General features: G+C 40.2%; 5 protein-coding genes and 1 pseudogene across 8 annotated transcripts; 4 read left to right on the top strand and 2 right to left on the bottom strand.

Annotated features, from left to right (window-relative positions):
• Window positions 1-21171: 21171 nt before the first annotated feature.
• LOC131306953 (uncharacterized) lies at window positions 21172-24156 on the top strand. The gene is made up of 6 exons (XM_058333385.1): window positions 21172-21506; window positions 23106-23196; window positions 23298-23358; window positions 23471-23757; window positions 23847-23989; window positions 24084-24156. The coding sequence occupies exons 1-6, from the start codon at window positions 21190-21192 to the stop codon at window positions 24154-24156; spliced, it is 972 nt and encodes a 323-aa protein (XP_058189368.1). The 5' UTR covers window positions 21172-21189.
• Window positions 24157-25430: 1274 nt separating this feature from the next.
• LOC131306952 (uncharacterized) lies at window positions 25431-27706 on the bottom strand. Its single transcript, XM_058333383.1, has 4 exons — window positions 26955-27706; window positions 26639-26862; window positions 26014-26363; window positions 25431-25913 (listed from the first exon to the last, which is right to left on the bottom strand). The coding sequence occupies exons 1-4, from the start codon at window positions 27704-27706 to the stop codon at window positions 25431-25433; spliced, it is 1809 nt and encodes a 602-aa protein (XP_058189366.1).
• Window positions 27707-40209: 12503 nt separating this feature from the next.
• Window positions 40210-53899, top strand: LOC131306695 (cytochrome P450 711A1). 4 transcript variants are annotated; one of them, XM_058333096.1, is made up of 5 exons: window positions 40210-40536; window positions 48906-49058; window positions 52157-52922; window positions 53026-53121; window positions 53421-53899. In XM_058333096.1, exons 1-5 carry the CDS (start codon window positions 40265-40267, stop codon window positions 53748-53750), a joined length of 1617 nt encoding a protein of 538 aa, XP_058189079.1. In that variant the 5' UTR covers window positions 40210-40264; the 3' UTR covers window positions 53751-53899. The 4 variants fall into 4 exon arrangements, with proteins under 4 accessions (XP_058189079.1, XP_058189078.1, XP_058189080.1 ...); XM_058333095.1 differs by having other exon boundaries at window positions 40213-40536; window positions 53418-53899; XM_058333097.1 differs by lacking the exon at window positions 40210-40536 and adding an exon at window positions 48242-48684 and having other exon boundaries at window positions 53418-53899.
• Window positions 53900-54184: 285 nt separating this feature from the next.
• LOC131306693 (protein IQ-DOMAIN 6-like) lies at window positions 54185-58565 on the bottom strand (annotated as a pseudogene).
• An 8572-nt stretch (window positions 58566-67137) lies between these two features.
• On the top strand, window positions 67138-68873 carry LOC131306694 (uncharacterized). The gene is made up of 2 exons (XM_058333093.1): window positions 67138-68163; window positions 68244-68873. The coding sequence occupies exons 1-2, from the start codon at window positions 67801-67803 to the stop codon at window positions 68628-68630; spliced, it is 750 nt and encodes a 249-aa protein (XP_058189076.1). The 5' UTR covers window positions 67138-67800; the 3' UTR covers window positions 68631-68873.
• LOC131306951 (uncharacterized) lies at window positions 67266-67631 on the top strand. The gene has a single exon (XM_058333382.1). The coding sequence runs from the start codon at window positions 67266-67268 to the stop codon at window positions 67629-67631; it is 366 nt and encodes a 121-aa protein (XP_058189365.1).
• Window positions 68874-71717: the final 2844 nt, after the last annotated feature.

Genomic DNA, 71717 nt, shown 5'->3' with positions numbered 1-71717 from the left:
GCACGCTTGCAGAATGGGGCGTTTGTGTTCAACGCCTCCATCAGCGAGCTGTTTCACCAGTCCATTCCTGCCGTGCAGCTCAACTCTGCTTCTTCCTTGGACAGCCCGTATTTTGATGTGACGGATCCAAACTCCTCTCCGAATTTGATAAGCCGCTTTAGGTCTGCCGTGCCTGTTCTACCGGAACGGCAAGTTGATATGCAAGCAGTAGGATGGGCTATCGCCGATACTGATGATTATGCAGCCCCCATAGTCAATGAATGGACGGAGCTAGAGTTAGACGGTTTCCCCCAGAACCCTGAATATGTCCCATTTAACCATGCTTGGTATGACGCCTGGATGGCTAATTATGAGGCAGGCATGCTTGACCCTTTGGATGGATTCTCTTTGAACATGCTTTTTCAACAGCCTGAGCCCGTTCTGCCTGAGGAGGAGTACTATTGAGATCCCGAGCCCGCGTGGCAGTTTCCATTAGAGTTCGACCTTAATCCTCCTCAAGGATATGCTCTGCCCGATCACGAGATTCAATTCATAGAAGAGGGTCTCGTTCAGGAGGAAACTCGCGTCTTGGGGGAATGCTTTCTCCCTTCTACTCTTGACAGGCTGGTTGGCTCTGTGACTAACACTGAGTACGATCCTACATTCTACATCATTAGTGAGGAGCTCTCGCGCCCCGCACTGCCTTATCTGACCGAGGAAGATCACAGCATTATGGTTACGGACCTTGTTCCGCCAGCAGATCTCTGGGATGTGGATGACGTGGTTAATATCCAAGTTGGGTCCGAGGTCTGGACTGTCAACTGCTCTCTTGCCGATGGGGGACTCTAGGACGTCCCGTTTATTGCTAACACGGAACCCATTGGGGAGGCTGTAGCTGTTAAGGAGCCAGATTTCTGGGAGTCGCTGCTATGGAACGACTTGGCTCAAGACCTCGATCTAGGCATGGAAGCACCTGTAGCCCCACTGCCTTCTGACAAAGGAAAACGCAAATTGGGGGAAGTCCCTGCTGATCTTTGGGATGACCGTCAAGACCTTCAAGCGATACCCTCTTTAGAGAACGTTCTCAACGCTACGAGGAGTGGACGAATTTTTCAGCCTTCCAATCTTCAGGCTGGGAGCTCGTCCAATTCTTCTAACAAAAGGAACGAACCTTCTGCATTCTCAAGGTCTGCACCGTTTGAGGCACCTCCTAGCTCCCCGAATGATGACATGATTCAGAGGCAGCTGGAGCGGATTCCTGCTGCTATATCACTCTGGGGACTAATCTGTTCCTCCCGCGAGCATCGTCAAAAGTTTTGCCATACTCTCTCTCGCCTTGAGATCCAACCCGATGTCACGCCTGAAGCCATGATATCCATAATTCTCCCACCTACTTCGAAGCACACTGTGGTCTTCACTGACAAGGATCTACCGATCGAAGGGGTTGATCACAATCGCCCCTTGCACATCACTGTTAAGTGTAAGGGACTCTGGATTCCAACTGTTTTGATCGACAACGGATCGGCGATCAATGTTTGCCCGTTGAGAGTGGCTTACCGCTTGGGGCTAGCCAAGAAAGACATTGCACCTTCTAATCTGGCTGTTAAGGCATACGACAGCACTCATCGCGTGGTCGAGGGCACTCTCGTGCTCAAACTTGATGCTGAGGGGTTTGAGATGGATGTTGAGTTCCATGTGGTCGACATCCCCGCCGCCTTCAATCTTCTGCTGGGAAGGCCGTGGCTTCACCGATCTGACATCATGGCTGTACCGTCTACTCTTCACCAAAAGGTTATGTTGGGACTCCCTACCGGGACTTTGACTATTTGCGGGGACTCGGGCATTCGCCCGCTTAAGGAAGATGGCACACCTGTTTTGGGGATTGCACACGGCGAGGAAGACGTTGATCTCGGGGGTTTCTCTTTCAACACTTCTGGTTCGGTTTTGGCTATCAACGTGGATGGGGACTTCATCATAAGCTCGGTTGCCTTAGACATCATGAGGAGGATGTCCTATTTACCTGGTCTTGGTCTTGGGATTCTCCAACAAGGGATCCCGGAGTTCCCTGCCTTTCCTTCCTGCGAGGGCCGCTTTGGTTTGGGGTACTCTTCCTCTACCAAGGATGCCAAAAGAAGGAAATGCACGGGAAAACCTTGATCTCTCTATGGTGAACCCGACAGCTACTTTGTGCGCGAAGTGGGGAATGACGTCTATACCGGACAGCCTGAGCCTTTTATCGATTCAATCACTGGGAATTTGCTGCCAGGGTTTGAAGTTTTCGCTGATGACACTTGGTCCTCCAGTGATGAAGAACCAGCAAGGGCGGAATTCAAGAGGAAGCTTAGTCAGCCCAAGCTAAAAATTGATTGGCTGATGTCTTTTGATCAAGGGAGCTTGGAGCAGCTATTTTATGAGTTCTCCCAGGTGGGTTTGGCCAAGGAAGCTGAAGAGGCCGAGGTGTTCATGCTCGGTTCCGATGACCTCAAGGATCCCCTCTCCCTCATCACAGAAACAAAGGGTAGCCTAAAAAATTGCATTTTCAAACCACGCCTTACTTGCATTGATGATGTATCGGAGTCTGACACTGAGTCTGTTGAGTCGTCTGAGTCTAAGTCTAGCTCTGAGTCGGAGTTTGTGCCTCTTGGCCCTCCACGTCATGGCTTTTACTTTGAGTTTGATTCCCTTGTACTTGGCGACCCTGCAGGGTCTTATGAAATGAAGGAATCCTCTTCTGACTACTTGAATGATCTTTATATAAACTGTGTCGACCCCGACGATGAAGGGATAGATTTCAATGGGGACATTCCCAAGGAAATCCGTGCCCTCATCGAAAGGGAAGACGAAAGGCATGCTCAGCCGTTAAAAGAAGAAATAGTCTTAATAAACTTGAAAGACGAGAACGATCCCCGAATGGTTCAGGTGGGCTCCACTTTATCTCCAGAGGAACATCACGATTTCAAAGAGCTGCTCTCAGAATTCAGTGACATCTTCGCGTGGTCTCATCAAGACATGCCCGGCATCGACCCAGAAATAGTGGAGCATCGAATCCCCTTACTACCAAATGCCAAACCTGTGAAGCAGAAGTTGAGGCGGATGAGGCCAGATTGGGTGCAGAGGATCAAGGAAGAGGTCACTAAGCAGATCGACGCCGGTTTTCTCATGGTTTCTCAGTACCCTACGTGGGTTGCCAACATTGTTCCAGTTCCTAAAAAGAATGGGCAAATTCAAGTGTGCGTGGACTTCAGGGATTTGAACAAGGCAAGCCCCAAGGACGATTTTCCCCTGCCTCATATTGATGTACTGGTTGATAATACGGCGGGCCATGCCTTGCTTTCGTTCATGGATGGTTTCTCCGGATATAACCAGATTCTTATGGCGCCAGAAGACCGTGAGAAAACGACTTTCATCACCGAATGGGGGACTTATTGTTACTTGGTCATGCCGTTTGGTTTGAAAAATGCTGGTCCCACCTACCAGAGAGCCGCTACGACCATTCTGCACGACATGATGCACAAAGAGGTTGAGGTCTATGTAGACGACATGATTGCTAAGTCAAAAACTCGGGAAGGGCATGTTCCTGTACTGAGGAAGTTTTTCGAGAGGCTCCGGAAGTTCCGCATGCGTCTCAATCCACAGAAATGCACCTTTGGGGTCACAGCAGGTAAGATGCTCGGTTTCATGATCACTTCGCATGGGATTGAGGTCGATCCATCCAAGATCAAAGCGGTGCTTGAAATGAAGCCACCAGAGACTGAAAAGGGAGTGCGAAGCTTTTTGGGGAAGGTTCAGTTCATCAGCAGATTCATTGCCAAGTTAACCTTAACTTGCGAGCCGATGTTTCGTCTACTCAAGAAGGACACCCCGTTCGTATGGTCGGACAGATGTCAGGCTGCCTTCATGTCCATTCAGAGCTATCTGCAAAACCCGCCTGTCTTGATGCCACCGGTGCCCGGAAAGCCCTTGATTCTATACTTATCTGTAAGTTCTACATCCATGGGATGCTTGCTAGCTCAAGAGGGTGACCAGGGAGTTGAGAAGGCCGTTTATTACTTGAGTAAGAAAATGGTTGGGTCTGAAGAGCGCTACACCGCCTTGGAGAAAACGTGTTGGGCTTTGGTTTGGGCTTCTAAGAAGTTGAGACACTACATGCTGGCTTACCCAGTGAAATTGATTTCTCGGATGGATCCACTCAAGTATCTGTTTGAGAAACCAGCTCTCACTGGTAAGTTAGCACGCTGGTTGCTCCTTCTGGCAGAATTCGACCTCGAATACGTCACGAGGAAGTCGGTAAAGGGGCGAGCCATCGCTGAGTTTTTGGCTGATCACCCTGTGGATGGACCGGAAGATGCGGATTTCGTGTTCCCAGATGAGGAGGTGCTAGCAGTTGTCGAGGACGTCTGGACTCTGTACTTCGATGGGGCAGCCAATCAGAAAGGATTTGGGATCGGGGTCTTGCTAATCGCCCCCGATGGTTCTCATATTCCGCTTGCATTCAAACTTAACTTCGATGTTACAAACAACCAAGCTGAATACGAGGCCTGTATCGTGGGTATGGAGGCTGCACTCACGCTCGGCGTTGAACGACTCGAAGTCATCGGGGACTCCAATCTCGTTGTATCTCAAGCCAATGGGGACTGGAAGGTGTGTGAAGAGGGGTTGAAACCTTATCATCAGGATTTGGAGGGGCTAATTCCTTGCTTTAACAAAGTGACTTTCACCCACATCACCCGTTTGAAGAACCAGTTTGCCGATGCCTTCGCGACTTTGGCTTCCATGGTCGAACTACCCTTCGGAGTCAAACTCCGCCCAGTCTTAATTGAACAACGGGACCGCCCCGCTTATCAATATGTCAACGCCATCGATGATGTCGATGATGGCCTACCCTGGTACCATGACGTATGGAATTTCGTCGAGAATGGCACATATCCGGCTGAGGCCTCTAAGAAGGATCAGACTGCATTGCGAAGAATAGCCGCCCAGTACATCATTTGTGGGGGAAAGTTATATAGGAGGTCTCATTGCGGAATGCACAAGCTCTGTGTCAACGGGTCCGAGGCTGTTAGAATCATGGAGGAGATCCACGAGGGGGTCTGTGGCCCACACATGAGCGGCGTCATGCTGGCTAGGAAAATCTTGCGCCAAGGCTATTTCTGGTCTACTATGGAATCTCAGTGTGTAGATTATGTGCGGCGATGTCACAAATGCCAAATTCATGCTAATCTAATGCATGTTCCACCCTCTAACCTATTTGGCATGGCTTCGCCTTGGCCTTTCTCTGTATGGGGTATCGACGTCATCGGCATGGTTAGACCGTCCGCATCAAATGGTCATAGGTTCATCCTCGTGGCCATAGATTATTTTACCAAATGGGTGGAGGCCGAATCTTATAAAAGCCTAACGGCAGTTCAAGTCGCTCACTTCATCAGGAAAAACATCATCTACCGATATGGGGTTCCGCAAGCGTTCGTATCAGACAATGGGAGTCATTTCAAAGGCAGGGTCCTGGAGCTCTTCGAAGAATTCAAGATCCAACTCCATCACTCAACGGTCTATCGTCCCCAAACAAACGGTGCGGTTGAAGCGGCCAACAAAAATGTCGAGACAATCATCAAGAAGTCTGCAGAGTCCGCCAGGGACTGGCACGAGCAACTGCCTTTAGCTCTTTGGGGTTACCGAACGTCGATTCGAACATCAACGGGGGCAACCCCCTATTCCTTGGTCGACGGGATGGAAGCAGTTCTCCCTATAGAGCTTGAGGTGCCATCTTTGAGGATTATGGTAGAATCGGAACTCTCGGAATCTGAATGGCTCAGTGGAAGATTCGTTGAACTCATGCTTTTTGATGAAAGGAGGCTTCGGGCCCTGTATCATGTTCAGGGGTATCAGCGGAGAATTGCCCGGGCGTTCAACAAAAAAGTGAAGTCTAGAGACTTGGTCGAAGGGGACATGGTTACGAAAGAGATTCGGGCACCAGTTTTTGACCCCCGTGGCAAGTTTCGACCCAAACGTTCCGGACCTTACATCATCAAGACCATCCTTTCTGGGGGAGCAGCTCAGCTCATTGATCTTGACGGCAACGAATTCAGCTCTCTGGTTAACCTGGATCAACTCAAACGATACTATCCCTGAGAGAAGCTCGTTGGGCCGAAAACCACAAGGGTGGGCGGTTCCAAGCAAAAATTAGAGCAAGCCTGCTAGACCGAAAACCTGAGAAGGCGGTCTAGGCAAAAATAAATAGGCATCAATCAAAGCTCGCTAGGCTGAAAACCCGAAGTGGCAGCACTAGGCAAAATTCAGAGCGCAAAAGGAGAGTTAAAATACTCGAGTGAACCTTGGCCTGAACTACGTACTGACCTGATTCCCTGAAAAGGGATACGTAGGCAATCTCTCTATGAGATTCGGTCACAATCCTTCAACTTGACCCACGGTTTCCCATTACCAGGAGTTGACCCGATACTTGGGTCACACGGCAGTTCAACACTTGGATCAAAAGGGGACAACTCTCGAACTTTCATTTTTATTCAAATTATAACTTCTATTACACAGGCTGAGCAGTCTTAAAAAGATTAAAGCATAAAAACAGAATAAAGTGCTCGAGGCCTTAACAGGCTCACGGTTTATTCTAGATCATCAGGATTCGTCAGAAGTCAATTGTTGTTTTGCCTGCTTGCGATTTCCCTTCTTAGCCATGTTTGATATCGGTGCGTAAGTTCCGTACTAAAGTCTGGGTCAGCTCCTCCGAGTTGCCGCAGGCCCCAGTCGTGCTCATACCCTCTCAGATTCTGGGCAGTGAAAGCGGGGACTTGAAAATCTTCAGTCCCAGCTCGGTGGAGTCCTTGGCTCATTCCTAGCTGACGAAGGATGCGTCCGGGGATGTAGAATGTGAAAGCGGTCAGCCCAGCTATCACTACCCTCTCGAATCCTGCAGAACTCAGCGCCATGTCTGGAATGTTTAAAGCTTCATGCCGCCATATGATCTCGTTCGGCCGCATTTCTCTCATAAATGCGCACCATTGATTCACAGACATTTCCGGATAGATCATACCCCGCTGGTGCATTCGGCCGGGCAGATGAGGCCAATTTGCTTCCGGTGCTATGAGCAATCCCAATTTGTCAGATAACCAGAGCTGCATGAGTGGAAAAACAAGTGAGAAGTCACATAAAGCTTGAGAGAAAAGACAAGTAAGGAGCTTTGATATAGCCTTAGTTGAGAGATGAGGTAAAAACAGAACGTGTGAAAGCCGGAAAAAGGAGAGCTGAGTGAGAATTAAGCTAACCTACAGTAGTAGTGGACTACCGCCGAACACGTCTGTTTGGCCTGAAGAAACCAAATCCAAACCTATGAGTGTCTCTGCCAGAACCAGTGGTACCACATTTCTCCGAGCACCCATTTGAGCGGCGACGCTCACCAACATGGAGTTGACTTGCCCATTTGGAGATACCAGTAAATAAGCAGCCAGCACGCCAATTGCCAGGGCAAATCGACGTCGAGCCTGCGCGGCTATATTCTCTACGTCCCCTTCTGGCCCATACCACTCCATTAGGCGCATGATGTTGATTTGCCCTCCAGTTAGCAAACTTTCGGCCGCCCCTCTAGTAATATCAAGACTTGACTGTAATAGCTTTGGCATGCTCTTCCTATAAGGAGGCACGACAATCACGCTCGAGGCAACTCCTTGGAGGTATGCTTGGAATTCCTCCACGGTTGGGCACAGCTCGTTAATCCCAAACCTGAATACGTGAACCTCTGGGTCCCAGAATTGTAGGGCTGCCCTCAGAAACTCTGGGCGGACCCTCACATTGCGAAGAAAACGGAATGCGGCCAGCCCGTGAAACCGAAATGACAGCCAATCTCCAGCAACAAAGGCCGTGAGCCAAGGGCTGATCAAGGCCGGAAGATTATTTGCCATTTTGCTTCCTCGTGGGACTTTCAAACTACGGGAGGAATGCCTTTCATTTGCAGAATATTGGCCTCTTTATAGGCAGAATGCATAGGGTGTTGCCCCTTCCCAGTACAAACATCCATGCCATGTGACGTTTTCTTCTCCAAAGTGAGGGCATCTCTGCACTGCCCCCCCCTCCTGAAGTACTCTGAGCAGTTAAAGGTTGATGACAAGGCTTGGACGTCTAAAAATCTAAGATGGTCAAAATAGGGTGGCCTGGCACGGCCCAACCATCGCGCGATGGTCTCAATCCATCGCGCGAGTGAGAGCCTTCCACTCCATCGCGCGACATTCTCACACCCTCGCGCGATGGTTCAGTCTGCATTTTGACAGATTTCACCAGCTACTGTCCAATATTGGTCGCGTCCTATTCCAAGGGTACTTTTGCAACTTTTGTGGTTCCGGCAAGTCAATGTGAGCATATGCAACCATATCCAAGCATCGGATTCGAGATATCACGTTTCACGAGGTTTTTGACCCCTCGGTGGCTCGTTTCAAGGCCAAACGTGTCTTTCGGAAGGTCGAAACTCGTTCCGGAGGGTCGTGTCCTTTTCTCTCTGGCCGTACAGGTCATGGTGACCTATTGTGACTGTACGGAGGTGTCGGTTTCAGTCCGGGACATAATAGAGTCTTGTTTTCCCATCTCGTGTCCCTTTTGTGTCCTTCGTAAGGATTTTGGGCAATTTTGCATTTCGGGAGGTATTCCTCGAGTCCGTCGGCTCTCTTGAGTCATTTTGTGTATTCATGACCTCACGAAGGTGTTCTTTTTATCCAAGTTAGAATATTCTGGGTTTTGGCTTTTAAATGTCCAATATTTCGTATCCTCGTATCCTAACCGTATCCTGGGGTTCATTTTTGTTTTTCTCTGAAATTAGTTCTGTCCGTGCGTGTGTGTGCGTTTGCGAACAGTCTCGATACATTATCAATGCAAGCATGGTATTAGTGGCAAGCGTTTCTTTATTCTAAGATCATTGCAAGAGTAAAATGAACTGAAAATACAGATTTTATAGCTAATCCATATCTATCCATATTGAAACAAGGAGTACTACTGTGCATGCGGCGCTTCGGCCGGTCAAAAGTCATCATGTCGGCTCGGGCACACTCGCCCATCAAATCAAAAAGGCGCACAGGCCCCAAAAACATGTATCAAGTATCAACTAAGGCACTCTGGCCTTCCATCTATCTACGCGGGCGCGCAGGCCCAAAAGCAAAAATCAAAGATATGGAAAGACAGATGAGGCTTCTTAGTAGCCCTCAGTCCTCCCCGAACCAGTCACCATCCCCGTCGTCGTCGTCGTCGTCGTCTCCCTCTCTAGGATCCTGTCTAAAACCAGGGTCATCGGCTGAGTCGTCTGAACCACTGCTGTCAGGCGCCTCCTCGTCCTCCTCTTCTTCATCTCCCTCCTCTTCCTCTTCTTCCTCAGAATCCTCGGGCAGGATCAGCCGCTTCTTGCGGACCGACTCATCTTGCGAGGGCCTTTGGCGCATCTTCAATTGATACCTCTCCTCTGCGCGCGCCACGGCCTCTCGGGCCGCCTCTTCACTCGCGACGGGTGGCTGTACGCCCCGCGTCTGTGGTCTAGTAGTAGGTGGAGGAGCGGAAGTCCTGCTTGCTAGCTTCTTCTGTGAAGGCTCTCTCGCGCTCTTCCTCCTAGGAGCCGCCTGTCCCTGTGTCTGCATTGTAAAATTTTGCACATTTAGTATATGTTCTATGTATTGTACGTTTGCAAGCAGGTACAATCAATTTCAAAGTTGACGGCAATTGAAGTACACTATGTATCGAGCAAAGCATGCATATGTCAAGTATCGAATGCAGGAGTGTATCGTTTCTCTAAAGGATATACCTGAGATCTCTGAGCTGCCGGTGGTGGGTATCGCAAGTCCAAAGGCAGGCCACTTGCCGCCCGTCTTATCACGTTCTCCAATGCGAGCATACGTCGAACGGCTTCGTTCGCCCACTCATTAGGCACCTGCAAGGATAACTTGAGCATAAGTAATAGAGCAATATTTCAAGGCTTTATGGAAGTACAATAATGAAGGGTACGATGCCTTACCGACACAGTGACGGGCGCTGGCTCAACTCTGGCAGGAACTAGGTGTAGCTCGGCCGAATTGCCTTGAGAATCCACCACAGCTATACGCCATGTCAACTCTGGTGGCCCACCTCTCACAGGTCCACTCGGACCCCGCCTCGCGCGACTCTCGCCACTGCTCTGCCTCGCAGCGACAGCCCTCCTCTCCTCAGCAGCTCCACGGGCCTGACTCCGGACCTCCCTGAACTCTCGTACTCTCAGCGGCCCCGCCAAGCGCTCTCTCTGGTAAACTGCATAGTCCATGCCGGGACGCAGGTAGCGTGTCAAATCGGTGTCAGGCCGCGTGAAGATCTCCAGCTCGGCCAACGTGTACTCCCCTGTGTGTGAGGCCCGTGGTGGAAGCGGTCCAGGCACCTGGAACCCTGCGTGGTCAAGCGACTGGCGTGTCACTTGGTCACCTAAGTACCACTGCCAACCAAAAGCTGACTCCAGCAGCACTCTACTCGCCGTCACGGCCCTGCTCCTGGCCAAGTACTCAGGCTCTGACTCTGCCACTTTCCAAGGATCCCACTCTACCTGCGCAAGCAAATGATGCAAACGTCGGTCAGCGACAGCATTAAAGCAATAAAAGGGACGCATATTTAAATTTGATGAAGTCGTGACATACCTGTGAGGGTCGGAGCTCGTCTAGGTATACCCTGAAGCCGTTCAGGTCGCCTCGCCCTCTTTTCTCTCCTATATTCTTCTTGCTCCAGATATGAGCACGTGGGAGGATCCCCAGGTCCAGGCTCTTTGTCACTGGACGGCACATGTTCAGAACTTCGTAGGCCTAGAGCTGCACAGTTATCAAGGTTCAAATCATTAGTACAATGCAAGAATATTTTTGAGCAGTTTATGTATTCAAAAAGATAAGTGCATATTGGAAATGTGCTTTACTCAATTATGATCATACCTCCCAAATCCGCCAGTATCCAGTTGTGCTCATCTCGGTCCTTGACGAGTCCCCCATGAAACCATAGGCCGCACCAAGCGCAGCTCCTCCCCAGTCAAAACGTGAGGCCGTCCTCAGATCCCTCAGTGCAGGCAAGTACGATAGGTGGACCTTGCTGCGCCTGTTCGGATATAGGGTCGCACCAAAAAGGTACAACAGGTACGCCCGGGCCATCTGCTCCGCCTCCTGCTCCGTCGCCACCTCCTTTGCAAGGTATCTCGTGAACTGGCCGTATCTCGCCATCCCTTCCTCAACCTTGGGCACCTCTCCCAAGAACCACTCTAGGGCAGCTTCGTCCTCCTGAATGCCCGAGTCAAAAGGGATGGGATCGCCTCCAACCCTCAAACCAGTAATCGCCGCGAAGTTCGTGGGTGTCACTGTCATCTCCCCGAGCGGTAGGTGGAAAGTGTTGGTGGTATCTCTCCATCTCTCTGCGAGTGCAACCAAGACCGCGTGGTCATTTCTGGCCCGAGTCAAGGTCTGTATGAACTCCCCAAAGCCTGCCATTTCCACCAATTGCCTCACCCTCTCCGGCAAACCCTGGTACAACGCCAAGGAGCTACAGGCGCCTCTGAAACCCCGGATGTCCCTCTGTCTCGCTCTATCCTGCATTAGACACGGAAATAAGCAACAGGAAATATATCAGCATGTGAGGCTTTCATTCTCAAGTTCCAGGTAATCAATACAACTTGGCAGCAGATGGTTGGTTCAAGTTATTATGTCTCATGCATGGCATTCAACGTGAAACTATAGTGTCACTATTCGTATCTACTTCAAAGGATCATCCTATGTTTCTCGGTACGTAAGCGGCATGTGTTGTATTAAAATGGCAATCACAAAAGTAAATGAGGGATTTTCAGAAATTTACCTCAGCCCAGCTGCTCGAAATGTGGGTGTCGGGGTCTCTTAGAACGAGCTCGGGGTCGTACTCCACTTGCCGTGGCTTGTATGCCGCAAAACCTGACGGCACAAACAGGTGTGGAACTGGTGACCTGTACCCCTCTGCTGAAAACGGAGCACGAGTCAAACCCTCCGCCTCTGACACCGCTGTCACTCTGGGTCCCTCCCCCCTCGCTCCAACCCGCTCCTCGGCCTCCGCATCTCTCAAAACCTCCTCCTCGGCGGCCCTCGCCGTAGCCTCTGAAGCGACTATCTCCCGCTCTCGCTCCTCTCGAGCCTCCAACACGGCAGCCCCAATCATGGGATCCTCTTCCAGAAGCCGGGCTAATCTCTCGTCACTCAGGAACTCTGCAAGATCCTGTCTCGTGATCGGCCTGTGGCCCGATGACGTGGCCCCCAGCCGAAACAGTACCTCCTTCTTAGGAACCTCCGTGGCTTCCTCCTCCTCGGCCGCCACGCCCTTGCCCTTCGCCGGATCCCTTGGCGGAGTCTCGCTTGGCCTGTCGCCACCACCCTCGGTACCTCCACTGCCTACACCCTCGAGAGTGCCGCCAACTACTACCGAGCCACTCACGGCCTCACTCGGGTCCAATTGCACGACTCCAGGGCTCGCGGCCCCGACCTCCACTGTCGCGCGACGGTCTGACTGCGTCGCGCGACGATTCTCGTCGCCAACCGCCTCCTCTTCGCGGCCCTGAACTCCGACGCCGCCGCCTGTGGCCTTTGCACCAGTATCTACAGCCATCTCCGCCTGCGCCTGATCTCCTGTAATGGCCTCCGTGGGTCCTCCCTCGTCCTCCGGACGATCAACCCCTTCTTCTCCACCGTCACCATTGCTATGATCCGCCATGGGTGCGTGTTCGGGCGTGGGTTTTTTCGGTTTTTGGTGAAGAAATCAAAAGGTTTGAGTTATGGGTTTGGAGAGTTTGAGAATGGTGAGGAGTTGTGAGATTTCGAAATCACTGGAAACTGCTTCTGTAACGTCCCCGGGAAGTTTAAAAGCGTGGAACAGGTTGGGCCGGGTTTGGGCCATTCCTAGACCGAAGTCCTAGCACGCAACCATCGCGCGATGGTCTGGAACTGTTGCGCGATGGTTCAAGTGGGCCTTAGGCCCAATCCAACTTCTGGACAAGCCCGATCCTGCTTATCCGTCCGTTCAAAGCACACGGGTTTTCGCCTAGGCCCCACAACGATTTTGAGGATTATCACGAGTCAATGTCTTTTAAACCCGAAACACATTTATATATCCCCAGCAGTGGTCCGCCCGCACCAAAATCAGCGACGATCCATCCGTCCAGTATCAAACAGCGACGATCTATCCGTCCAATTATCAATCAGCGACGATCCATCCGTCCAGTATCAAACAGCGACGATCTATCCGTCCAATTATCAATCAGCGACGATCCATCCGTCCAATTTCAATCAGCGACGATCTATCCGTCCAATTTCAATCAGCGACGATCTATCCGTCCAATTATCAATCAGCGACGATCCATCCGTCCGGTATCAAACAGCGACGATCTATCCGTCCAATTCCGAGTCAGCGACGATCCATCCGTCTGGTATCAAACAGCGACGATCTATCCATCCAATTCCGAGTCAGCGATGATCTATCCGTCCGGTATCAAACAGCGACGATCTATCCGTCCAATCATCAAAACAGCGACGATCTATCTGTCCAATTTCAAGTCAGCGACGATCTATCCGTCCAAATTCGGATCGGCAATCAATCTGCCCACCGATTCGTTGGCGCACGGTATTTGTATATACTTGCTAGCACTTTTCATTTAAATCGGCTTTTGGGTGGATTAGATGGGTGTCTAGAAATCTTTGACGTTACCCGTACCAGCCAATGGTGCTCCGCGTGCCGTCAAAGAGGGACTACTGTAGACACCCCAATCTAACTTCCCGATCGTTTTACTTTCTTCTTCGGTTTCTTGATTCCCCGATGATGAATCAGGTCGAAAACAGTCTCGAGAACTTGGAATGGCTTGAGTTTGGCATGTGAGGAACCCATCATTAGCCCTTAAAACCTTTAATCAGAACCTGGACCTTGGTTTGAATGTCGCGCGACAATCTAGGACCCTCGCGCGATGGTTCGTCTGCTAGGTGGTGGTCAAAGTCAAAGCTTTGACCACTGACCATCGCGGGGTTGGCTGGACCCTCGTGCGATGGTCTCACTTCATCGCGCGATGGTCAACACCTGTCATTTTCACCCAGATTGCGTGGTGGTCAGGGGGCTACAGGCCTATGTGACCCCGTTTTCTCGGCTGAACAGCGTTCTGGGGGGGCTCCCCTTGCACCACCTCACCCCCCATTCTCCCATCACCTTTGCCACCCACTCCTCCACCAAGCATTTGTAACCAGCATTGTTGGCTGGTTACAAGGCCTTGGTTAGCCATCCACTAACCCCTTTTTTTTCTATAAATACCCCCCCCCCCCATGCTTCCTTACAAAGGGTTACAAAAGCTCTCTCCAAGAAAGAAGAAGGCAAACTCAAGCACAAACACCTCACACCACTCAAACCCACATAATCACCCTCCAAATCTCACCATCTCATCATTCAAGCCATCTCCAAGACACTCAAAGCAAAGGTATAATATCTTTCTGCTCACTGTTCGAACCCCTGAGGGGGGCTGGCAGGGTCAAGGCTGGTAATTGATACCAGTTCTGGCCCTAAAGCTGGCAGAGTTTCAAGAGCTGTTAGCTGGGAAACCCTCGCGCGATGGTTCCGTATGCTCGCGCGACGATTCTGTCTGCGTGAGAATGGACCACGTGGGGAAGGGACCCTGGTCTTTAAGTTTATTATTGTGCATATAGCTCTTTTAAAAGTCTTTAAAGGAGCTTTAGCTCACTGCTTTGCTGTTTTGCATGTTGAAAATCATTGTTTGGCTTAGTTTATAACAACTCTTGGTTGGGAATGCTCTTGGGATGCTCTTGAACGTGTCTCAGAGCCCTAAGTATGCAAAGCAATTCCTGGAAGTCCAGTTTGAACAATCGCGCGGCTGTCTCACTCTGTCGCGCGATGGTTCTGTGTCTTCCAGGGACTGCCCTTGCATGAGCAACCTGGCCTTGGCCTCTGTTTAGACACCCCCACTGTTTAGGGGTTGCATTTTCATAATATTTCCATCTGTTGGCTGTAATATTGTTTACTTTCAAGTACCCATAAACTGCTTGGTTTGCACCTGGGTGAGCACTGGTCCTTCCAGAGCCCAGAAGGGGGTGAAATTCAAACTATTGGTAAAGCGTCATTACTCGCGCGAGTATATGGTTATGTCGCGCGATGGTTCGCTTGCATGCGGATGAACTCACGCATGCAAGCTGGCTGTTCGTTTGTGCCAAAATCATACACAGCGCTGTTTTGATATATGATCAACGTTTTGAACTTCATTCCATTTATTACTTGTCATCTCACTAACCCATGCCATATTTTATCACATCCTGCAAACATGTAACAGTTTTAATCCCCTTAAACTGTTCCCCCGCCCTAAATGGCTAAAAATTGATTAATGAAACAGAATCGCAAACAAACATCTTTCGCAAATGCCTAAGTAGAGACCGATCTCCGGATTGGGCGAGAGGGGTGCCATAAAACCCTTCCCCTCTTGTAACCTGGCTCCCGAACCCAGATATGGTTATGACGGATCAGTTCCTTAACTTTTTCAAATCAAACAGCGCGGCAAGTGCTTCGAAATACGGTTCCTTGGGTGCCGAACCTTCAAAACCGAGTGGCGACTCTATATTTTTGCGAGCGCTTGCTTCCCCGCTCGCGCTCCCTCGACCCGGGCCCCTTGCCTCGCGTCTCGGAATCCGGAAATTCCGAAAACGGGCACGCATGCCCACAGTAACTGACCCACCCCAAATGGAAAATAACACTTGCCTTCAAATCCTATGGCACTGTTTCTGTTGGGTACCGTTTCGGTGGGCTGTTGTTTCCATTCGACGCCCGTCTCTAGGGCTATAAACGAACTGAATAGAGCCGAACCCTGTTAAGTTCGGCTCGGGTTCGTTAAGGTACTAGTCTGACTCGAGTTTGATTCGAGCCTGAACAACTTGGCTCGAGTTCGGCTCGTAAAAATTTTTCAAAGCTCGGGTTCGACTTGATTGGGGTCGTTAAGGTACTAGTCTGGCTCGAGTTTGGCTTGAGTTCGATTCGAACTAGAACATCTTGGCTCGAGTTCGGCTTGTTAAACTCAAACAATCCGAGCTGAACCGAATCTAAGCTCGTCAAGACTCGGGTTTGGTTCGGCTCGGCTCACTAAACTCAAGCGAATCCAAACTCTCTTATTGATCATATAGAATTTGGAAGAAAATTAAGTATTGAATTATATAAACAACCTTAAAAATTTTTATATTTGCAAATTGACCCCTATTAAGTTATTAATTAAATTTAATTATAGGTTTGCGAGTCTAACCGAGCCGAATAACGTTAGGCTCAGGTTCGGCCGGAACGAACCTAGAATTGTGGTTCAAGTTTAGTTCGTTTAGCAGACGAGTCGAGTTCGAACGAGCTCTTGCTGAACCGAGCCTCAAATAGTTCGCGAACGGCTCAGTTCATTTACGGCTACCCGTCTCCAAAAGCGAACCAACGACAACCTCTCAACTGCTACACCTTTGAATTGAAGCAGTGAGTACGTTTCTCACTTTGACAGACTCCCTCCCCGGGACGTCCAGAATTTCTTTGTCCGCCATTGCCCACCGCCCAAAATCTCCTCTGCCGTAGCTTCTACTTCCACGCAGTACACATTTCCTAAGATTTCTCCTTCTACGTCAATTCAATTGCGCCCTAGAACATGAGACCATGGAACGTTGTCGTAAAAAAATTCTTCACAAAACATTCGCCGAAGATTTACAATAACATCAGCCTCCACATATCGGTCCTGTTCCGGTGAGGGTGTGGAACTGTGGCTCTAACTGACATCTCTCCTGACATCATCGACGATCAACACTACTCTTTTTAGCGTTCCCAATTTTAAAATTCCCGAAAATTCTGGCCCAAAAAATCAGGTAGGATATGGACTATATCAGATGATAATGATAGTACTATATCAATTTATTTACATGATCGAACAAAACTTCTTCAATAGAGGCGCTCTGTGATTCATGCACATACTACTATAAGTTAGGTGTTTGATGTAATGCCTCTATGAGGATTAGACCACAAGTTCCCGTAAAGTTGTGGGTATCTTCGTGGTAAGGTTATAAGTTGTAACTGTTGAATAGGATGTTAATGGATTCTACTCCTATTTCTTCCTACTCAATGAATGGGGAACCAAAAACTTCTGTCAAGTTTACCCATATTCAATGTGTTGTATCCTTAGTGTATCGATGCTTCTAGTCTGCGGCATGATGGTGCATCATTATCTATCTCAAACTATCATGTAAATTAATTATCAATCCAGGCTATTTTGTTTGATGAAAGCATTGAATAGTCTGCGGCATGATGGTGCATCATTATCTATCTCAAACTATCATGTAAATTAATTATCAATCCAGGCTATTTTGTTTGGTGAAAGCATTGAAATGTTCAAAATTAAAGAATGTTGTAGCCTCACAAGTAGGATCTATAATAGGGAGAATTTTTCATAAGTCCACTATAACACTTTCCAAACCCCCCAAGTCCACTTCTAAATTTTAAAACCCTCTAAGTCCACTAACCAATTAGTAAGGATATAATAACCCCGTTTAGTCTAATATACCATTGTTAACTTTTTGCCTCGTTTTTTCATCAATTTCAAAAACATACATTTCAAAATTCTCCCTATCCCTAAAAAAACTCCCGATTCATTACAAAACTCCCACCCCCTCCCCCCCTTCCCCCATTTTCAGAACGAACGATACTAGACGGTTCGTGAAAAATTCTCCCAGCCCTAGGCGGTTCGTGAAGAGCACTACATCGCCATCGGCCTTCTTCGTTCACCAACGGTCTTACTTCTCTGTTCGTCGCCGTTCGTTGCCCTAGTTTCAGTCGGACGTTCTTCTCCGTTCATTGCCGTTCGTCGCCCCAGTTTTAGTTGGAAGTTCTTCTCTGTTCTTTGTTCTCATTTCACCGTCAGATCCTACGATGCAATCGATACACTAGGTATGTTTCCCTTCGTATATATGGTTATATGACTGCTTTGGCTAATTTAAGTTAGGGTTTTGCAGATGTCATTTGGATCAGTGTTTGTTGAAACAAGTTATTTACTTTCTATTTGAGGGTTTTTGTACAGAGCATCCTGGGCAAAATTTATGAATGGTTTATGTTTATTTTTGAGCAGTCCAGTTTCCACCTTATGTTTTTCTCTTCGTATATATGGTTATATAACTGGTTTGGCTAAATTAAGTTATAGTTTTGATTGCGAGTATATCAATCTCTGAGTAGTCCAGTTTATGTTTCTATTTGTATATATATGGTTATAAAAATGGATTGGCCAATTAAAGTTAGGGTTCTAATCGCGAGTAAACATGGTTATATCAATGTTGGCTATATATTTGGATCAATTAGCCCGCTGCACGGACCATTTCAATAATCTAATTTAATTGGTTTTATAGATATAACCAAATTCAACAAGTATATGATTTTCCCTCTGTATATAATATACATATGGTTATATATCCAATAATGTACCCTGAACCGGGCCATCATTCCTTACATATATGATTACGTGTAATTTTGCTGGTATAGTGTATAATGAGACGTATAACATTTAAGTTATATAACGTTTAGGTTTTCATTTGACCGCTGATATCATGGAATATATATGGTAATATTAGTATCTCGAATCCCTTTTGTAAACATATAAAGCTGTATGTTTCCATATGTTAAATTTTTTCATTATATGTGCAGCAATGACAAATCCAAAAAGCACATCGAAAGAGTTGGTACATATGGCGTACGCAACAAATGCTCGTCCATTAGCAATGATTGACCCTGCAAAACAGATGAGGCAGAAGAAAATACCAAGGAAGCGGACAGTAGACCCAACTAGCATAAATATTGAGGACAGTGAGGATGAGTCCGAGGTCGTCAAGGACTGGTAGTAGCTGCTGAAACACCAACTGTCAAGTTTTCCTCCCCTTCCCCCATAAAAAAGGTGCCCGCAATGAAGAAAAAAGCATCAAAAGTAGCTGCTATAGATGCAGTTGTCCAAACTTCCTCCCCAACCCCAATTAAAAAGGTTACCTTGTCAAAAATCAAGATCAAAGACCATGGGAAAAAGCCAGAAGCTGAAAAGGTTTATGAGAGAAAGAGGAAAAGGCCAAATAGGGAAGCTAAAGGAATTATAGATCTGCAAACCCCGACAAAGAGAGTGACTCAATCTTCTGAGGCAGTGCAGAAAATGCAAATGGGTAAGGACAATGAAGAAAAAAAGATTGACAAATGGATGGCCAAAAAAAAGGTAAAAGAACTACCAACAGAAGAGCAAGAAGAAAGAGAGGACAAATGATTTAAAAGGAAAACAAAGTCTTAAGTCTCCAAGGACAGAAAAGCAAAGGTGAACAAAAAGGAAAAGGGGGATGAAGAAGAAGATGAGTGGGATGAAGAAGAGGGGGATGAAGAAGATGGGGATGAAGAAGAAAAGGGAAAAGGGATGAAAGGGCAAAAAAGTAAAGGGTTCAAGGGGAAGAAAGGCAAACAAAAACAAGAAAAAATGGAACCTGGGATGTCTAATAATCCCCAGAAAGTAATGAGGCACATTCAGTACAGGTAAGGACACATGATCATATGTATATAATTGTTTTGATATAATGTTATATATATTATATTGGCATGTGACAGGGTATATATGATGTTATCTGAAATATATATGGTTATATATGATAATATGTACAATTTTCAATGTATTGCAACAACATGCAAATGTTAGTTGTTCCATATAAACTTTGATATAATGTTATATATGATCTACTGATTAGTGAAAAGTTATATATGTTGTTATAACCTGAATTATATATGGTTATATATGATATTATATAACAATGTCTTTATTTTACGCATGTCGACTTTAAATACTGTGGTAAAATTGATAAAGAGTACTCCTACCGGGGAATTCATACCACTTCAAATTCAGGAGATCAAGAAAACACCATTTGCGGAGCTTGTGTTGGATATTGTCGAAGCAAATTTGGATGAGGTCTACATAAGGAAGAGTGATATTGACGTTTTAAAGTTGATAAAGCAATACGAGGGGACAGGTGGGAGATTCAAATTGGGTGGCAAGTCTGTGAAAATAACGGCCAAAGAGGTTACACTTATATTTGGGATACAATCTGGAACTACAAGGATTGTTATAAAACCAACACCAAGGGTCCCAAATTCAGACTTTGTGGATCGACTTTGCCCGGGTCCCAAAGGCCAAAGGATATTAGCCATTCCGGTACTAAGGGAATTCTTTGCCAAATCATACCAAGGTACACCAAATGGAGGTTTGGTGACCTAACAAAGGCACTGCGTACAAACAACTTGGACTCTCTTGATCCGTAGTCGGTAAGCATTATATAGGGTTAGATGTTTTTTTTATGAATGTAGTTGATCCATTATAAAATAGTTTTGTTACTAGATGTGAGTTATAAACATCATTGTTTATTGTCTTTTTCTGAAGGTATTATCTTCAGAGTTGGAGCCAAGCGACGAGGAGGAAGAGTTGTATAGATTTTCCCCTGTCCCTAAACACGAGAATGATGTCAAGGTTGCTAAGTTGAAGAAGGAAGTTGACAAGTCGAGAGATGAGGTCGTGGAGGATACTAGTGATGAGGAAACGGAAAGTAAGCATGATAAAGTGGTAAACCTCCTAGGTATAATCAGAACCTTGACAGAAGATAATGCGGAAAAGGATCGTATAATTTCTGACCTTCGGAGGGAAAACAAGGAGAAAACTGCCACAATATCTTAACTTAGGAGGAGGATTACAAGCATACACAAACCACAACACCTGGTTTCGGATTCGAAAGCATCTCCGAACAATTGATAAAGACCACCTAGAGCACAAAAACGTTACTTTACAGACGGAGATTGGTGGCATGCTCATAGAGAAAGACATTGTTGAAAAAAAACTTGAAGTGGCCGGAGATATCATTGATGATTTTGTGGCACACGTTGTAACACAAATGTACGAGGTACGTCAAATATATTAGGTTATATATGCATGCTATTTTATATAATCCTATGTAGTTAATAAGTTAACAATTATAAGTGTGCTGTTTTTTTTTTTAAAACAGCCAGGTGAAGATGTGGGCGAGAAGGAAACAAAGGCTAAAGAAGAGGATGCTGGGAGAGAGAAACAAGAAATAGAAAATGTGGAAGAAGGGGGGGGGGGGGGGTGTTGAAATTGTCCACGATGAGGGTGGGCCAGAGCACATAATGGTGCTAGATGCAGAAGTGGACAGTACGACTGTTGAAGCATACACGAGTATACTAGAATGCGACACACCGAAAGGGAAGAGGGGAAAAACCAAAGTAAAAGTGAAATCATCGTCACTAACTAGAGGAGTGAAAAAAACTTTCACCAGAGTGGAGAAACGGTTAGACGATTATGTCTACGGTGATTTGAAAAAGGGGGCAAAGAATAAATCGAAACAAAAGTGGAATCCTAGTGAAGCACCGTTGATTCACTTGCTACCGAATACCGATGCGAATCTAATGCACCAAATCGTTGACTGTGCTGACGCAGATCTCACGTAAGTAAATATACTACAATCATATAACCTCATATAACTTATTGCATGTTTGGATCTGTTGTGAGATGGTACATTTGTACTGTTGTGCGACTTGGTAGGGCAATTACAGGTTACACTAGTGAAGATTTTTTGGTACCTTGTGATTTTATTAAATTGAACGGGGAAAACTTCCTTTTAGCTTCTGACTTTTGATGGGTTGTTTTAAGGTTCCTAATTTCATCCGACACAATGGCCATGGTGCAGGTTTAACTAAAGAGGGTAGTGTAGAACAAAGATTGCAGGGATCTTTGTTTGATTAGTTCTGAAGCCCTGTAATCTCTTTGTTCAATAAGTTCTAAGGCCATGTAATCTCGCTGAGCGGTTAATGAAAATCAGTTTCACCTAAAATTAGTTTCTTGTTAGTTAAGACGAGGCGATCGATATTGGGTTACTTGTTGGTTACTGAAGCTTCCGCTACTAGTTGTCGATATTTGGTTCCTTGTCAGTTAGTGAAGCATCTTGCTGCTAGTTATCGCTAGGGTTGCAATCGAGTCGAGTCGAGCAAGTTTTCGAGAGCTCGAGCTCGGCTCACAATATATATACTCAGCTTAAGCTCGAATCGAGCTACCAAAATTTGGCTCGAGCTCGGCTCGCCGCTATTAGCCTTAGCTCAAGCTCGGCTCGAGTTGGCTCGGGTCCCACGCGGGCGGACCACAGATGGCAATGGAAGTTGTGCTGTAATTATATAGTGTTCTCTCCATGGAAGTTTTGCAAATCCTTCGATGTGGGACTGCCAGAAGAATCCTTTACCTTCTACTTGGTGGCTTTTCCTTTGTCCCACATCGACAAACTATGCCTTCACCACCTGTTCCTTTTACTTTAAATATTACCCTTCAGTACCAATCCCCTGCTGGACAAGACGGCTCCAATGATCTGCCACATGGCAGATGCATGTGGTAAACTTGTCCCCTTCTTCAGAAAAAAAGAAGATATTACCGTAGTAGTAGTAATATAAGTAATTAATTTCAAAATCATTTAAAATAATGCATATATACTACATATATCTATATTGTATATATTTAAGTCTTGGCTCGCGAGCTCAATCGAGCCAAGCTTTTGACAGCTCGAGCTCGGCTCATTTGTTTAACGAGCTCAAAATTTTGGCTCGAGCTCATTTCGTTTATCAACTGAGTCGAGTTTGAACGAGTTCTAATCGAGTCGAGCCTCGAGCTGCTCGCGAGCGGCTCTGATCGTTTGCAACCCTAGTTATCGCAGATCTGGTGCTATAATTGTAGTCCATGTCTTGGCTACAGTTATTGTTTATATTTTTTGCATCCGGCGTGTTCTAAGGCTCTACAATGATATTATCCATTCTCTGTCATATGCTGCGTATGGAGTTACTCAACTGCTGCCAATACTTAATTCAATTTTCTTTCATATTGCTTCCTTTCCTTGGCCTTTTACTATGCCTTATCCTTTGAGGCTAGATTGCATTGCATTACATTAACTGCTAACTGCTATTTGTTCATATATGTGAAAACAAAAGCATAAATATTTCCCACATTTTCTTATTTCTGACCATTAATGCAATGATATAATGTCATACATATGTGATAACAGTTGCACTGTCTGGACCAATGATGTGACGAGAGAAGTTGTACCCCTGGAAGACATATTGAAACTCTTGCAAGGTGGGGACGTCTCAAATTGGGTATGGCAATCCTATCTTATTATCATGTAGCAAATACATATAAACAATTTGTGTACATATTAGTCGATTCTATTCTTACTTAAATACGAAAAATAATGCAGATGATCGACGGTCTCGCTCGTATGTTAATGATCCAACTAGATAATGATAATTTCAACCACGGTAACGTTGCATATTTCCCATGCACCATATGGGTAAGAAACATTTATTTTACTCTCGTAAATGCCTGCATATTTAAGGTTATATATGACCATCTGTCTACTGTACTTACAAGATTTTCCAATGCAACAAATTATATTGCACACCCCGAAAAGCGACATAAGAGCAGTTCTACTCGACAAGAAGCTTCATCGTGTGTTTGAAAACGTCTGGCAACATGGGACTAAATACTATCGTTACTTGGTATTCCCTATGAATGGCAGCGGAGACAAATCACTAAAAATTACACCGTACCATTGGACCATTCTTTTCTTTGATGTTAGGAAAAAGAATTGGATGCACTACAATTCGTTGAGGAAGAGAGACAGAAGAGATCCACTCCTGAAAGACGCCACCTTTGTGGTACGCTTAATAATTTCATATATGCAAATACTCATAAATCCATGCACGAACAACATCAACACCACTAATATTGTGCTTTGTAAATGTAGAAAAAATATGTGGAGAATTACATGAAGGACAGGCATGCTGAGCTGAAGAACCAAAGTACCGGTACAAAAATACTCTTTCAAGAACATAATTTTGATGCTCCAATCTACTCACCTCAACATGCTCCACAACAAGAAAATACATCGTAAGCTTCGAAACTCCATACAACTTCTACATACAGCAGTTTGCAAAAAACTCCAAATCAACTTATCATGTTTATTTGCCACATAACTATGCAGGGTTGATTGTGGGATTATCATGTGCATTCTCATGGAAGTATTGGCGCACCTTGAGCCATCCCAAAAACACTGACAAAGACTGAAATTGACAAGTATAGAGTTGGTTTAGTCTCTCGATTTCAGAACGATAAAGGTAAAAGCTGGACAATAAAGAAATGGGAAGCAAGAAGGATGGGGAAGGGGTCGCAATGAGCATTCGTGTGATGGAGTGTACATATGATAGAGAGTGACGTGGTGTTCTCGGTACAAATGATTTTTAATTTTAATTTTTGGTAAGGATAGCAGAAAGATTTTATTGGTCTTATATGGTACAAACCACTTTGATGGTTCATTCCGAAGAATCTTTGAATTGGCCACTGACTTGTAAATAATACCCTATCTTATATAGTATAATATGGTGATAAATATAGTTAAATGGTGTTTTCGAGACATTATTTTTTGGTTTAAGATTTTCTTTGGTTAAGGGGTCCGTATATTTTAATCGAATTTGGCTTTGCCTATGAACTATTAGTGATGGTCTGTTTTAGATGGTACATTTTGTCAATGATGAAATTTTATGGGTGCTTAAGTTATTAATATGTTAATGTATTTGGGAATGTTGGCAGGTTATTACATTTGGGAATTAAAATGTATAGTTCATCACAATATATCTGATGTACCTACATGGTCATATATTGACTTCTGGACTCAAATACACGATAGAATCTTATATTACATTGTTATATGATTTCTTTTGGTTGTACTGTGTTGCTTCTACCGTATAAAACATTATAACGTTATGTATTCTTAATTGGACAAATGGTTATTGTTAATGAATTCCAATATATAATGTTAAACCTAAACAATCAAAATCATTTTAGGTCTGCATCCTTAATTTTTCAAAAAAATAAAATTACCGACAAACGTGATTATATATCAAAAACTGTACAACGTAACAAACATATATGGTTATATATTTGAGTATGTCATATGTAACTTAAGAAAGGATAACATATAATGTTATATAAGTACAATAACGTTATATACAGTGTACTTGAGAAGGAGAATATTGAAAGTTATATAACGTTATATAACTATAATATGTCACACCGTACACAACTGATGTCTATAAAATAACAACGTATCTAAAAAGGAGAATATAGAACGTTATATAAGGTTTATAACGTTAATATGTCAAACTGTACACACCTGATGTCCACAAAACAGCAGAACTCTTTATTTATCCATAATCCAAAAGAAATAATTCCAATATTTTAAGCATGAATATGGAAAAACAAAACAACCCCCCAACTTTATTCTATTCTTCGTCCTAATATCTCTTTTATTCTCATATTTGACCTCCTTGCCTCATATATCGCTTGGCTCTTTGCATGTTCTTCGGTTGTGCTTTATAGCCTTATGGCACTTCCCACATTTATTTGGCCTGGTGTACGACTTTTCACCCCTTGAAAGAATGCGTTTAATCTTGGGCCTACCTGCTGGCCGCCTATTCCGTGGAGGGTATATAACCCGGTCACCTTCTTTTATAAAATCGGGAATGTCACTCTCTACAACTGGATATATGGGTTCTTCATATGCACGCCGATACCCATCAACAAGGTATAATTGATCAATGTGGTCCACCAAATTCCCTCCACAAGCTTTTATAATAACCATTACAGCATGCCTACATATGAAACCGGTAGATTGCCATTGACCACAAGAGCACGTCCTTTCCTCAACAGATACTACCTTCGGGGGAAGACAGCGCACCTCGTATAAATCAACCTTTGACATAATGATCCTCCACGACCTTCCTTTCTTGATAAAGCGAGCTAACTTCTTATCCATCTTTCGGACAAATCACTGAATTCCATTTCATCGACTTTACTCTCCTAGCTGCTATTTGCTTCATAATTTTGCGACAAAGCTCATCGACTAAATAAAATACAGGCATTTCCTGAGCTTTAAGAATCCAATTATTAAATGACTCCACAGCACTAGAACTCATCTCACCATACCGTTGACCTTCAAAATATGCATTACTCCAATGCTCTTTGGGGACACTCGCAATAAAGGTCCTAGCTTTATCTTCACCAAATTGGTAAAATTCTTCCTCAGCAGCATTGTAAACCGACACCGATGAAGCATATGTACATTTGTTGAACAATTCAACGAGCCTGTTCCGAAAACCTTTCCTAAACCAACCAGGAAAGTGATCCTTCAAATTAAACTGTAGGTGATAAAGACAGTATGCATGACGACAACCGGAGAACATAACAAGAATGTTGTTGACAAGACCTACATTACGATTAGTAATAAAGGTAATAGGACGAGTGGACAATATATTCCTCAAAAGGCCAAGAAATCAAGTCCAATTAGCATCATTTTCAGCGTCACAAATTGCATAAGCTATAGGGAATAAATATGCACATGAATGATAACATATTACGTTATATGCGAACTTCTACCATGTGTAACTTCACATAATAGAACATACAGTGTTATATATTCAAAACTGTACAAATGAAATTTATTATATAAGGTCAAAACATAAACAACCAACACAAACATACATTGATTTGCATCTTTCCCTGTTGCAGTAAGGAGTGTTCCTTTGAATCTACCTTTCAGATGGGTGGCATTAAGACACAGAAAAGGCCGACAATAGTTGAACCTCTTGATACAAGCGTCAAACGATACAAACAGCCGTGAAAACTCCTTGGTTACAGGATCAGATTCAAGCCTCAATATGCTCCTCGGATTCGTAGCCCTTGCAGCTTCAACGAACCACCGAAGCCTATCGAATGAACCTTCATAATCTCCATATAATCCCCCCTTGCCTTCTCAATGCCTAACCAAGCACTATGATAGCACAAATCAAGACCATACTTGTCCGTGAACCAATCAAGCATGTCGATTGGAGAAGTATTGGGTTTTTTCTCGACAATCCCAGCTATCTCATTCGCAACCAGACGGGATGACACGCGCTTATGCTTATTGGTTCGATACATTGAACCACAATTATGCTCATTATGACACTTTTTAATATGAAATACTCCATTGGTTCTATTTGAAATAGCATGCACATGCCATTCACACCCTGTAATAACACAAACAGCCGTCACCCTAAGTGAGTCATTTTTCACGAAACGGTACATAAAGCCATTCTCAATCGCATATTTAGCCAGCACAGCCCTGAACTCCTTCACACCTAAGGGAAATTCTTGTCCAACACCCTCTATCGAATCAGCCCAAGCTTCCGTCAAATACCTAATCTCTGCATGTTTAGAATACTTTTTCGCGGGGTCCATTCTATCCACATATTCTAACTCATCATCAACAATTTCATCAACATCACCCACTTCATCAATAGTACTACCAACAATTATCCTGCTACTATGTTTATTCTCATCAACCTTCGCATTTATGCAATCACAATTAGTAAATAAGAAAAACATGTTCTCAAAATCAGATTCATTCTGAAGAGCACAATAACCATCCTCATAAGCATATGAAACAGAAAACCCACCAACAGACAGATTCGCCCACCTATTACGAATGCTGCTTAAGACATCCTTCAATCTACCACCACCCGATAACTTCACTGGAAGAATCTGCAACCCATACTTATAAAGAAACATGATTGTTGACCATGACAACTGCACAAATAACAACACACAACACACAACAAAAGTAAAAAATATCAAATAACCAAAAAATAGTGTTATATATAAAAAAACTGGACAACGTTACAAACATATATGGTCATATATTTGCTTATGTCATGTGTAACTTTAAAAAAGAGAATATATAATGTTATATCATGATATATGAGTACAATAACGTTATATTTAATGTAACTCTGAACAGAGAATATATAATGTTATATAACGTCATATAAGTATAATAACGTTATATACAATGTTAGATACGAATCTGATCCAGTTTTAACATGCAACTCTCATATGTACAATAACAAATCCAAAAACATAAAAAAAATCAAACAAATTCAAGATCAGCAGATCACTAGATATATATATATATATATATATATATATATATATATATATATATATATATATATATATATATATATATATATATACCCAAAAGGAAGCGAGGCAAAACTAGGACCTGGAATCCTTGGAGGAGGAACAGACGATCACCAACAACATGATAATATTTGGGATCAACCGATGAGGAATATGAGATGTTTGAGAGAACAATCGATCTCTTTCTCGCTGTCGCTCTATTCCACCATAAATAGCGTTATTTCAAACGTATAAGGGATGATGGGGGATAATGGGCTAAACGGATAACGGGATTCTGGGAAGGGTAAATCTGTAAGGGACTATTTCCCCTTTTAAAAGGAGTGGACTTGATTCCTTACCAAATACTTTTTAGTGGACTTAGTGGGTTAGAAATTTGATAAATGGACTTAGTGGGTTACAAACATGATATAGTGGACCCTAGGCCAATTTTTTAATTTATAATTGTGTGAAGCTGTTTGCTGATTCAGAGAAATCAAATTGGGGAAAGATTATTATATGATCTAAGATTCTAAACAAGCACATTGACTCATCGGTTCCACTTCAAATTTCTCTTTCAATGTATGCGTAATTCTGATGCGGCCATGGTTTAATTTTTTGAATCTATATTGGTTTTTTTGGGCAAAGCATCATCGGATTTTTCTTGGTCGGAGGAGGCACATATTTTGTTGAAATAGGTCTAGGCATAATTTAGTTATTTGTTTAATGGGCTATTTCGTGGCTCACGGTATGAGGGTGCCTCAATATGAACTTAAAACTACTGTGTAAGTTATCAATCTAGGATATTTCCTTTGGTCAAGCCACTCAAATTTCAAAACCAAAGAATAGTTTATCGTCGGAAGTTTCGCCTTATATTTTCTTGATTCTCTGGTAAAATTTTTCAAAAGTTTATAATTATGTGGTTCAGAACTTTTGGTCTCCGCAGAAGAATCAAATTGGTTGAAGATATTTAGGTCTGAACAAGCACATAGACTTTTGGTTCTACTTCAAATTTCTTCTTATAATTACTTCTGATCCAGCCTTGAATTATTTTGTTAAGCTTTGTTTGTTTACTAGCAAGCCTCATCGATCCGGTTTTTCTTTGTCGGAAGAGGTACAATTTTGTTCGAATAGGCCTGTGCATGATTCAGTTTTCTTTGCAATGGCTTATTATTACTTTTCTTTCCCTGTTATAACTTGAACTAAGTACTATTGATTGTGTTTGGATTACTCCATATATGTTGTTTCTTTCTTTGCCTTTTTCTCTCTCCTGTACTCTTCTATCCTATGTCGCATCTTCATTTGTGTTGGTTAATATAATAAAAAATGCAATAATAGAGAAAGAATTAAGCTAGAGACTCAAAAATTTCCCCTCTTAGTTGTTGGGTTAGAAGAGTGGGAATGTTTATAGATATAACCAGGGAAAAAAACATTTTTGGTTGGTTAACTTGACTGCATAGTAGTAATTTTATTTTTCAATCCTTCTCTTTTCTTTGTTTAGTGTGTATCATCTGTCTTATGTGATTTACTTTTCTATTTTTTTCTCATTCTCTGTAATTCATTTTTTGGGTCATAATCTCCATCCATTGATGAATAATTCCTAGAATGAAGCTAGACATTGAGATATGCAGGGTAATGGAATGATATATATATATTTGGGTCTGGCATGAAGAATAATTGTTTTAGTTGTGCACTTTTAGTTTGTTTTCATTTTAAGTGTATCAATGGTACCAAATTGACGTAATTCCAGCAGTTATTTTATGCAGACCTTTTTAAGGACTATGATTATATTCACGATTATATTAAGGACACTATTCAAACGCAACGTGCTTAGAATTGAAGGCTTGCTAGTTTGGACCCCACAGATTCGAGATTCAAGAATTGAGGTTTCTTTACTCTTTTTGGAGGAAAAAATGCTTTGAGTAACCTATTTTTTGTGTGTGCGAATATTGTATACATCAGCGGAGGTTAGTAGGAGAAGTTAGTGAGTTAGTCTACGAGGGGTTCAGATGCTGTAATGCCCCGAATTTTGGGAACGTTAAAAGGATATTTTTATTGAAACTTTAAAATAGAGTCTGGCTCATTATTACATCATAAAATCTTACAAGAGTACTTTTAACCAACAAAGGAGGGAACTAGGGTTCCTAACTACTGCTCCGCCTGCTCTTCCATCCTAACAAGCTCATCGGCTCCGAAGGCCTCCAAAGTATACAGCTCACCCTGTTCATCTATGAGGTCTGACACATTATACCGGCGTCACCACCAATATAATATGTCAAGGTCACCAAAAGGTAATACCGTGAGCTACAAAGGCTTAATAGAATAACCCATACCCTCTAATCCAAACATTAAACCATAAAATCAATGATTTCCAGATAGTTCAAACATATTTGACAAACAATGACACATCCACATTCATTATCCAAACTAACGTAGGTGTCCATGAGTTCTGAGTTTCTCCTACGCGACTTCTCGTAGACCGTGTCATCATTTTTCCACATTTCATTAACCTTATCATTATTTCCAAAATCCGTTTAACACACCCGACCTCGGTTCCGCCGTTCTGGGTTTCCGCGTATCCTCACAATGGTTCCGCCGCACCAGGTTCCCATTGGCACACAATTTGCATTGGCTCCTCTCCGCGGATAACCAATCCATACCTCACCATGGTTCCGCCGCTCCGGGTTCCCATGGGAACGCACATAACCTCACAATGGTTCCGCTATTCCGAATTCCCATTGGAACACACACAAAACTCACACCACAAAATGGGCTACCACGTCCGGCCACATTTCGGTTTCCAAAACATTTCACCATTTTCAAACACGCCTTTTCATTAACCACACCCTAGGTGTCATGTTTCTAACTTTCTCGATATCCGTGTCACGTTTTCATGCATCGATTCCGCGGTAGGACTTTTCACAAGAGTAACATAAATCCTTCATTGTAATCTTAAAACTAAACTAGCAAGATCATTCAACTCCATATTATTAATCATGCTCGTAACCATTCAAGATCAAAATACGAATACTTCTAACAAATGATAAAATCTTATATTTCGAAAACCGTTCTTTCTTACTTTAAGGAAGTTCTAAACAACATATGTTTATTCGGAGTTGAAAGTCGATTACTCCATCATGCATTTCAACATTATAAACGATAGATAACCTTATCTACTTGAAAAATAAACGATTGATAACCTTATCTTTTTAATGAACATACAATAGATAACCTTATCTATTTAAGAGAAACTAAACGATAAATAACCTTATCTACTTAAAGAAATGGTTAAGGAATTTCATACTTTCCAACATATGGTTTGATGCTTATACGTAGAGTTATTGTGCTAGGGAATCCTACCTTTCTTCTTGGTGGTAGTGGTGACTACGGAGAGAATGAGTACGTCGGGCGGATTAACTTCTTATGGTATGCTTCCGGAAGTTTCGAAAGAGAAAGGTTTCTCTCGAAACTTGATCTTGACTAAACTACTTGAATTTTTTGAATCGAAAAGAGGTTTTAGGATGAGTTTCTTGAAGAGCTTGGGAAGAACTTCAAGAACACTAAGAATAAGCAAGAACAAAGCAAGAATACAAGACTTTCTTAGAGAGAGAAGTTGCTAGGTGAAGGTGTGAGTTGAATGGCATGGGAGTGGTGCTATTTATAGCCACAAATTTGGCTCTCTTTCCTCCCCCATGGCTGGCCTCCCTCTCCTCTCTTTATCCCATGGATTTTGCTCCATGGACTTGTCATTTCAAGCATGGCAAGTCTTCCAAGCAATGTCACATCCATCTTAGGCCATGACTTAGGTAATTATGAAGGGTTTTAAGGCTTGTCAAGTCTATGGAAAGTCTTTCTTGAAAGAAAGAACAAGATAATAGGCTAGGATTATACTTAAAGTGGTTTAGTCATGGGTTGTCAGGTAGTACCTAGGTTGAGCGTGAAAAGGGTTAAAGAAGTAGCTTGTGTAAGTGTACAAACCTCAAAGCACACACATGCACCTCTCTCTCTCTCTCTCTCTCTCTCTCTCTCTCTCTCTCTCTCTCTCTCTCTCTCTCTCTTATACCATGCATATATATATATATATATATATATCTAGGAAAATCTAGGAAAGTAAGTCTAGGATAATTAGACTTAGGGCTATACCTTAGGCTTACATGCATGGCGTGCATAAAGATTGCCACCTTTGGAAGTAAAATGATGGCCATGACTTGTCTTGTCCAAGTCATACATTCATTGGCAAGTCAAAAGCCCATTAACCACGGGATAATAATTCTCCTAGCAAATATTATCCAATGGTTAAAGAGGTAATGAGGATAGATGTGACTAGATATGGTTAGGTCCAAGTAGGCTTATAAGGCTAAGGTAGGTCATGATTAAAGGTTAAGCTTCCAAAGGTAATCTTATGGACCAATGGTTAATAGTTTCCTAGAAAGTAAGTCTATGGTTAAATAGTCATGATTAAAGTAGGTTATGAGTGCTACTTTTGGTAGTATCATGATTACTATCTTTGTCCAATGGTTCTTAAATATTAGGAAAAGGTAACTAAATCAATTGGTACTTAGGTTCGCCTAACTAATGGTTGGAAACAAAACCTATTACCCAAAGGATAAGAATTACTCTAACAACTATCGTTCAATGGATAAAGAGAAAAGATACCCTTGGAAGATGTAATGATGAGGAATGAAGTCAAGAATTGACTAGTCAAGAAAGTGCAATGATTTCCTAGTCTAGGGTTGCATGCATGGCAAGACTAAGGTTGCTTCTTTTAGAAGCAAAATGATGGCTCGACTTGTCTTGTCAAGTCAATACATTCATTGGCAATTTCTAATGTCTATTGTTCAAGGGATAAAAATTTTCCTAACAATTATTGACCAATGGGTAAAGATATAAAGAGATAGGTATGGGCTGGAATGACTAGTCATGGGGTATAATGGTTATCTCTAAGAGCATCTACAATGTAATAATCAAAACCAAAAGGTTGCTAAAGTTAGCAATGTTTGCTCAAAAAAGTGCTCACATTGTAATAACCAAACTTAGCAATCTCTTAGCAACTCATCAAATTTTGACATTTGAATAACCAAACTTAACAACTTTTACCAATAACCAAACCCAATAACCAAATTCATAACTAAAAAATTAAAAAAACACCTCACATTAGAATCGTCTCATCGAGACGAATAATTTGGTGTGGTCGGGTGCGTGATTGGAACTCGTTTACAATTGGACATAGGTGTATTGCCTATTGTGGGAGTTTTTTTTTATAGGAATACAAAAATAACCAATGTGGAGATCAAGTTTGTTAGGTTTGATTATGAACTAAATGGATAATCAAATGCTGACGTGGTACATTTTGGTTATCGATTTTATTCCCATTGCGGATGCTCTAATGGCCTAATGGTTCAATTAAGGTTATAAGAGGTACACAAGGCTCAAAGACGGTCAAAAAGGTTCATCTAGGGTTAGGAGATTGTAACTAGGTGAATTGGTAGTTCGGTTTCTCCAACTAATCGGTTGAAAACTAATTCTACTTGCCATGTAGAATTTCCAGTCAAGAAATATAATTTTAAATGGCTAAAATATAATTATGACGGGTTATTAGAAATTAAAAAGAAATTTTAAAAGCAATCCAAGTAATTTAAAAATAAAATTCAAATATTTAATGAAAATTTTATTTATAAAAAATCAGGGTCGTTACAGAGGCTATCTATAGCTTTGAACTCACAAACCGTCCACAGCAAGACTCGAACCCTGGCCTCTCACATGGGAGAGCCAGGAGTTACCAACTGGGCTGCAAGCCCATTGGTAAAATTGGGATGCCTGTAAAATTGGAAGGTTAGTGTTTTACTAATTGGGTTCGGTGGTTCTTGAGAGTATATTTTTGGTAGGAGAGAAGCTTTCACGTTTATGGTGCTCACAACAAAGTTCTTGTTGGCAGATGAATTAGGTGCCTGTAATATATGCCATGGAAGGAAGAAAGGCTTTCTATTGCAATGGAATTTGAAGTTGCTTTCTTTTGAAGTTTCTTGTTGACAGACGTATAATTTTCGAATTAAAAATGAAGTGCGTTTTTTAGGAATTTTTCACATAAAATTAAAGATGAGATATCTGGTATGAAAAAACTCGAAAAATCAAGAATGAAAACAGCTTATTTTTTTACCCGAAATTATACATCTTTTCGTTGGGAACTATCAAAATGGGACGGAGGGAGTACATCGGATGAAACCACCAGTCACCACTTGCTCCTACTGATCCAATTGAAAAATCCTGTAGACATTAAATTAAAGTAGTTGACTATATTACGTTCATAAGTTTTTCTCAAAGTAGAAATCCTTCTAATGAGAAGATCTCTACGTGCAAAGCACGTGCTATTTACTAGTAATGATCTAAAAACACAAGATCTAGGTTCCAAATATCCCGTGATCGTTGCATTTCTACAGTAACTAAACACACACAATTAGTGAGTGTTGCAAATTTGCAACTGGGGTGGAGTTCATTTTATCTTGTCTTTTAAGTGGAAAGTGCTAAAATACACATCCCTTATTTGAGTGTGTATCATATTCACCCTCATTGCAACACACCAAAATGTTATGATTCTCAAAATGTTATGAATATATTGCTAAAAAGTTATGAATCATATTGATAAAAAGTTACAAATTTTTAGTATAAAAGTTAAGATACGAAATACTCCCTCCGTTCCAAAATGAGTGGTCTTTTTGGGATTCCATGCCATTTTAAAATGCTTATATCTTTCGATTTATGAAGTTTTATGTGATTTTGAAAACTTTGTTTAATAAAACTAATTAAAATCTATCAAACAAGATCCTTAATGCATATTTTTTAACACTCATATTGAAAGATATAAGCAATTGAAAATGACACGTTTTTCCGAAAAGGTCACTCATTTTGAAACGTAGGGAGTAAAATGTTATGAATGACCGGTCCTGCAAGTAATTTTTTATGAAGTAACATTATATGAATCACACAATAAGTATATATAGTACACACCTTAAATAAGTGTGTATTGAAGACTTTCCCTATTTAAGTAAAATGAATTCGATAAGAACAAATTATGCATGACATGACTCCTCAAACTTATGTACCAAAAAGAAGAGGTAATTTCCTTACTTCTAACCACTCTTTAATTTATACTTTTGTCCTCTTGCATGTGAATTTGTAATGTTGGCGTTTCATGTACTTGTCAAATAAAATGCATGTATTTAAGGTTAATTTTGTAAATTTACATACAAAAAAGGAGAAAATAAGTGTGATTATTAAAAAGTAAAATGTGAAAAATGAAAATCACTATCCAAATAATGACTCCTCTGAGTTTCGTACATCCTACGTACAAAGGGATGGATGGAGGAAAGAAAAAGCTGGATCTACCCATGTCATATTATCATGGAAAATTCTAAAATCAGCCCAATAGGCTGACGATAGTAATTGTGTGAATGTGTATTAAAAGATGTAAAAAGTGCACAAAAATACGTGTTTTTCTTGTCTTTTAGTGTGTTTATCGTCAGCTCAGTGGGCTGATAATAGCAAGACTGTATTATCATTGGAAGGACGAAACCAAACCTTGACACATGGTTTCTTTCTTCTTCTTTTTTGAGTTTATATTGTGAAAATAATTTTTTCACTTTTTTTTTTTTTTTGTTAACGACACTCTCTTGAAATACACTTGCAGGAGAATACACTTGCAGGGGAGTGTCGTTAAAAAAAAGAAAAAAGAAGCGTCAATAATGCTGTCTATAAATGTTTTCTAGCTCTCTACTGGCTATAAATTAAAAGAAAAAATTGGAAGAGATAGCCTGAAAGGTCTATATACTAGTCTTAAAAGCCACAGATGGCCCCTCCCATGTGCCAGTGTTTCCAATCTCTCTCTCTCTCCCTCATGTGCCAGTCTTTCCAATCTCTCTCTCTCTCTCTCTCTCTCAATTAAATTTTTTTGTAGAAAAAAAAAACCCCTAGGAATTTAGGGATAAAAGATCGGAGGCTCTTGAAGACAACATACAGTTGTACAGAGTATTTTGAAAGATAAATTTGGATCAACTGAATTCGGCATCTTTTTCACTTAAATCACACCTTAATTGGTTCCTCTACACAGTCGACTTGTAATGTCGCCCGAACTCCTAAGCGCCTCAAAATGCCCAGATCAAACATATACAGCTCGAACATAAACAAAGGGCCTATAACTACCCATATCTAAAAATAACAGTCCGAAAACAGCCACAACCCTATTCATTTGCGCATCTTCAAACACCGCCGCCCAACCACCCACGACCACCAGGTCCACCACTACAGACAGAAATTAGCATTATGAGGTTAACGGAAATTGATGTGCAACAGTGAAGCAACACGTGAAATTTTTCTTGACTCATTTGGTTGCATTCTTGTAACTTTTTTTTTTTTTTTTTTTGTGTGTATTTTGTTCATCTTTTTCAAATTTTTATTAGATTTGGGTCATATTTATTATATTTAATATTCATCTCGACGATTGGAGTCTAAAAAATAAAAAATTATGAGCAAAAGTAAAAAAAATTCACTAAAGATGAAAAAAAATATCAAACTGTTTTTTTTGTTCTAAAGTGTCGTCTTATATGAATTTTTTTCAATATTGGTCCTCGTTTTTATATTTTTCTGATTCTTCTCGTCAACAGAATGATTAATCCCAAAATTACTACGAAAAACTCAACACAAAGTAAAAAAATACCAAAAATGATTTTGGCATTCTACTTTTTGATAAATACACTAAAAAACTTGTCTTTTAGTGTTTCAAAATACACATAGCACATTTTTCAAAGCACACTATGGTTCTGTTTGTTTGCCCTTAAAATATTCTTGCCAAAAATGTTTTACATGATTTTCGATGTTTGGTTGTTGAAAAGCCTTGAAAATGAATTTTTTGGGAAAATATTTTACCTCTTTGGCCGTAAAATGATTTACCGTCCAAAGGCCCGTAAGTTGTTTTCCAACGCATACCCATCCCGGTTGCCCACTCCACGATCACCTCGGTCGTATTAGTTGGAAGAATTTTGTCTCAATCCAACGGTGCCACTTCCACGTGAACACATGAGTGTTCTCTCTCTCTCTCATAGTAAAAGCAAGACTTTGTCTCTAACAAATTCAAGGCTGGGCAAAATTTCTATCATCTCTCTCTCTTAGAATTGCTCCTGTATCCAAGGTTTTGAACCAAAATAGGCCAAGTAATTCAATGAGTTATTGATTTGGAAACGCTAAATTGGACTTCAACCAAACACAGGAAAATAATTTTAGAAAAAATATTTTCATGTAAAACTTTTACCTGAAATATATTTTCCAATGTAAAATATTTTACATTCAACCAAATGGAGCCTAAAAGACAAAATTTTTGGAGTTCATTTATCAAAAAGTGAAATGCCAAAATCATTTCCCTCTCATATCCCGATCCCAATGTATACAAACCTCTGTTTGATTCTTTTTAAACTCGAACAGATCCTATTTTAGATCGCGTGCTGTACCGCAAACCAGAATACCCCACCACAACCAGAATACCCTACCACAATCATTTTGTACAAATTTTTGCTTTCCAAGACCCCGAAAGATTTTGCTCTTCTCGGATTAAATTCGAGCTGTCCTCGTCGAAATGGACGGTCGAATGGACTGCATTACACAATTTTTGCTTTCCAAGACCCCGAAAGATTTTGCTCTTCTCGGATTAAATTCGAGCTGTCCTCGTCGAAATGGACGGTCGAATCGACTGCATTACACGATTTCCAAATTCGGGGTGGGACACTTACCTCCGCCCCCTTGACTCCTTGCTACTTGGAAACCTATTAGGTTGAACGATAATGATAAGCTGTGTGATGTACTTTTTTTTTTGGACAAAAGATCGCTTTCAAGTCCCAATTAAAAAGAACCAATTTGGCCAACCTAGTGGAATTTTGAAGTGAAGGTTAGCTTTTTAGAGTTTTGAGAGACCATTCATTCATATATAAGCATAATGAATGGCTGGCTTAGGTTGCGTGCCAAATTATTCTTATTCTTACTTCGACCCCCACATTTTTCTGCCATGTGGGTGTCACTTCTGTTTTCTTAGTTGTGATCCTCCTCGCTATGCACGCATCCTGAATAAAACAAATATCACAACTTTAGGAGTTCAACATGTGATTCGGGAAGCAAATAGGAGTGTCTATGCGGTTGTTAAATTTCCTTGTAGTAATAATACTAGTTTGTTTAATTTGTTGTTTTTGCTTCATATCCAAACTGTCTCGAACAGTATTTGTTAGATGATTCTAGGGGGTTATATTCCCCAGGACTATGTTTTAGTGTTTTGGGAAAGACTACAATACACATCCCTTATTTGGGTGTGTATCATATGCACCCCCAAAAATGTTATGAATTATAGAGAAAATGTTATGAATCGTATTTGCTAAAAAGTTACGAATTGTACAAAGGTTACGAGATACATTAAAATGTTATGAATTATAATGAAAATGTTATGAATCGTATTACTGAAAAATTATGAATTCTAGAACAAAAGTTACGAAACACTCTAAAATGTTATGAATGAACCACAAAATAGGTGCATATGGTACACCCTTTTAAGGGGTGTGTATTGTAGACTTTCCCTTTAGTTTTTATAATATTCTAGTTAATAAAAATTAAAAAAAACTGTGGAAACCTTGTTTGGAAAGCAGGAATTTAACTAGAAATCATCATTGGATTTCGTTTGAGAGAAAATACAACCTAGGTAGGAACCCAAAGTCCATTTTAGTAGTCATTTTTAAAGGGTCTTGTTGAACACCTTTGGCCGAGAAAACAAGAAGTGTAATTACACTCACATGCAATACGAGAAAAAAAGAAGTGTGGCTATTATAAATAAGTAGAGTGTGAAAACCGAAAATCGAATATGAATCTTATTTAATAGATTTCGTTGAGTAGATTTAAAAAAATAAATTTTACAAAAAATGGATATATATAATAAAAAATATTGCATTTTAAAGTTTGTAATGCAAAAAGTAAAAAAATACATTCACATCAGCTCAAGTCAACATCAAGCACATACTCAATATATTATTCATGTGCGTCAGGGTCTATGTGGAAGGCAAATTCAAAAAAGGGTCTGCAATGGACAAAACACTAAAAGCGGTAAGTAGAGTGTGAAAAACGAAAATCGATCACTGCGTGCTTAAAAAATGGGCTAGTTTCAATTGGTGTTTGGGATTCAGCTTTTTAGACGTGGGCTTCGGCCCTTTGGGTTTCTTCGATTGGTTTCTTGCAAATCGAGGATTTGAGTCTCGGATTGGGCACAAGATTTTTCTTAGCTTTATTTTGATGTCGTTCTTCTTGTTCTTATTAGTCTTTGTAATACTTTCAAAGATTAATGAAATTTTTTTTGCGGTTCAAGAAAAAAAGAAAAAGGTGGATCTGCCCAATGTCCCATTATCATTGCAAGGAACAAATCCAACCTTGGCACATGTTTTCTTTCTATCTTTTTTTTTTTTTTTTGAGTTTTTATAATTGTTGTCTAAATATTTTCTTTCTACTGACTAAAATAAAAGAAAAAATTGGAATAGACGACCTGAAAAGGTCTATATACTAGTCATAAACACCACAGATAGTTTATGCGGATTTGGTTGGGGTTGTATACCCTAAAATTGTAAATGCTTAATTATGTTTCTTAATGCATTTTCAGTTTACCCCAAAAAAAAAAACACCACAGATATATAGTGGGTTGATATGAATATATAGGTCAACGTCATTCCATTAAAATAACAAACCCAACATTAGATATTTTTATTCCACTACTAATTCACTAATAAACATAAAATAATAAAACAAAGCCCCCACCATTTTTCCAATGTCATAATTCACAACAAAACAAAGACTAACAGATCGAATATGGAGATCTTTGTGAGGTCACTTAATTTATGTGCAGGATCGAAAGTGCGAACGTGAAAGTGTCTTTAGAACACATTCCAACCTACTAAAATTCGCAAGTCGGAGATTGAAAGTGCGAGCGCAGTGCAAGGATTAAAAGCGCGAGTGCGTAGCATTTTGAAGGATTATGTGACTAAAGGTTCAACCCACCTATCTCCTTTTATATTACAATTTCCAACCCTTCGTCACTTACAACTCTTCAAAACCCACTTCAAGAAACCAAGACCTCTCTCTTTCTCGTCCACTCTCAAGATGGAAATAGTGAGTGAAACCATACACATGGCAATGGAGATCATAGGACAAATTCCCTTAATAATAAGGGCACCTATGCTAACATCCATATTCACGTTGTTGGCCCTATTGGGAGGAGGAGGAGTTTTCGGGTATTTCTATGGTCCTTTCTGGCGTGTTAGAAAGGTACCTGGTCCTCCGGCTGTTCCCTTTCTGGGACACCTGCCCTTATTGGCTAAGTATGGGCCGGATGTGTTCTCAGTCCTTGCCAAACGCTATGGCCCTATTTTCAGGTTAGTTTTTCCATCAATATTACTATCTATCTCATATTTCCACAGTACTTCTCCTTCTGTTCTTTAAGCAAAGCAAAGCAAACTCACTCCAATTTCCTGTTGTATAGATGGGGATCGATAGCTTCTTCCCTTTGGTTTGAGTTAATTTTTTTGACTGCCGAGGTGGTAGTTCAAGTGGTTTGAGCAATTATCATAAGGTCGCTCTTCTTCCACCGGTTTTGAGGTTCGATATTTGGGACTAAATGGTTGGGAGAGAGGACTCCAATTTAAATTGCATTTCGGTGAGGTCTTGGTGACGGAGCCCATGATGTGGTGATGGATTAATATTTTTTCCTTGACCGGGTCAACTATGCCTTAGGTCTTAACATTCTAGGTCGGGTGGGGTCTCTAATTGATCGAGGGGTGTTACGCTAGTTCAATCCAGTCTATCCTTTCACTGACAAAAAAAAAAAAAATGGAATTCTACATCTTATAATTTCACGTAAATCTCACTTTGGCTCCTCTTACTTTTAGTTGTGACAGGGGGACCTTTACACGTTAAAACTTTGTTCTTCTCTCTCAAAAAAATCTTCTCTCTAAAATAAGCTAACTGCTTCGTCATTCGTATTTTTTCGTTTTTAGTGATTTTTTATCAAATTTTTTATTTATTGTTTACTTTTTAGATGTATATAGCGTATCTTTATTTAAAAAGTAATTTTATTTTGTTAAAATGTTAAAAAAATTGACTAAAGACAAAAAAATTTAAATACGCTAACCTACTAAGCATTTTTATCTTAAAACTGACAACCAAATAAAAACTAAATCAACTTGTAATTTCTTTTTTTATGTTCATTTACCGTTTATGATGTCGGGCTAAATTTGATATGCGAGCAAAAGTGACATTTTTCGCATCTCATAGTAACCTTATTCTTGCACTTTTATTAGAATATCACTTTGATTCCTCTATATTTAATTTTGTTCATATAAATGTCATATGGACACACAGTTAAACATTAGATGGACAGAGGTACACAATTGCCACTGGCTTAATGTGTAAGAGGTTGACAGTCACGATCGAAAGCGAATGCGCTAAAGTGAAATTTTTGAAAAAATACAGGGTGCCAAGTGTAATACTCCATAATTCTTTATGAAAGAGCTTTTCCCCTTCTTTTTTTTATTTATGGAAAGCCTATTTTATTAACAGCCAAAATAGGCTAAATACAGCGAATTCATCCTAATACAGAGAAAGAGAACTTACATCAAAACCATCACCGAAGGAAAAACACTAAGCACAAGTGACTCAGGCGCAGCGGTAAAAACCGCAAAGCTAGTAACTAGACCTGTGCACGACTCACCGCCACAAAGGGTTGGGACACGAGGGGTAAGCCATCTAACCACTAGCTGCCCCAGCCTGATAAAGGAACCCTATCAGAGCTAAACTATACAAGCTGATGGAAATAGGAGTAATAAACAGACAAGAAAGAAAAACACGACCACCATGGATGGAATCCACAAGCACACCGACCGCCTCCAGCCGAGAGGAACCACCTGGTGTCGACAATGGAGGTACCGACTGATCTCGAATCGAGGGAATGGAGAAAACATCTCTGGCAAGCCTACGCTGGCACGATAGGCTCCGGACACGGAGATCGAAGTAGGAATCCCGGGCAGGATCTCCGATCATCGGTCACACGGCGCCGATGGCCGTGGAATCTCCCTTACCGATCACCCCCTCTGCTGATGACGAATCATGGCCTAGGGCCATGCCCCTGAACCTTATTCAGTCACCACCAACACCCGCCCCAACTGCCGCAGGACCACCGAGGGAATGGAGAAAACATCTCTGGCAAGCCTACGCTGGCACGACAGGCTCTGGACACGGAGATCGAAGTAGGAATCCTGGGCAGGATCTCCGATCACCGGTCACACGGCGCCGATGGCCGTGGAATCTCCCTTACCGATCACCCCCTCTGCTGATGATGAATCATGGCCTAGGGCCATGCCCCTGAACCTTATTTAGTCACCACCAACACCCGCTCCAACTGCCGCAGGACCACCGAGCAACTAGATTAAGCGCCGAACATCGACTCCATCCAGCCACCACACAACACCACACTAGAAAAAACGAGAGACAGCAGCAAACAACACACAAAACTTATTTGCCCACCATCATCACCCATCGGATCTGGGGAAACCAAACTGGTACAAATCCGGATTGGGGAAACCAGCTGGAGAGAACCAGGAAAACACCGGCAGAAAAAATAGAACGGAAAAAGGAAAAAAACCCCCAAAGCCCAACCTCACCAACCACCACCACCCACCACCGCCGCCCGTCGGACACTGTTACCAGATCAGGGGGCCGAGGGGAACCGGAAGAGAACGAGACCACAAGCCTCCAGCCTAGGACTCATCTCCCGAATCACACCCGAGACCCATCCCAAACGGAGAGGGTTCGAACCAGGAGAGCAGAGAGGAGAGAAAAGGGAAAGGAGAAGGAGAGGAGAGAGATGGGGGGAGGAGCCAGGAGGGGAAAAAGGAGGCGGCATCCCCTCCCCCGGCCAAACCAAGATTCAATGGATTTGTTCTTTGGATAAGGTAGAGAGAGAATTCCCCTTTGACTTGTGCATATTGGTGGAAAACCAATGATAGGATTTTTCTTCAATTCTCCTATCCTAATAATGATAGTAGACCAATGATATGTTTGATTTTTCCTTTAACCCAAAATACAGAGTCCGGCTCTTCTCCAATCATTGGAGAGAATACTCTCTCCATCCCGATTCGTAAAAATTTCTTACGACGTCAATGATCGAAATAGTTCATTTTGTTTTGTTTGTTGAAAACATGAAGTATACCAAAAATCCAGTTTATTGATCATTAGATATAATTTTGAAACACATTTAGAACACATTATATTGCGAAATATAAGATTGCAACATTGGAACAAAACCCCTTTTTGAATTTTTTTCAATATAAATCTGTTTCGAAATCATTTCATATGATAATTGATCAAAATGATTTTTGGCACGCTTTTTGCTCTCAGTGAATTAAAAATTATGAACGTTTCCGATCACTGAAGTGTGATTCAAAAAAAAATTTCGAGCCGGAATTTGAAGGGATTGGAGAGGAGCCGGAATCTAAAATACATCCTACAGCCAACCACAATTTTAATCATGCTACCACATGGTAAACAGAAAATACCCTACCATAACCATTTTGCACAAATTTTCGCATTTAGAGAAGATAGCCCAAAAGATTTTGCTCTTTAGGGAGTACTAGAACAAGAGATTTTTGCATTATGAGAGACTAACCACCGTGTTCTTACCTCTTGGACAAACCATTTAAGCTGATAATTTTGATTCTTTTTTTTTTTTAATTTTTAATGCAAAACATCACTTTCAAGTTCCCAAAAGATCAAATTGGCCAACCAAGTGGAATTTTGAAAAGGAAAAATGGTTAGATTTTGTGTATTGAGAGACCATCCATTATGAGCATTTTCAATGGCTGGCTGAGGTTGCGAGATGAACTATCCTTGCTTTTTGGCCCCTACATCTTTTCTGCACGCCATGCCATGCGGGTGTCACTTCTGCTTTCTTGTAGGGATAATTTCAATCCCCACCACGAATCGCGATGGAAGAGTAGTAACAAAAAAACAAATACGCACAAAAAGACACAATATTTTTAAGGTTCGACCTCAATGCCTACTTCACGAGAAGGGAGAATAATACACTACAATTGTGAGATACAAGTATACCTCCACATGGAATTTATCCCCACTCTTCTTTTTTCTTTCACCTATCACACGTGCATACTTTCCTTTGAATAGATATACAAGTGAAACATTACAAATTCATTAGGAAATTGATTTTAGCACTCTACTTTTTGTTTTTATTCTGTGTAAAATTACCAAAACATTCTTTATTTTGTTAGTATTCATCCACTTTCCCACACATTGAAGAGTATTATTGTAATTTGAAATAAGAAAAAGACAAAAAAAAAATAGAGTGCAAATGGCTAAAAGTAAAGTGCCAAAATTAATTTACATTCATAATATCTAGGTGACTGTTGAAATTTCCAAGCCCAACATATATATTAATTCCCATAGATGAACCTAATTAGTTCCTAAGCTTTGAAGGAGTAGATCCACACTACTTTCTAAAAAACTCCCAAACAAATAATTTCACTTCTCCATGTGCCAATAAATGTGCCGAATTCATGGACCAATTGGACCCACATTTTATTTTTATTTTTTCATATTTTCATGAATAAAAAAACTCAACAAATTCCCTTTTCATCATGAAAAACTGCACCCCTTACTTGGGACCCTCTCACCCCTCAACCAAGTGCCTATCCGAAAACATCGGCAATCAAATTGGATGCAAAAGAAATTCTTTTTCCACACATTTTCTTTGGTCATCTTTTTAAAAACCCATCAATTTAGGCACTTCTTGTTCCAAGTTGCTCTTTACACATAACGATTTACTTGTTTGCATCTTCACACGCGCGCCATACTTGTTTAACTTGATGCCTATCTTTTTTCTTGCTCGGTGTTCAACATTTACACGCCACACCTCAACACGACCTTGAAACTTGCACAATTTTCCACCATTTGTTATTGCAATGTTACCACTTTCTCATTCTTGAAAATCTCAAGACCGCCATCTCTTGATGCAAAATTACAACCATTTGAAATCTAATATTCTCAAAAAAATCAGATTTTTTTTCTCAATCCCGGCACACATCGAACTCCGGCCAATGCCACAATCTTTCCATCAGCCATAAAAAAACGGACGGTTCCCATGCCAACAACCTTATTCACTGTGTTGTTTGCCATCCTAAAGGTACTTCCATCACAAGCTTCATACAAACAAAAGTATTTTCTACTTGAACAAATATGAAAAGAACAATCCGAGTCCATAACCCAATTAAAATTCTTGTAACAATTTCAATATTAATGAAATTTTTTTGCTGTTAAAAAAAAAAAAATTACTTTGTACCTTCTAAAATCATTGTGAGCACATCATCTTCATTTTTGGCGAAGCTCTCAACAACTGTCGCTTGCGATTTTTCCTTCTCTGTCTTTCTTCGCTTTGAGCTTTGGGCAAAACATCAATACATGTCCCTCTTTGTCACACCACGACTCACCACATCGCGAGTATGGATGCCCCCTTGGCTTGGACCATTTTTGCCTTTCGGTCATTTGTTCCCTAGCTTGACTATCAAATGTTGCAACCATAACACGCTCCTCTGATATCATTTCGCTCCATCTCGATCGACTTGTGGGATAAGAGTGTAGCAACAACTTCATCAAACCCGGGAGTGCCTTTCCTGTACATTAATGTAGTCCGGAGATGCTCATATGATGACTAATGAAACCAACAAAAGGATTTGTTTTATCTTCCTCCCCAATCTTTGCACCAATGGCTCCCAACTCCGTTATTAACTGATTGAATTCATCCAAATGATCAAATGTTTGCTCCTTCAAACATATGTAAAGATTACAATTGCTTCCTTACAAAACCGATTCGTCAAAGAATTTGAATTATACCTTCTCTATAACATCGCCCAAAACTCTGCTAGATTCATTTCATTGATAACTTCTCGAAGAGTGCTATTTTTGAGATACAATTTGATCGTGCTATTTGCAAGCTCTTTCATCTCCTCTTATTTATCTTCCGTCACCCCTTCCAGCTTTTTGGATTTCTTTGAGTGTCTTCATCAAGCCCTCTCTCGTCAAGATACTCTTTACCTTTTTTGTCAAAGAGTAGCAAAAATAAACATGCACGAAATGACACTATATTTACGTGGTTCAACCTCAATGCCTATTCCACGGGAGAGAAAGAGTAATTCAATGTAACAATTAATGAAGGATTCAGTGGTGAGATACAAATACACCCACACATGGTATTTTTTCCCACACTCCTTTTTCCTTACTAGTGATCCTCATGCATCCTAAGGTTATTTACGAAAGAAAACTTTAATACAGTACTGGAAAGCCTTGTTGAGAAAGCAGGAATTTGATAGGATCGAAATGGAAGGATTTCAATTGGGAGAAAATTAATACTCCAACCAACCCAAAATCCATTTTTAATAGTCCTTCCAAAAAGGGATTGGAAAATCTTGTAGTGCAAGGCCCTGTAAAGCATCCTGTAAGGCGCAATGGGTCATCGATTTTGACAATGAATGATTGAGATATGATTTTTAATGTAGACACATGCACTATACAGGGGTGCACTATAGCACCCCGGATCCTCCAAAAAGTGTCTTGTTGAACACTGTACAATGAGAAATAGTTAAGGCAGAGAAAATGCCAAGAATTTCAACTTCCCAATCAGTTTTCAAACTTTCAAAACACTTTCACATATATTTACGTACGTATTTTTCATGCACTTACTTTTTGCAGATACATTGAGGCTAAATACCTGTTGGGATATAGAGAATGGTTAACCTTTCCCTTACACAAAAGTTGGAACATTTTTCTTGCACATCTATTCTGATATAGATTGGGGCTATCTACTTTGGCATGAACACTTTTATGAGGGGCAGGTCCCCTCCAGTTTTATTTGGTCAAGTCTATTGTCTAGTTTGGGCCTTTGTGTGCCCGTACTAGGCTCACAACAATAATTGGAATCGTTCATTTTGTAGAGTTTGTTGAGTTTATTGTTCACGTAAATAATTAGCTTGATTGATCATGGATAAGTACATGATTGAAACAGATTTGCACAGGAAAAAATACTCCGTATAGAAATTTTAAGTTTCGAATTTTTTTTCAATCCAATTTTTCTTGTGCAAATCTGTTTTGATCATGTACTTATCGATGTTCAATCAAGCTAATTTTTTTCGTGAACAACAAACTCAACGAGCTGTACAAAATAAACGATCCCGATTATTGTTGCCCACAAAGGCCCAAACTGGACTGTAGACTGGATCAAATAAAACTGGAGGGGACCTGCCAACCTTTTATGAAGCTATGTAACAAAAGTGGTTCCAGAATTATCCCCACAAAAAAGCTTTTACTCTTTAACTACAACAAAATCCTTCGGGTAATAAAGTTCTCTAACTGCCATACTCCACGTTCCACTCAACTACCCGCTGCCTCACTTGCACACCCCATGTATCCATGCATGCACACATGGAGTGTGTGACTAACCTCTGAGAAATTCTTCAGTGCCGAGCGGGCACGGACAGCTGATGCCGAACACGCATCTCGGCCGTCCAAAACACTTTTGGACGGCCCAGATCTGTTTGGGCTTGAGGGGGTGTTTTGGTAATTTTACACTTAAAAAGTACCCAAACAGATCTGGGCCGTTCAAAACACATTTGGATTGCCGAGATGCTTGTTCGGCACCAGCTGTCCCGTGCCCGCTCGGCACTGAAGAATTTCTCCTAACCTCTAAGTACTCCCTCCGTCCCTATTTAATAGTTCTTTTTGAAAGTTTGTGCCACTTTTTAATTGCTTATAGTAATATTTTACGTGATTTTGAAGTATTGTCTAATTGAATTCTATCAAACAAGATCCATATAGCGTAGAAAAGTCATTACCGATTTAAAAATATATTATCTCATTTTTTATCTGATTAGAATGGAACAAGGGAGGAACGGTTAAAGGGGGCGGAAGGAGTACTAGATAGAGAATGTGTATGTCATGGCAAAATAGAAGGTACTCTTACATATGTAACGAAGATAAGGTTTACATCACTTATCAAAAAAGATAGGAGTACATCACAAAAAAGAGGAGGATTTTGTTCAGGAAGGGACCCGCCATTTTGCCTTCTCATCATTGAAATACCCACAACACGAAGACCAACTCCATTTAGATCATAAGTGGCAAAAATAAGTTCCCTTTTCCCTCTTGTATTCCATCCCATGTGAACTCAGAGCAGCCAGAATTCTCTTTACTCATCTCTCTCTCTCTCTCTCCAAGATGGAGTTGGGGAATGAATTGATGAGGATGGGAGTAAAGCTAATTAGGATACCCATGGGGCTAGTAGCTACATGGGTTATGTTGGCCTTATTAGCTGCAGTTTTGGGGTACTTTTATGCATCCTATTGGGGTGTTTGGAGGATACCTGGTCCTGTGGCCATGCCCTTTGTGGGAAACCTGCCCTTGCTTGCTAGGTATGGTCCTGGCTTGTTCTCAATCCTTGCCAAACAATATGGGCCTATTTTCAGGTTAGAATTTATATATTCCCATTTTTTCTTGTTCATCACAACAATAGCAGTGCCAACATAATTAAACTTCTATCAATAACATGCCATGTAGTTATGGATCTGATATTTCAAGTAATAGTTTCTTTTTCGATAACCGAACGTCTCGGCCAGCTTGAGCGCACCTCGACTAATTCTTCGATGATCATTTCTGCTAATTTTCTAGTATTGGTTATTGGAAGCAGATTTCATATGGGTAGACAGCCATTGGTAATTGTAGCAGATCCAGAGCTGTGTAGAGAAGTTGGAATTAAGAAATTCAAAGAATTTCCCAACAGAAGCATTCCCTCCCCCATCTCAGCTTCCCTGCTTCATCAGAAGGGCCTTTTCTTCACGAGGTAAAGGTTAATCTACTAAGGTTCTTATTTTTTAAGTATTTATTTTTCGTTTTACGAGACAAATCATCACAATACATTATATTTAATTCAAAAAATAAGTACTTATTCCCCTTAGCGGAATACCTAAATCCCTCCACCCTTGTAAACCACAAAAAGGAGCATATACGCATACATAAGTCCTATTTCTGTTTCTCGTACCCGCAGGGGGGAGGATCAGAGGACTTTACAGTGATTGTGAGTCTTAGATTGAACCTTAAACAATTGTATTGAAATTGGACCTAGATAGATTGAAATTGAAATTGGAGACTTAGAGATTATATGAAAGGAAAATTTTATTGATAGTAGGAAGGATTTACAAAGAAAGGAAAGGCATAAGAAGAAAAATGTTTAATGAAAAGACTTAGCTTCAACAAAGGATGAAGCATCCTTTATATAGGCCTAAAGTCCTCACTATTCGAACTTGGAAGTATAATGTTGAATTTCTCGTTATTCAAACTTAACAAAAATTAGAATAAGATTCGGAATTGAATCCCAAAGCTACTTTTACACCAAATAATGAGTGGAGAGTGACAGATAATTTTGCAATTAACAAGACTAAGCACATCCAAAGCTACTCTTAAATAGTTGCCTTTTGTTTGTCTTCTTATCCAGCTATGAGAATCTGATATCTCGTCCCATATCGGAAGTTTACATGGGTGATATATGAGGAGTCATGTAAACTACTACTAGTAACTTGGGTTTAAGCATTTTGGGCCATGTATTTAGACTCCAACAAATTACTAGGCAAGTGGACATGGGGCGTTACAAATGGTATTAGAGGCCCCCTAGTCCAAGTGATGGGTAGGATGCACTCTGCCACCGTGAACACCAAAAGAGATTGTTGGGACTATGCAACGATTCGTCAGGGGGAAAGATTGTAATACCCAAGATTTAGGGAAAGTGAGTGCTTAGTCTTGTTAATTGGAAGTCTGATCAACCTGAGGTTTTTCGCATGTCTGTGTGGGCCCAATTCATGGGGAGTGTCCACGAAGTCTACACCATGTCACCTTGACCCAATATATATTGAATGACCTATATCCACTTAAAACTAAGCCATGTAAATGGTGAGTCACCAAATTATATATTAAGGTCCAACCCTTTTTTTTTTATTTATTCGTTGTAGAACTCAATCTTTCACATATGTTCCTAACAATTTCCCCCTCATGTGTAAAGCATGCACTGAGCCTAGGGTTTCCTCAATTTGATCCATTTGACTCTCCCGTAATTCTTGATTTGTTATCATTCTCTAATACTGTGTCCGAACCCGAGCTTATTCACCATACCCATTCCATTGAGAGCCACCATACTCCACAAGAGCCACATTACTGCCAGTCACCTGCTAGGGACTTTTTCTGTTTCATCGAGAGTTACAATGGATTTTCCCTCTCCTCGATAAGTTTCCGTGCAAGCCCATAACTACCAATATCTCTGATACCACTTGTTGAAAGTCCGATCCTCCAGAGGTTTCTCCCATGTGCGCTTAGGTCCAATCCATTGGGGAGTATTCACGGAGTCCACATCTCATCACCTGTGCCCAATATACATTGAATGACTCATATCTATTTAACAAGCTAAGCTTTGTAAGTGGTAAGTCACTCAATTATACATTAAGGTCCAATGATTTTTTTATTTATCTGATGTGGGACCCAATTTTTAACACATAAGGAGCTACAGCCTCACTTGGTATATTAACACCCACATAAGGTTATATGATACCTTCTTAGGTATAAATTTTGAGGCCAGGTGTTAAGGCCAAAAAAGGGTTCATGGTCAGCTAGGTCGGGCCATTACAGAAATATTTCCTGACTGTGGAAAACAGACTTTATTTTCAATCCAAACTTTATTCCTTGCTTTTAATAATTCATCTTTTGACAAATTTCTTCAAAAGAAGCATAACTGCTGCTTTTTTTGAGTTATAAAAATCATAATTGCTTTATCAAACTTTTAAAAGAAACATAACTGTTCTTTTGATTTTTACGGGACTACATATACGGGGCAAAGGTTTATTATTCAAGTCTCTGATAAGGACAGCTCAATTATATCTCCTCCGTCATCCAGTCAACTAGGTGACGGAGGAAGAAGACAATGAGGAGGACTGTTATGAACTGATGGATAAACAATTATGACCTTCAGACAATTTACTTGAATATCAAGCCTACCTGTAAATTCAAACATGTGCCAAACTTCAAGAAGCTAGGATTTAATAATGCCTTGAAAAAATTATCACAATTTGGTACATTATACCAAACGAGGAATTTGATTCTTTACAATTAACAAAGGATATTGAATGACTATTTCATTGACAATCTTAACCTAATTTGAAAAAACTGCCAAAAGAAAATTAGTGATTTAGAATTAAAAGAATAATAATGATTCTTTTGAAATTTGGATTTAAAATTAAATCAAAAGAAGGAATTATACTTCTTTTGGAAAATTTGGTGAAAAGAATCAAAAGTAAATCATTGAAAATTTTCAATAAAAATCAAAAGAACAATTATGTATCTTTTAAAAATTTGATAAAGCATCATGATTTTAACAAATCAAAAGAGTATTTATGCTTCTTTTGAAGAAATTTGTCAAAAGATGCATATAAAGCAAGGAATAAAGTCTGGATAGGAAGTGAAGTTTGTTTATCATAGTCAAGAAATATTCTCTCAGCTGGATAAGAAGACAAATAAAAGGCAATGGTTTCAGAGCAAATTGTTACATGAAGAGTACTGAAGATGGTAGGACGTTCGACTGCAAAATTATCTGGCACTCTGCACCCATTATCGCAGCAAAGTTAGCTTTAAAATTTGCTTCACCCTTTGTTGGAGCCAAATCTTTTCACTAAGCCTTTCCTTCCTTTGTAAATCCTGCTTTCTATCAATAAAATTTCCCTTTGACATAATTTCAAGTTCAATCTCCAAGTCCAATTTCAATACAATTCTTGAAGGTTCATTCTAAGCCAAGTGTTTTCAAAATGAAGCGGATATGCATACCCGAGTCCCATTTATGTTTCTCGTACCAAAACCATCCGTGTCCCAGCTAACATAGTTTCAAATACAAATTACCTGTAGGGATTCAAGATGGTCTACAATGAGAAACACAATACTCTCAGTCTACCAGCCATCCCACCTAGCCAAGTTGGTACCAACTATGCAAGAAGTCATCGAATCCGCCACTCAAAATCTTCTTTCCAAGAAAGAGGAGGACATCATCTTCTCCGACTTTTCCCTCAAACTAGCCACCGATATGATCGGACAGGCCGCCTTTGGTGTCGACTTTGGCCTCTCGAAGCCATTCAATGATTCAGCTCATCAAAGCAATGATAATGGCGTCCACGACTTCATCAACCAACACATTTACTCCACAACAATGCTTAAAATGGACCTTTCGGGCTCATTCTCCATTATTATTGGCCTTCTAGTCCCTATTCTCCAAGAACCATTTCGCCAAATACTCAAAAGAATTCCCGGAACTGTGGATTGGAAAGTGGAAAAAACTAACCGGACTTTGAGTAGCCGACTAGATGAGATTGTTGCGAAGAAAATGGAAGTCAAGGATAGAGAGTCAAAGGATTTCTTGTCGCTTATATTGAAGGCAAGGGAATCAGAGGCCGTGTCAAGGAGTGTTTTTACTCCGGATTACATTAGTGCAGTTACTTATGAGCATCTACTAGCTGGATCCGCGACTACTTCCTTCACATTGTCTTCTGTTATATATCTAGTCGCCGGGCATCCAGAGGTTGAGAAGAAGTTGATAGAGGAGATTGACGGGTTTGGACCGCGTGATCAAAAGCCAAATGCTCATGATCTTCAACTCAAATTTCCCTATCTTGATCAGGCAAGTGTATAAGCTCACCGAACGCGAACGATTTGAGGTTGGAAAGTTTTTTGCCAAATAGAAATACTTTGATCTCATACTTATATTGATTGTGTGGTTGCAGGTTGTGAAAGAGGCAATGAGGTTTTATACAGTTTCCCCATTAGTTGCAAGAGAGACATCAAAGGAAGTGGAGATAGGAGGTTACCATTTGCCGAAGGTATTATCTCTAGTCACTAGTCAGTAGTCTAGAAAGTTTGTTACTGTATTTGGTTTCTGTTTTCAAAATTAATTTTGTAACACACTTTTCAGATAATACCATCCATTCTCTAGTGGAATAGTTCTAGAGATATTTGAAATCATCTTCCTAATATTTTATTACATTCCAGGCTCTTTTGTCAACAAAATTTTCTCAAAACACAACTTATGAAGATCATGAACCATCTGACTAGTATTCTGCAAACTGAAAATGACAAACAAACAGGTCTTCATCTCAGAAATTTTTCTATGAATTAGCAGGGCACATGGGTCTGGTTGGCACTTGGAGTCCTAGCAAAAGACCCGAAAAATTTCCCAGAGCCAGACAAGTTTAAGCCAGAGAGGTTTGATCCAAATTGTGAAGAGGAAAAGCAGAGGCACCCTTATGCAAACATACCATTTGGAATAGGACCTCGAGCTTGCATTGGCCAGAAGTTTTCCTTACAAGAAATCAAACTCTCGTTGGTTCATCTATACCGTAAATATGTATTTCGCCACTCCCCAGATATGGAGAAACCTTTGAAACTTGAGTATGGCATAGTTCTTAACTTCAAGCATGGTGTTAAGCTTAGAGCCATCAAAAGAGCATAGAAATTAGGCATGACCGGGTGAATTTCTCAGCATGTTTCTGGGTATCAATGTATACCAAGTGAAAAGTGTACCTAGGTTTGATCATGTAGACTACTGCATCCTCTATTGGAATGTTCTTATGAATGGATAAATTTAGCAATGACTCAAAACATTCATGCATGCCACTGGTGGACTTTATAAGTACTTAATTTTTGAAAAACATACGCATCCGATCGGAAAGTTGTTCCATTTTTCTTTTTGACCAAACATACGCGTGAGATCAGAAAATTGTTACATTGTTCTTTTAATTTCGAAGTACACATGGTTTGGAAATTTTACATATTTGTTGCCAATTTCTAGAAATAAAAGCACTTCATCAGTCATGTCTAAACACTATTTGAGTCATGACTTTGTTTCCATTCTCAACAAGCGTAAAATAGAAAGGAAAAAAAACTTCAGCCAACAGGAATTCAGAACTTTGGAACACAATCGCTAGCCAAGGCATTGCGTGCAGAAGCCAAAATAAGATCGTACAAGAGATTATACAAGTTCTGCATGAACATAATACCCTTAACAAATTAATCACGACCAGAAAATTTCGCAGAAGTGAAATAATAAACTGAACAAAGCGATACTTAATATCACAACCAAACTTACTAGTTTACAGAATGAAGGAACCCTCAAACGAAATCTGAAGCACCTCCTCAGTTTTCGGTACTAATCATCTCATAGCACAACTGATTTGAAGTAATATACTTCCTCTCCCATAAAAGAACAACAAGCTGTTGAACTTTGAAACACCGAAGAACCAACTCACTTTAGTCATAAAAGCATTTCTTCTATCGACTTGTTTCATCGAATTTTTTCCATTCTGGTGGGAAGGCAGAGTGGCCTGGACATATTGACCGAAGCATCAAAACCAGAAATGCTTTTTGAGTCCCCATTACAAAATGCCGCTGATTTTCTCAGAAACTGAAACTCATCCATGGACTGCCTTTGAATTCGGTTAGACAAATTTCTCTGCTTGGCCTTAATTGACTCAGTCAAGTTCATATAGTTTGGCACTCTGTTATTTCCCTCCTCAATTCCATCTGAAGCCATGCCAGTATTTCCAGAAACAGGAGTGGTGGATGTGCAAATTGAAGGTGAACCTGAGCTCTCACCGTATCGAAATTCTGAACTAGGGCTTGAAGATGAGCGAGTCGCTTGCCCAAAAAGTGGAGGTTTTGCGGAAATCCTTGTGGTAACATTGTTCCTTCTGACTTTTACTGAGCACGGTTCAGAAGATTTGGAATGACTTCCCGATTTGGAATCTACGCAGTTTTTAGGTGGTGGAGTTTTCTCTGCGGATTCAGTTTGGGCTTTTTCCATCAGTCTGTTTTCCCACGGCTTTGCTGCCATCCACCGTTCCAACCAACTCCAACCCCAACTGTTCTTGTCAAACTGTTGGCTTTTGAAAGAGGAAACCGAGGCAATTGTTTGCAAATCTGGATTCTGGATCGATTTCCACTGCTGGAAAAAAAATGAAGAATTTTTTAGTCAATAGGCAAAGAACTTAAACACCAATGCAGTGTTTGGAATGATGGCTGGAGTGGAATGGCTATTCTCTTGGAATCCTCAATCCAATCTTATGTTCGTGCAAAAATTGACAAATCGTACGTCAGAAATGAAATCATCATTCATCGGTTGAAAGGTAAATAACCATTCCAATGGGAGGCCAAGGAATCATCCATTTCCAAAACCATTCCAACAAATCCAGAAACTACCTAATTTTCTTGGTACCTTTTGAGCAAGAGAGTATGCAAGTGCTCTTTCCCTCTTGAAAGCCCCCTCTTGCCTCATTTGTAGCTTTGTTTTAACCTCTTCTAGTGTCCCTATACTATCGCACCAACCTTCCTGAAAATTTCCAAGAGGGAAATTCAGTTAAAAAAAAAAATCCTATTTAAAGGAAAAATACAAAAGGATGTTCATGGGAGCAATAGTATCACACCTCAGCTTGTTTCAAGAGATCGGCATTGCTACGTCGTTCATTTAGCATCATTTGCACAGCCTGCCCTTCCATAGACATACGAACACGACGAGCTCTGACTCTGGCTTGGACTCGAACAAGAGCCTGCATACATCTCAGAGTCACAGCAGCCTGTTTCCTCACCTGACGGCCACGAACCAGGGCTTGAAGCCTCACCACTCCTTTCAAGGCCCTTAGGGCTCTTCTAGCCTTCATTTTATAAATTGAAGCCACTGGTTACTAAATATAACTAAAATAAAATGGACGAAAAACAACCCCCGTTATTCTAGATATTCCCTGCATAGCTATATCTAGAAATAGCTCTTTGACGAACATAAATGTAATGAGCATAGCAACATGTTGAAACATCAAAGCTGTACTGGGATTTTTCAGGCTGTCATTAACCCACTTTAGGATAACTTCAAAACATTGTTGTTTCATGACTTAAACATTAGCTTTATCATGTTTTTAATTGCAAAATTACTGGTTAAGTTTGTAATCAAACTCAAACTTAATCTACCATATCCATGCTAGATACAAGATATCTGTCCTTTTATGTTTACTTCCGCCCTGTTTACACTTTAACTGGATTGAGGGATTTCACAAGAAAAGAAAAGAAGGGGTTGTGATTTCTAGCCAAATCACAGCTTTGGATTGAGTATTTCGATGAGAAATGGAGAGAAAAGTACAAAAATGAAACTTTTCGATTGGCTCTTTCCCTTTCTTATCTCACCATTTCTTACCATCCAAAGGGGCTTACTAATTTGGGGCCCTCCCCCACTTTTTTTTTTGTGTGTGCGCGCTTGGTACTAAAGTTTACGACCTGAGTAGATTTTGAAAAAGTTTAATTAATGTAATTAAAGCCCACTTCAAAAAATTACTAATTGTTTATATAACTATTTCAATTATCCCAGCGTTGTGGATTGACTACTCACTATTGCAGACACCAAGATCCCACTTTTTGTAGTTTTGATGTGAGCCATCAGCACATGCAGCAAAATTTAAGCTAAATGGAGAGTATTCTTCAATTGGGTTCAATAGTTCACTTCATAGTCTGTGGATATGTTTATGTGCCTATGATAAGAAAGGAGACCCATAATAAGGACATAAAATTGATAGATTCTTCTGACTAAAAATTAAGTGTTTTTCTGTTTTCTCACATTTTCTCAGCAACCAAACAGACAAGAAAAGGAAAAAATCGAAGAAGAAAGATACCCCCGTACCAAGAAGCCACGGAATGCGGTTTGGATCCGGATTGCAGCCCATTCTTGCCTCACAACCCTGAAATCTTTAGGGGGAGCTCGGACCACAGTTGCCACAGCAGCTGTGTAAGCATTTGAAGGAGAATCCCCCTCCGATGCCGTACCTCTACGGCTATGATTCCCTTTGAAGCTCTTCCATTTCATCCCCAGATCCCCTGATGAACTTCTCCATAGCTTCCATTTCTTGTTCTTAGCCCCTGCCTTCTCCTATAGAGGATAAATTTAAAAAATGGACCAAAAAATGTAACATTTCATTAGACCATGTCCACCCCACTCACTCGGAATTTTCTTACAGAGAACAAACACATTGTTTGGTTCAACTCTCATCTTATTTCATTTTTCTCTTTATAGGTTTTTCAATACATTTTTCTCTCTATCTCTCTTCACCCATTACATCAAAAATAACTTTCAAAAAGTTGAACCAAATAAGAAATAAGAAGTTTCATTTGATACAGACTACTCAAATGGGTAACGTTAGATTTGAGCAAAAAATTGACTAACAGGTAGGGGTGAAAAACCAGGAAAACGAGTTGACCAGGTAGTTGATCAAGCTTGGTTTGAAAACTTAACAAGCTCCAACAAATCTGTTCGAGCTTAGCTTGTTTATGAGATGAGCCGATCTCAAACGACCTTTAATCAAGCCAAACACAAGCCAATTTCAAGTAGCTTGAATTACTTATACATGATAACCTGAACGAGCAAAGTAGTAGTTTGTTCAAATTTGGTTTGAAATCCCAACTGGCTTGAAAAAAAAAAATCAAGCTTAAAAACAAACCAATGTTGAACAAACTTTTGACGAAATAACAAGAACTAAAACTTGAGTAGCTTGATTCATCTAGCAGGCCTAGTAACAGGGTTTCCAATAATAGTTTCCATTAGATATTCAAGATTTTTATTGGAGTCGAGATTTGAGCAAGGACAAAAGATAACCCATACGATCAGGACATGAAATCAGATGTGAAAATAAACTCACAAGGTCGTCTTTTTCTGGCTTTTTGTGACCTATTAGGGCTTTTACCCATTTTCCTGATCCACCCATTGACGATAAGCTCTTGATTGAGAACACTACCGTAACTTTGAGACACTATGCGTAAACTCAGATTCAACAAAGACTAGACACCTAAATTGCTGAAGGAAAAAGAAGAGACACTTGAGAGAGAGAGAGAGAGAGAGAGAGAGAGTAAATGTTGCTCAAGCCAATCTGAAATGTGCAGAGAGAGAGAATGGGTAGCTCTGGAACTCGAGAGAGAGAGAGAGAGAGAGAGAGAGAGAGAGAGAGAGAGAAGTTGGAGAGAGAGAGAGAGAGTAAATGTTGCTCAAGCCAATCTGAAATGTGCAGAGAGAGAGAATGGGTAGCTCTGGAACGAGAGAGAGAGAGAGAGAGAGAGAGAGAGAGAGGAGTTGGGTTAATGGGGGTGGTGGATCCGTCCAGTGGAACGAGCCGTTCGATATTTGAAATTCGAAAATAACGGACTCGTCCCGCGTTTCGATTCCCTCTCTCTCTCTCTCTCTCTCTCCGTTCAGACTTCAGAGGCACGCGTGAGTAAATGCCCCCTCGGGTTTTGGACATATTACGGAACGACCCCTCACACGCACTAGTAGCGTAGGAGTACTACTACTAGTTCTTGTCAAGATTATGAAAAGGCACACCTCCTTTTTCTGTCCGGTTATGAAAAGGAGCAAAAAATAATGCCAAAAGCAAGCAGACACAGAGAGAGAGAGAGAGAGAGAGAGAGAGAGAGAGAGAGAGATCTTATAAAGTCAGTGCACCCACAGGATATGGTGCTGCTGCGTTTTGCAACAATCTCAGGACCCCCTCCTCCTCCCTCATGTTATCAATAAGATAAGATACGGGACCACCTTTGAATTTTCTTTTTATAAGTTCATTGTCCAGCTCAGTTTACGTGTATCTCAATTAATTTCGGAGATCAAATTCACCGGCTAAGCGTAGGGATTCCAATTTAAGTCGGAGCAAATATCTACATGGGTGCTTATCCAATATATATATGGGTTGGTTCTAAAAGAGTTGACAGTATTTAAAAAGTTTCAAACTTGAGACATGACTATTCATTTTGGGTTTTGAGGAAGATTTGTAAGAGTAATAATTAGAGAGCGATAAAGAAAATTTATTAAAGACCGTGCCCAGAAATTTTAATGCCTTGTTTGGATTCGAACTTGAAAATAAATTTCAACTCAAAAAACACTAATTACTTCTACTTGCAATCATTATTCTTATTTCTCTTTTCTCTCTTCAATTATTATTCTCATTTTTCTCTTTATCTCTCTTCAATCATTACCCCTATCTTCAATTATTATCGTAATTTCTCTCTCCACTCATTACCTAAAAAGCGAACACAAAAAATTTCAAAAAACTCGTCCAAACAATGCATAAGTCCCCCAAACGAACAAATCATCGTGAGAGAAAAAAACTTCTAAAAGTCCCAAGCTTTGACTACTGTGACAACCTTTCGGGTTGAGACCACTTTTGAACTAGTAGGAGTATAAATTGATTCTTGAGCCACTGATCTTTGAATCTGCGGTTTTACAGTAATTGGTAAACAAGTTCAAATTTAAGGGTTCTTTTTTCAACGTTATTTGGGGCCAGATCTGTAACTGTAAATGGAAAGGTAGAGAGTTATGATCGTGGTTGGTAACTTGTTACGCATTTATTGTCCAGGCAGATCCTCCTCCAGTCAATGGAAGGTCCATTTTAGCGGTTTAACCTTTGTGACGTCTCCATGTGTCTATTTACGGAGTAGTATTATGATTCGAATGGTTTACTATTTCCTAAAAGGAAAATTAAGGTCCCGTTTCTACTAACAAAAAAATATAAAAAATTTAACGCATTTTTACTATTTCGTTTTCATTAATAAAAAAGTTTTAGTATTTTATCATCTCGTTTCTACTAACAAAAAAGTTGTCAACAATTTTTTTTAAAACTACAGTAACTCTACTCACAAACCCATCAACAATTTATTCACTACCAGAAACAATTTGACATTTTTCAACAACTTATTCATTACCAAAAACACCTGGTAACTTATTAACTCCAAATAAAAATCTACAAAATTTTCACTAGCAAAAAAACCCTCTAAATGAGCATTCTAATCCAACTCCTACTATTGTTCTAGTCCATGACATCAATATGAGTTATTTGTTACTTATCTTTTGATCCTGTAAGAGCATCTCCAGCAATCTCGTCTGGCGGCAAATTAACTCCTAGCAGCTTCCTTTCCTTCCTCGTCGGTTGCTCCTTTACTACAGTACATTGCTGGTGGTAGCGAGGTAGCGTAGCACTCGTCTCTCTCTCTCTTTCTTTCTCTCTCTCTCTCTCTCTCTGTGTGTGTGTGGAGGTGTTGAAATTTGAAGGGATTGATACCAGAGAATTTTTGGCAAGGGTCTCAGATCGGTGGATTTTCGGCGATGTTTTGAGATCTGTGGCTTTCCGACGAAGGTTTGAAATCGTGGCTTTTCGACGAGGTTTGAATCTGCTGGTTTTGTGATTGTATGGGTTTTGCGATTTTCTGACGAGAATGTGAGAAGGTATGCCAATGGGTTTTGTATTATTTAATTTGTTTGCCAATGGGTTTTCCGATTTTCGACCAACCGACCGATGGATTGACTTGTTTTTTGGAACACAGAAGTACAATTTCGGTGGTGAGAAAATGGGTTTTGTATTATTTATTTATTTTTATCTAAAGGAGTTTTAGAATTTGAGTAGGCATTTGCATAGGCTATTATATAAGTCTATTATATTTGTTTGCAGTTTTATGAGAAATTAATAACAAAAATTATAAATTACGTTGGTTTGTGATAAATTCTTTGTATTTGCCAAGTTATCATGATAAATTTATCAAACATTCACATAAAATAAAATTTGTCCGTTCATCTGCATGTTCACAGAACTACAATGAATTTATCACAATCAACTGTGATTTATAATTTATGATATGAATTTATCACAATCAACTGTGATTTATAATTTATGTTATGAATTTATCATAAATATCAAACAAATATAAAAAATTGACCATGTATATCATAAACTACGATAAATTTATTGTATTCAGATATTGGCAAGGAAATAAATGGAAGAGAGAGAGAGAAGGAAATAAATGGAAGAGAGAGAGAGAGAGAGAGAGAGAGAGAGAGAGAGAATTGTAATTTAATTAAGTCCTTAATTAACAAGAGTAATAAGGGTATTATTGCAATTTTTGGGATGTAAGAACGAAAACTTAAGTATTCAAACCAACTACGATGAAGAATAGACTTAAGTATTAATAGGGTCAAGGACCAATTATTAAGTTCTCCTTTTTAAAAGCTCATCTAGTACGTTAACCATATTAAAAGGTCATGTTGGTCAGATGTGGTTTGAAATGACTTCAAAATACATTTATTTTAAAAAAATTAAATGTTACAACACTTAATCAAAAGCCATTTATCCCATTGATCTGAAGATAAATATATTTTGAACTTTCATCCATTTTTTTATTTTTGTAAAAGGCCAATGATTGAGTGCCACATGGCAAGTGGGCTTGAATTTATGGTTGACAAAAAAGTAAAAAAAATCAAGCAAGTTTGGGGCCTCTAGGCTCATGGTCAACAAGAAAGTCAAATTCAATCAAGTCCGAGTGCGAAAAGATGAATGGTTGAGAATCCAATTGCAATATGACAAGCGTAGACCAGATCTACCATACCTTATCATTCAGCACTCATGCATTTTAGGGTTGTTGAGATCTTTTAGGGTCTGATTGTATTCACAAACAGATCCTCAAGGCGTATTTATGGAATATTTCTACATTTCCTTGGATTTTAATGCAGAGACCCGTATTTTCAGAAATTATTTAGAGGTTTTATTAAAGTTAGAATTTTGAATAAATGAGGAATTTATTAGATTTTATTAATTTGGGATCAATGTGATAGACTTGTAAATGGAGGAGTGCAAGTGTGATTAGTGTGTGTGTCCTAGTATGTGTGTGTGACTGTGTGTGTAGAGAATCAAAATCCTAACTCCCTTCTCTCTCTACTCTCCCGATCTCTCCTCTCTCTCTCACTCACAACTCACTCCATCACTCGAAACCCATACACACCAACCTCCAATCCATCATCTATGCGTGTTTTGGGGCTCGTGCTTCGTTGGTTAAAGCTCGGTGGAGGTGTATTGCTGTTAGTGCCAATTTTGGAAGTTAGGGCTTGTTCAATCTCCTTGGTTTTGGCTTGATAATCGAGGTAGGAATTTCTTGCATTTGTTACTGAATGTAGAGACCCATAAATTATTATGTTTTCTAAAATCGTTTAATGTGTGGAAGATCGTATTTTGACTTGGTTAAATGTTTATTAATGGGGGAATACTAATATACTTCTACCGTTGTGTATCGGACGCTCAGAGAATAGTGAACTTTGAGTTTTGATGTTGCAATGATGATTGGAGGTGTTGGTAGCAAGCAAGGTTTGATTCAATGTCCGTCGGTAAAAAATTCAAGTTTTTCTTTAGCCAGTACCGGTACTACATTCTGCCCAGTACCGGTACCCTTTGTCCAGAGTTGTGTTGTTTTGGCATTTTTGGGTTCCAGTACCAGTACTGGAAATCGCCCACTACCGATACCCGCAGATGATTTTCTAAAAATGCAGCACGCATTTTAGCCCATTATAAATACCGCCTTTTACAATTTTTCACACCCCAGACCCACGAAATAGATTTTGAAATACCCCCTCTCACCTACCCCACTTCAATCTCACTAAAATCTCTTGATTTCTACCTCAAATCTTTAAAATCCAAGGGATTTCTACCTCAAATTCACTTGATTCTTGCATTTGGTTATCAAGGGGTAAGTTTTGTGTTCTTTTTGGCCCCCAATCACGTTTCTCTCTCTCTCTCTCTCTCTCTCTCTCTCTCTCTCTCTCTCTCTCTCTCTCTCTCTCTCTCTCTCTCTCTCTCTCTCTCTTCTCAATCTCTTGTTGATCCTTGCTTATTTATCTTGTTTTTGGGCTATATCCTCTCTAGATCTTGTAGCAAAGCTTGGGTGGAGCTTGTTCTTGGTAGATTCAAGCTTATAGCACTTGGTAGACTTAGGGTTTTTGCTCAAAACCCACTTTGGTAGGGATTTCTCTCTTTCTCTACATGTTATGTGGTGATTTCGTGTGATGTTAGTGTTTGAATGCTATACTTGGTACGGGTAAAACACTTTATGGCTTGAGAATTGCATATCTTTATGAAAGTTGTATTATTGTCTTGTTTGTTAAGACCCATGAGGTATTTGGGACGTGTTTGAGTATGTTGGGGATGTGTGGGATTTGCCGTAATGCAAGGGGTGGAAATACGGAATCGAAAGGGGTGAAGTTTGCCCTAACGCAAGGAGTGAAAATATGGAATCGCAAGAGGTGAAAATTTGGTGGAAGAAGTGTGTATGTGTATGTGTGTGAGAGTGTTTCGATACTAATAAATGGTGTTAGTACATGTAGTTATTGGATTTATCATTGTGTGCTTATTCCTTGTACTCTAATGATTTAAAATCATTAATAGTTCACTTCTAGCAACTAGGACTTGCCATTTAGCTTGATTCACCGTGTCCATGTTTATCATCTCATCAACATATAGATTTCGTAGAGACTTTCCTACTGGACTAGTGTAGCTCAACCTAATATTTCTTTTCAGGTTCAAATGCCGGACTTTAGCTTGCTTGCATCGTGTGCTTGGAAGTGAAAGATCTTTTTGGAAGCTACCCTTATTTAGTTACTTAATCATCTTTGTAATGACTTCCTTTTATTAAAGATGGCTTTGTATTTAATTACTCTAGATTTTTTTTTTGACTAAATCGTTTGTAACTAAATAACTTGTTCGTACTCGTACCTAAGCTTATTTTGAGGCAGGTGTGTCAATGTTGTATATTTCCTTAAACTTGGGGACTCGGTTTGTAAATGAATATTTGGGAACACTCTTTTGGATATTATTTATCTAATGCAATGTCTTATTTCCGAAAAGGATTATTTAATTATCTTGAAAATCTAGGGCGTGACAGTATGTGTGTATATATCTATATAATAAAATAGAGCTGCTTTTGAATCCAATAGATAACCAAAGCTCAAGATTGGGAAAAATTCAAAATACCCCCCAACCTTTACACCAAAATTCAATTAGACTTCCAACCTTTCAAAAACTTCAATTTTACTCCCAACGTTATCTTTCGTTAATCAAAATGCTCCCTCACGTCCAAATGACTAACGGATTTCGTTAAAGGCTCCGTTAAATATTGTCCCGATCGAATTTTGATGATCCAAGCCACTCAATGTGTTCAAAACATGATTTTAAGGATACTCGCGAGGAAATCAGCAAAAAAAAAATGACCGATAAGGGCTTCATCTGAACAGTTTTTTATTGAACTATATTCAATAAAAAACTGTTCAGATGAAGCCCTTCCTGGTCTTTTTTTTTTGTTGATTTCTCGCGGGTATTCTTAAAATCACGTTCTAATCACATTGAGCGGCTAAGATCATCGAAATTCTCTCAGAAAAGGGGAGGTACAGACCAAAAGCAAAATCTGGACATTCGAACTTGAACAAAATCCTGATCGATCCTCATCTCCTCTTTCCCAATTGAATTTTGATGATCTGAGCCGCTCAATGTGTTCAAAACGTGATTTTAAGGCCCTGTTTGGATGGGGGATTTGTCCCCGGATTTGCCAAGCCCCCAGACTTGATCTCCCGCTTTCCCTCTTCTCCAGTGTTTGGCTATGCAAAATGGAAGGGGGATTTGAGCTCTAGCCGGATTCCATCTCCGGCTCTTCCCGTATTAGTTAACGACAGGGGTACCCCCTGTCGCTAGTGAATCCGGGTGGCCTTTTGACTATTTTGCCCTTGACTTTTCACTTTTGTGGGTTGTCCTCGTTCATTTTAGAACCAAACCGAGAAAGAGAGAAGAGAGAGAGAGAGAAGAAGGAGGTCGCCGATCTACTCTCTGGTGACTCCACCACCATACACCGACGGGTTCTACTCTCCACCTCATCTTCCTCTACACATCCTGACCTTCCTTGTTTGAAAGGGCTGAGGTATGGTTTTGGACTCCATGTTTGTACTATCCGGATGGTTTTGCGATCTGGTTTTCGATGGAGTCCATTTGTGTACTGTAACGACAGGGGTTAGCGATCTGAGTTGCCATATTTTTTTTTTTGCGATCTGGATTTTTTTGCGATCTGATTTTTTGCTATCTGGATTTTTTTGCGATCTGGATTTTTTTATACTGAACCGAATATCACTCGTCAATAAAATAGCGATCTGAGATCTGAGTTGCCCTATTGATGAATTTTTTTTTCATTTTGCCCTAGTTTATGATTTTGACCTTATTTATGATTCTGCCCTAACATTATGATTCTGCCCTAATTCCTTTGCATTACTAGAGTTTTGGTGAAGTTTTTTGGGGAGTTGGTTGCTATGTATGACTAGAGTTTTGTCTGTTTTAGGAGGAATGTTCAACTTCCAGTTGAACCCACCCAACTGTATGAATTGAATTTTGTGACTTCCAGCAATGTCCAGCAATGTTCAACTTCTAGTTTTGTTTGTTTTGTAACTGATGAATCCTTATGTGGTCCGTAATTGTTTGAATTGAATTTTTTCCTAGGCCATAACTTAATAAAATGTACTTTTGCACTATAAGAAGTCCATGATTTGGCCGTTGACAGCGCAAGAGCGTTTACCTTGAGGAATGGTTTGTTTCCGATCTAAGTAGAAGAGAAAGAATTCATAAGAATCGGTTTCAATGAGAATTGTGTTGTAAAAGAAAGGATTTGGGATAAGAGACACTAGACTTTAGGGTTCTTAAATTTTTTTAGTGAAGGAAAGGAGAACAAATAGACAAAAAGGGTGAAGGATTTGATTACAGAGGAATCTAGTATGCCTTACTAGATACCTCTCATATGGAATCCAAATTTTGTATTTTATAGCAATTCCTAATTATCCTTTGGTAACTCATAAATACAAGTATGAAAGTAGGTCATAAAATATATGCAATTATTTTCCTTATGTTTGTGAGCAGGTGGCATTGAAGACAATAGGGATTTGTCCAAATAGTAATTGGTGCAGTTTGTGACTGTTTTGTATGTTTTCTAAATAGAAAAAGGAATTTGCTAATATTGCATGTACATATTTGCTAAAATTGACTATAATATAAGTTGCCTTATATTTGGATTTCTCTTACTATTTTATTTACACTTATTTAACTTGTGCCCTAAAACAGATGGCAAGACTAACGAACCATGAATGAAGAAAGAAGAGAAATCGTAAGGAATTGTTAGCGGTGTTATGTATGATGACAGTAGTCAATAGCGTTCTTCAACTATACTTGTTAATTACGGACTTGATTGCCGAAAGGGATCGACAGAAGCCTCATCTTCGTGCCAATCCAAATTATTACCAACACCAAATAGACGCACTAAATAGGTTGGTACGCCAGAGTGACACGACTTGCCACAACCAATTGAGGGTAAATAGGCATACATTTATGACGTTGTGCCATTTACTTACTGAAAATGGGCTAGAGCCGTCTAGGAATGTCACTGTTGTAGAGAAGGTTACAATATTTTTGTGGATCCTCTCGCACCATACTAAGAATAGGCGAACCATTTTACAATTTTGGAGATCGGGGGAAACAATTAGTAGGCATTTCCACTCAGTTTTGATTGCGGTATTGTGCCTTATCAAGTACTTGTGGTATCATCCTCAGCCTATTCCTGCCAATGAGTCGGATGCTAGGTGGAAGTGGTTTGAGGTACATAAATGTTAATTCTTAAAGTTATAGTAATGCACTTATTTGATTATAAATGATCAATGATAATAAAAATTCTCTTCTTTCTCGTAGAATTGTCTAGGGGCTTTAGACGGTACTTTCATACCAGTCCTCCCCCCCAACAGAACACAAGGCACGGTATAGGTCAAGGAAGGGTGACTATGCGACAATTGTGTTAGGAGTTTGTAGTCGTAATCTAAAATTTGTATACGCGTTGTCTGATTGAGAAGGCTCCGCCATAGACTCGAGAGTGCTTGAAAATGCCTTGGTAAGGCCTCACGGGTTGAAAATTCCACACGGTATGTGCCTTGAAAACCTTTCCATTAGCGAACATCCTTCCCAATTTGTGTAAACGTACTCATTTAAGGCAACTAATCTCATGTGTAAGTCGTTACTACATCGCCGATGCCGATTACACTAATGGGCCGTGAATATTAGCATCTTACAGGGGTCAACGATACCACATTAATATTTGGAGGCAAGGACACATGCCCCAAAGCTGGGAGGAGTTCTTCAACATGAAGCACTCCAGAGCACGAAATGTCGTAGAGAGATGCTTTGGAGTGCTTAAGATGAGATGGGGGATTTTAAGATCTTACTCTTTCTATCCCATTAGGACTCAATGTCGCATCGTCACTGCCTGTTGCCTTCTCCACAATCTCATTAAGCGTACAATGGCGGTGGATCCCGTTGAAGCTCAATACATGGTGTGGGAGCAGGCCAACCTACATAATGTACCACCTGATGAGTACATTAGAACTCTCGAAAGTACAAACCAATGGACTCAAATGAGGGATAACTTGGCAACCCAAATGTACAACGATTGGTTAGCTCATCATGGGGGTGGCCAATAGGATATGTGTAACTGTGTTATGTAATAATTGTAATCATATTTACTTGTAGAATTCTTAAACCATTGGAACAAGAATTGTGTTTACTATTTCAATGTCATATTTAGGTATTTCATGAGTACATTACATATGTCATGTTGTCATCGTTATTAAAATAAGGGTACCGAACATAATGGAAAGTGAAGGAACTGCGCAATCTCAAACATCAAGTGCTAATGAAAAACAAGCTCGTAGGCTGTGGAGCCATAAGGAAGAGGAGTGCCTACTTGGTGCCATGATGGAGTGTATCTCTGATAAGTATAGAGCCCATAATGGTTTCAAACCTGGCTTTTTCAATGAGGTTGAGAAGGAGTTGAAAAAAAAATTGCCCGGAACGACGCTTAAAGCGGTACCCAACATCAAGTCAAAGGTGAAAAATTGGAAGAAGATGTATAGTTTAATTCTCGACATCACACGTATTAGTGGGTTCGGTTGGAACTATGCCACTAATTCAATTCAAGTGGATTCGGAAGATGTGTGGAAAGATTATGAGAAGGTAACTTCTCTACTCTTCCATTTTCACTTACACAAATTGTTCTCACCTCCCACTTAATGTATGTCATTCAATATGTGTAGTCTCATCCGAAGGCGAAAGGGATGAATGGGAAGGCTTTTCCCTTGTACGAGAGTTGGCAAATACTATTTGGGAGGGATAGGGCCATTGGTGAAGTTGCCAAGGATGCGGCGGAACTTGATGATGTTCCGGCCGACCCCGTTGAAACCATTAACCCCGTTGACTTGTTCAATGATTGCTATACTCCGTCCTTTGCAAATGGTGACCCGGCTTTTGTTGACATAACAACTTCTTCCGAGACTCCAACAAGCTATGCCATTCCCGCCACTCCAAGAAGTAATGCGAACACTCCGGTGACCAATGTTGGGTTGGAAAGGCCAAAGAAGAAGGCAAATGTGAACGTAAAAGAGGCGTCCATTCATGACGCAATAGGGAATTATATGGCTTAAAGCAGTACGGCGTTTCTTAAGATCGCCGATTCCATTGGTTTTGAGGACCGACTCGCTGCCAAAAAAGAGAAGGTGTTTGGTGAGCTTGAGAAGCTCGACCTTGAGTTGCTTGATATGTTTGCTGCACACGCTATTATTGTATCGGCGGAAGAAAATGTGGACGCGTTTTACGGCCTACCCGAGAACTATAGGCAAGCTCGGGTGGAGGCTGTATTAGCAGGCAAAATCAAATTGAAGACCACTTAGGGATTTCTTCAAACTTATGTGCAGAACGTCAAACATGGTGGAGGATGTCATTCCTTACTTTTGTAATTAACTATATACTATTTAGGGAAATTTTTATAAATGGTCCCTCTAGTCTGCATGAATTTTCATTTTCGTCCCTCTAGTATCAATTGTGTTACTTTTAGTCCTATAATTTGCATTCTGTCTCAATTTCGTCCCTCTCACTTACGGCGTTAATGAAACAAACGGAATTGGAGGACAAAATTGTCATTTCTCCTCACAGAGGGACTAAATTGAGATTTCATGCAAACTAGAGGTACTATTTCTATAATTTTATTTTTTACTTTTGTTTTTGTAAATAAATTTAAAATACATCATATATAATATAGGGCGCTGCTATTCGCAGCCCTCTATTTACTCCCATAGCCCGTTAAAAATTTTCAATTATACTCGACAGTTAGTTACCGAAATTGAGATAAATTTTCAGCATCCAGTTATCGAAATATAATATTTTTTTCAACAGATGTTTACCGAAAATGCATGTTCGGCAGTTGTTTACCGAAAGTTGAACATATTTTCGACATATAGTTACCGAAATATAATCTTGTTTTCAACAGCAATTTACCGAAATGTTATTTATGATTTTCAACAACCATTTACCGAAATATAATGGGCTATGGGAGAAAATAAAGGGCTGCGAATAGCGGCGCCCATAATATATTGGGCGTTGCTATTCGCAGCCCTCTATTTACTCCCATAGCCCGTTAAAAATTTCCAATTATACTCGACAGTTAGTTACCGAAATTGAGATATTTTTTCAGCATCCAATTACCGAAATATAATATTTTTTTCAACAGATGTTTACCGAAAATGCATGTTCGGCAGTTGTTTACCGAAAGTTAAACATATTTTTGACATGTAGTTACCGAAATATAATCTTGTTTTCAACAACAATTTACCAAAATGTTATTTATGATTTTCAACAACCATTTACCGAAATATAGTGGGCTACGGGAGAAAATAAAGGGCTGCGAATAGCGGCGCCCAATATATTTCTCATCTCATTTTATATTGAATAATAAAAAATATGTTGAAATTTTGTAAAGTTTTTATTATATGCATCACAAAAAATATGAGAAAATTCGAAAAACAACCCTTATGTTAATTGTCTTGGTCTTGTATTTTTTTTTTCAATTGAATTTTCACTATCGTTATTTTTTTTGTCAAATGATTAAAAAGAAAAAGTTGTTCAGTAGTATTTAGAAATCTTGTAATTGTGTTAAATTAAGCAACGAAACACTATTAAATATTAAAAGATCAAATACATTAAAATATGGGTATAAGTGTATTTATTTTGGGACTTACTCATAAGATCACTCATATAACAAATAAACACGGATTTTAAACATTTTTTTATTGGGTGAAAAAATAAGAAGATTATAAGAACATGATACAAAGACATTAGCTAAGGGGTTGATTTGTGCATTTTCTAATAGTTTTGTAATGTGTAATGAAATATAAATTTTTCAATATAGTTTGATTACCCAATAAAAAATAATTCAGTTGTCAAATACATTACTTATGGTCTTTTTTATTTTATTTGCAAAAAACGAAAGTAAAATGTAAAATTTTAAAAATAATCCCTCTGGTTTGCATAAAATTTCAATTTGGTCCCTCTGTGAGAGAAAATGACAATTTTGCCCTTCAATTCCGTTTGTTTCATGGACGGCGTCAAGGAGAAGGACGAAATTGAGATGGAATGAAAACTATAGGGTTAAAATTGATACAATTAATAGTAGAGGGACGAAAATGAGAACTCGTGCAAACTAGAGGGACCATTTTTAAAAATTTCCCTACTATTTATGGCTCTTTATTGGAGGATGTGATTCCTTCTTTTTGTAATTAACGATATACTATTTATAGCCCTTTATTGGAGGATGTGATTCCTTCTTTTTGTAATGATGCACCTTATAACATGTTAAACTTTTGATAATGTATAATTGGTACTTGTTAGGGCAACGATGATGATCATATTGGTAGGGCAAATGTTAGGGCAACGATGATGATCAAATGTATGAGATGGGCAATGATGATGCACTTTAAATTAATTACAATGTGTATTAGTTGGTACTGATTTTGGCAACTATGAAGGCCTTAATGGCAACTTAGTTACTGATTTGGACTGTTTTGTTTCTGCATTATGGATATTTGTTGGACAGGTTTGGTACAGTTTGTTAGGCTGTTTAGTTACTGATTTTTGCCCAGTTTTTGTCTGTTTGTTGGCTGGTTCTTGGCTGCATTCTATTCAGTTTGTTGGCAAGGATTGCATGCTCTTTGTTGAGCTGTTTAGTTGCTGATTTTTGCCCAGTTTTTGTCTGTTTGTTGGCTAATTCTTGGCTGTATTCTGTTCAGTTTGTTGGCAAGGATTGCATGCCATCTGTTGGGCTGTTTACGTGCTGGTTTTCGCCCAGTTTTTTTGCTGTTTCTTGGCCAGTTCTTGGCTGCATTATGTTCAGTTTGTTGGCAAGGAATGCATGGCATCTATTGGGCTGTTTACGTGCTGGTTTTTGCCCAGTTTTTTTGCTATTTCTTGGCCAGTTCTTGGCTGCATTATGTTCAGTTTGTTGGCAAGGATTGCATGCCATCTGTTGGGCTGTTTACGTGCTGGTTTTTGCCCAGTTTTTTTGCTGTTTCTTGGCCAGTTCTTGGCTGCATTATGTTCTGTTTCTTATCAAGGTTTGCATGCCATTTTTTGGGCTGTTTTGTTGGTGGTTTTTGGGCTATTTTTTACCTCTTTGTTGGCCAGTTTTGGTGTTGTTTCTTGGCTTCTTTTATTAGGCTATGATGTTGTGTTTACTACTA

This window comes from Rhododendron vialii, chromosome 11a, assembly GCF_030253575.1.
Source record: "Rhododendron vialii isolate Sample 1 chromosome 11a, ASM3025357v1".
NCBI lineage: Eukaryota > Viridiplantae > Streptophyta > Magnoliopsida > Ericales > Ericaceae > Rhododendron > Rhododendron vialii.
This window is presented reverse-complemented; position numbering and strand designations above follow the sequence as displayed.

Bases quoted from the DNA above. Each gene is read 5' to 3' on its own strand.
- LOC131306694 (XM_058333093.1), top strand. From the start codon at position 67,801: ATGGAAAGTGAAGGAACTGCGCAATCTCAAACATCAAGTGCTAATGAA. The intron at 68,164-68,243 runs GTAACTTCTCTA...CAATATGTGTAG, and splicing joins TGTGGAAAGATTATGAGAAG to TCTCATCCGAAGGCGAAAGG.
- LOC131306952 (XM_058333383.1), bottom strand. From the start codon at position 27,706: ATGTTTCTTTATAAGTATGGGTTGCAGATTCTTCCAGTGAAGTTATCG. The intron at 26,863-26,954 runs GTATGGTCTTGA...TTCATTCGATAG, and splicing joins CTTGATTGGTTCACGGACAA to GCTTCGGTGGTTCGTTGAAG. The intron at 25,914-26,013 runs GTATTTTATTTA...TTTGTCCGAAAG, and splicing joins TTAAAGCTCAGGAAATGCCT to ATGGATAAGAAGTTAGCTCG.
- LOC131306695 (XM_058333095.1), top strand. From the start codon at position 40,265: ATGGAAATAGTGAGTGAAACCATACACATGGCAATGGAGATCATAGGA. The intron at 49,059-52,156 runs GTAAAGGTTAAT...AATTACCTGTAG, and splicing joins AAGGGCCTTTTCTTCACGAG to GGATTCAAGATGGTCTACAA. The intron at 53,122-53,417 runs GTATTATCTCTA...TCTATGAATTAG, and splicing joins GAGGTTACCATTTGCCGAAG to CAGGGCACATGGGTCTGGTT.
- LOC131306951 (XM_058333382.1), top strand. From the start codon at position 67,266: ATGCCCCAAAGCTGGGAGGAGTTCTTCAACATGAAGCACTCCAGAGCA.
- LOC131306953 (XM_058333385.1), top strand. From the start codon at position 21,190: ATGGTGCTAGATGCAGAAGTGGACAGTACGACTGTTGAAGCATACACG. The intron at 21,507-23,105 runs GTAAGTAAATAT...ATGTGATAACAG, and splicing joins TGTGCTGACGCAGATCTCAC to TTGCACTGTCTGGACCAATG. The intron at 23,197-23,297 runs GTATGGCAATCC...AAAATAATGCAG, and splicing joins GTGGGGACGTCTCAAATTGG to ATGATCGACGGTCTCGCTCG.